The sequence below is a fragment of the Chelonoidis abingdonii genome, chromosome 11, assembly GCF_003597395.2.
Source record: "Chelonoidis abingdonii isolate Lonesome George chromosome 11, CheloAbing_2.0, whole genome shotgun sequence".
NCBI classification, from domain to species: Eukaryota; Metazoa; Chordata; order Testudines; family Testudinidae; genus Chelonoidis; species Chelonoidis abingdonii.
In genome coordinates, this window is record NC_133779.1 from 28,801,257 (window position 1) to 28,873,345 (window position 72,089).

Consider the following 72,089-nt stretch of genomic DNA (forward strand, 5'->3'; position numbering starts at 1 on the left):
CACCCTGATTGTGTGAATGGGGAGCTGTGGGACTGCTTTGTGACAGAAATGACTCAACCTCAGCTGGGTGGTACTTGCTAAACATGGGACATGGGTTCCAAAACCCTATGAAGGGAGAGAGGGTGGGGACTGGTGTATGTGCCTGATGGTATGGGCCCCTTTTGAGGGCCTGGAGTGCCAATTGCACATCCTCCTCTCTCCATTGTTAAAGAGTAGAGCTAATTTTGATTCTATTAGGAGTCAATCTAGAGACTGCTGAGCTGGATTCATGTTGGACCTATGGTGCACCAGCACCAGGGCTCCCCTACTAAGAGCTGAACTGAGGTCACTGAGTGCTGTGTTAATTAGTGGGGGGTCTGAAGACCTATCGTTAAGCGGCTGACAGAGCGGAGCAGTTGCAGCGTGTTGGAGCAGCCCATGGAACAGTGAGCCAAGTGAAGCAGTTTGCAGGGGCGGCTGGAGCAGCAGTGCAGCTGGTCATGGTGAAGGCTGCAGCAGAACTTCATGGAGAGGCGGAGCAGTTGGCCCTGGCCCATGTAAGGTGCCCCTTAACACCCTGTGTGGATTTCCCCCCCCCATTTCCACCCAGGCTGGCAGGGGTTAAAACTCTGCACATAAACTCTTGAATTCTGGGGTGGCAATGACCAGAGACTTTTGGGTTGTTGGACTTTGGGGTGATTGGACTTAAGACCCTAAGGGGGAAAGGACATTGCAAACATACTTGGAGGTGGTTTTTTTTTATGGTTTGTGTTATACCCTGTTTTGTGGTTTCTCCAATGAGATGCCACATTGATTCCTTCCTTTATTTAAAAACATTTTGCTACACTTAGACTCGTGCTTGCGAGGGGGAAGTATTGCCCTCCTAGAGGCGCCCAGGGGGGTGTGGTATGTAGTGTCTCAGGTCACCTGGGTGGGGCTTGAGCCGGTTATGCATTGTGTTACTGAAATGGAACCCTGGATACTGAACCCGGCCCTTGTTGCTGCCAACTCAGAGAGGCAGAAGAGTTACACTGGAAGCAGGTCCTTTCTTCTTGCTGTGGTCCAGCCACTGGAGAACCACATCTCAGACCCTCAGAGCCCACCTGTCACTCCACTGCACACACACAGCCCTCCTGCTGCATGCACACCCGCATACACCCACAGCCACAGTACCATCACCCCACTGCACACACACAGCCCACCCATGCATTCACAACCGCACAACCACAGCCACACAGCTCGACAGCTCACCCATTGCATACACACACATGCGCAACAACACGCACACACCTATTATGGTCCTGGTTGACACTTGTTTCAGTTTCTGGTTTCAAAGCACAAATCACCAGATGGAGTGACAGGACACCTCCTCCTCCTTCGAGGGATGGACTTCCAGCAGAAACGTCTCTCTCCCATGACTGCCAGCTCATGGCCAGGCTGCAGAGGCACCTGGAAGCCATTGCCATAAGTATCAGAGGGGTAGCCGTGTTAGTCTGGATCTGTAAAAGCAGCAGAGAATCCTGTGGCACCTTATAGACTAACAGATGTTTTGGAGCATGAGCTTTCGTAGGTGAATACCCACTTCGTCAGATGCATGTAGTGGAAATTTCCAGGCCGGTGTATATATATGCTAGCAAGCAAGCTAGAGATAATGAGGTTATTCAGTCAGGGAGGATGAGGCCCTGTTCTAGCAGCTGAGGTGGAAAAACAGGGAGGAGAAACTGGTTCTGTAGTTGGCAAGCCATTCACAGTCCTTTTGTTTAATCCTGAGCTGATGGTGTCAAATTTGCAGATGAACTGAGCTCAGCAGTTTCTCTTTGAACTCTGATCCTAAAGTTTTTTTGCTACAGGATGGCCACCTTAAGGTCGCTCTAGTGTGGCCAGGGAGGTTGAAGTGCTCTCCTACAGGTTTTGTATATTCCATTCCTAATGTCTGATTCTGTGTCCATTTATCCTCTTCCGTAGGACTGTCAGTTTGGCCGATGTACATAGCAGAGGGGCATTGCTGGCATATGATGGCGTATATTACATTGGTGGACGTGCAGGTGAATGAACCGGTGATGTGTGGCTGATCTGGTTAGGTTCTGTGATGGTGTCGCTGGTGTAGATATGTGGCAGAGTTGGCATTGAGGTTTGTTGCATGGATTGGTTCCTGAGTTAGAGTTACTACGGTGTGGAGTGCAGCTGCTGTGAGAATGCGTTTCAGGTTGGCAGGTTGTCTGTGGGCAGGATTGGCCTGCCACCCAAGACCTGTGAGAGTGTGGGATCATTGTCTGGGATGGGTTGTAGATCCCTGATGATGCGTTGGAGGTTTTAGCTGGGGACTGTATGTGAGTGGAGTCCTGTTGGTTTTCTTTCTTGGGTTTGTCTTGCAGTAGGAGGCTTCTGGGTACACGTCTGGCTCTGTGACTGTTTCCTTATTTCCTCATGCGGGTACGTTAGTTTGAGAATGCTTGGTGGAGATTTGTAGGTGTTGCTCTCTGTCTGAGGGTTAGAGCAGATGCGGTTATACTCAGTGCTTGGCTGTAGACAATGGATCGTGTGATGTGCCCGGGATGGAAGCTGGAGGCATGAAGGTAGGCATAGCGGTCGGTAGGTTTTCGATATAGGGTGGTGTTAGTGTGACATCCCTATTTGCACCGTGGTGTCTAGAAGTGGACCTCCCTGTAGATTGTCCAGGCTGAGGTTGATGGTGGGGTGGAAGCTGTTGAAATCGTGGTGGAATTTTTCCAGAGTCCTCCTTTCCATGGGTCCAGATAATGAAGATGTCATCAATGTAGCGTAGGTAGAGAAGGGCGTGAGTGGACAAGAGCTGAGGAAGCGTTGTTCCAGGTCAGCCATAAAATATTGGCATATTGTGGGGCCATGCGGGTGCCCATAGCAGTGCCACTGATCTGGAGATATTATATTGTCATCAAAATTTGAAATATTGTGTGTGTGAGTATAAGGGCACAGAGCTCAGCAGCCAGTTGTGCTGTGGCACAATCAGGGATACTGTTCCTGACAGCTTGTATTCCATCTGTGTGTGGGATGTTTGTATAGAGAGCCTCTACATCCATGTGGCTAGGATGGTGTTTTCTGGAAGGTCACCAATGCATTGTTAGTTTCCTCAGGAATCAGTGGTGTCACGGAGATAGCTGGGAGTGCTGGTGGCATAGGGTCTGAGTAGAGAGTCCACATATCCAGACAGTCCTTCAGTGAGAGTGCCAATGCCGAGATGATGGGGCGTCCAGGATTTCCGGGTTGTGGATCTTGGGTAGTAGATAAAAACCCTCGTCGGGGCTCTGAGGGTATGTTGATTTGTTCTGGTGTTAGTGGTGGGGAGTGTCCTGAGTAGATGGTCCAGTTTCTTAGTGTATTCCTCAGTGGGATCTGGGGAAGTGGCCTGTAGAATTTGGTAGTGAGAGTTGTCCTGGCAGCCTCCTTTTGGTAGTCAGACCGGTTCATTGAGACAAGCACACCTCCTTATCAGTCTCTTTGGATGAAATGTCAGGGTGGTTTCTGAGGCTGTGGATGGCATTTGCGTTCTGCAACAACTTAGGTTATGAGGCAGCGATGTTTTTCCATGATTTCTGCCAGTGCACATCCTGGCGGAAGCATTCAATGTATAGGTCCAGGCTGTCATTTCGATCCTCAGGAGGAGTCCATTGTGGATTCTTCTGTCTGTGTGCTGGTGGGTGGGTACCTGTGTATCAGTGCACTGTTCAGTGTTGTCCTGGAGTATTCTTTGAGTCGGAGGTGGCGAAAGTAGGCTTCCAGATCGCCACAGAACTGTATCATGTTGGTGGGGTGCAGGGCAGAAAGGAGAGTCCCGAGATAGGACAGATTTTCTTCTGGCCTGTGTGTAGTTGGATAGGTTGATGATATTGCTGGGTGGGTTAGGGGTACCCACGATTGTGGCCCCATGTGCAGGTAGGAGTTTAGACAGCTTACAGTCTTTTTTCCTTTGTAGAGAGGTGAAGTGAGTAATGTAGATCTCCTGTCTTATTTTAGTGAAGTCCATTTTTATGGAAGTTTGGTTATTAATGAGAGTCCTCCAGGTTGAGAGCTCTTTTTGATGTTTTCCTGTTTGCTGTATAGGATGCTGATCAGGGTGGTTCCTCAGTTTCTTTGATAGAGTATGGCATAATCTCTCACTGTGGTCTGTGTAGTATGTAGATGAGCAGGATTTTTTACCTTTAGTCCATCTGGTATGATGTCCATCCGTTTGCATTTGGAAAGGAAGATGATATCTGTCTGTATTTGTGCAAGTTTCTTCATGAGGTTGATGGATTTCCACTCCATATGGCTAAATGCAGTGCCTTGCATGGTGTCAAGTATCAGAGGGGTAGCCATGTTAGTCTGGATCTGTAAAAGCAGCAGAGAATCCTGCCATAAAGAGGTGCGATGGGGGCGGTGGGAGGGGAAGTGAAAAGCCAGGGAGTGCTGGACCCCAGGGCTCGGTGAAGGAAGCAAAGAGGCAAGCACGGAGGAGAGCTGCTTTAGTCCAGCCAGGAAGTGGAGTGAAAGGAGGGGACAGAAGCAAGATGATCAGGGCAGAGGGGAAATCCTCTCGCAGGAAATACACATGCAGAGACGGGGTGGCGAGGCTGGGAAGATGTTTTCCCACTAAGTATTGTAGGGAATGTGAGAGCTGTAGCACAAGGGAGGCCTCTAGCTGCTGCTGGATTAATGATAGGAACCAACAAAGACACTAGCCCTGCTCTGCTTCCCATGAAGAGAAACTGGCAACACTCCTGCTCCTGCCTAGATATGGCTCTGCTGCTACCAGCCCAGGGGCTTGTACACAGAGCTGGGCGCTGGAGGGGCGCGCCGCTTCCTGCAGAGTTTGAGAATTTGGCTTCCATCTGAACAGGAACAAACCCTCTGCAAAGAAAAATTCAGTGGAAAAAACATTTCAGATCATTTGGACCATTTTAGTTCCATTGTGACTTCTTTTTATTTTGTATTATATAACAACGCATCCCACTGTGACGTACCATATACCACAACACATCACACAGTAACATACCGCACATCACAATGCATCATTGTAATGTACCATATCATACAACACTTTAAAACCAACGGTCATTTCAAAACAAAACCAAACAAAATTCTGGTGAAATCAGCCTGATTTTGACCAAACTGCAGAGATGTCTCCAATCAGCTCGGGTGTAGCCTAATCTGACGCTGGAGGTTCTTTGTCCGTCCCGGTAGTGGTACCCACTCTACAGGTTTGTGAGTCTGCATCTGGTGCTGTGCTGTTGTGCTGGCTCTGCTAACTCAAGCAGTGCTTTTTTTAAAAAAAGCTCCTGAGGCCCCGGGGTTCAATCCCCAAAGGGACCCTCCCGAGGGCTATCACTACAAACTAGCACATTCAAGTTGTTTTCACCTGGAGCTCTGCCCACTGCTTCCAGCATACAGGCCTCAGAGCAAACCAGACTCACACTGTGCACTGCTAGGTACTCCTGGACATACGGGCAAGCACTGAATTCAGAGAATCAGAATCTCAGGGTTGAAAGAAACCTCAAGAGGTCATCTAGTCCAACCTGCTCAAAGCAGGACCAACCCCAACTAAATCATTCAAGCCAGGGCTTTGTCAAGCCAGGCCTGTCATAGTATTCTTTCCCAAATCTGAACCTTAGCGTCCAGAATATGAGAAGCTAGCATGAAACCTCTAAGCTTAATTACCAGCTTAGATCCTGTAGCACTGCCACCAATCAGGACTTTGGGTGGAGCCCCTGATTAGCTCCGGTCTCCCCAAAACCTTCCCTGGGGACCCCAAGACTCAGATTCCTTGAGTCTCACAACAAAGGGGAATAAACCATTTCCCTCCCTAGGTTACCCTGGAAGACCCTTCTCCCCCACCAATTCCCTGGTGAGTACAGACTCAATCCCCTTGAGCCTTAACTAGGAAAAAAAAATCAAACAGGTCTTAAAAAGCAAACTTTTAATAAAAAGAAAGAAAAAACATAAAAATTGTCTCTGTAATCAAGATGAAATATTACAGGGTCTTTTAGCTTATAACAAATGGATAAACAGCCTTATCCAGGAAAAATACAATTTAAAATATTTCCAGCAAACTACACATTTGCACATAAAGAAAAACACAAAAAAAGACTATAACCACCTTTTTACTTACTCACTATTCTGAATAGATAAGAGACTGTAGCAGGGAGATTGCAGAAACCTGGTTTCACCTCTAGTCCTGTCCAGGACCCAGAGAGAACAAAGCCAAACCCAAAAACCACAAACAAAGGCTTCCCTCCCTTGAGATTTGAAAGTATCTTGTTTCCTGATTGGTCCTCTGGTCAGGTGTTGTTTGTTAACCCTTTCCAGGTGAAAGAGACATTAACCCTTGGCTATCTGTTTATGACAAGGCCTTAAAAGACTCTAAGGAAGGAGATTCCACCACCTCCCAAGGGAACCCATTCCAGTGCTTCACCACCCTCCTAGTGAAATAGTGTTTCCTAACAACCAACCTAGACCTCCCCCACCTGCAACTTGAGACCATTGCTTCTTGTTTTGTCATCAGCCACCACTGAGAACAGCCGAGCTCCAACCTTTTTGGAAGTCATGTGACCCAGCCCCCTAATCATTTTCATTGCCCTCCGCTGGACTCTCTCCAATTTGTCCACATCCCTTCTGTAGTGAGGGGCCCAAAACTGGACACAATATTCCAGATGTGGTCTCACCAGTGCCAAATAGAGGAGAATAATGACTTTCCTCAATCTCCCGGCAATGCTCCTACTAATGCAGCCCAATATGCTGTTGGCCTTCTTGGCAACAAGGGCACACTGTTGACTCATATCCAGCTTCTCATCCACTGTAATCCCCAGGTCCTTTACTGCAGAACTGCCGCTTAACCAGGTGGTCCCCAGAATGTAGCAGTACATGGAATTCTTCCATCCTAAGTGCAGGACTCTGCACTTGTCCTTGTTGAACCTCATCACATTTCTTTTGTCCCAATCCTCCAATCTGTCTAGGTTACTCTGGACCCTATTCCTACCCTCCAGCATATCTACCTCTCCCCCCAGCTTAGTGTCATCCACAAACTTGCTGAGGGTGTAATCTATCCCATCATCCAGATCATTAATGAAGATGAACAAAACCAGTCCCAGGGCCACCTGCTGGGGCACTCCACTTGATACGAGCTGGCAACTAGGCATCGAGCCATTGATCACTACTTGTTGAGCCCAACGATCCATTCATCCAATCCATACTTCTTTAACTTGCTGGCAAGCTTTCCTAAAGTTAAAATGTATCACATCCACTGCTTTCCCCAGATCCACAGAGCCAGTTATCGCACCATAGAAGGCAATCAGGTTGGTAAGGCATGACTTGCCCTTGGTGAATCTATATTAACTGTTCCTGATCACCTTCCCCTCCTCAAAGTGCTTCAAAATGGATTCATTGAGGACTTGCTCCATGATTTTTCCAGGGACTGAGGTTTCTCGGATTCTCCTGCTTCTCTTTTTAAAAGATGGGCACTATATTTGCCTTTTTCCAATTGTCTGGGACCTCCCCCGATCACCATGAGTTTTCAAAGATAACAGCCAATGGTTCTGCAATCACATCAGCCAACTCCCTCAGCACCTTCAGATGCAGCAAGCACATCTGGCCCCATGGACTTGTGCACGTCCAGCTTTTCTAAATAGTCCTTAACCTGTTCCACCACTGAAGGCTATTCACCTCCTCCCCATGCTGTGCTGCCCAGTGCAGCAGTCTGGGAACTGACTTTGTGAAGACCGAGGCAAAAAAAACATTGAGTTCTTCAGCTTTTTCCACATCATCTGTCACTAGTTTGCCTCCCTCATTGAGTAAGAGTCCCACACTTTCCCTGACCTTCTTCTTGTTGCTAACATACCTGTGGAAACCCTTCTTTTCACATCCCTTGCTAGATGCAACTCCAATTGTGTTTTGGCCTTCCTGATTACACCCGTGCACACTTAAGCAATATTTTTATACTCCTTCCTAGTCATCTGTCCAACTTTCCACTTCTTGTAAGCTTCCTTTTTTTGTTTAAGCTCACCAAAGTTTTCTCTGTTAAGCTAAGCTGGTTGCCTGCCTGTAAACAGGTTTGGGACTCACCACCTGGTGCCTCCTGCCGGTAACTCTGGGAATTAGCTCGCTTCCAGCGGAGCGCCCCCTCCTGGTGGCGTCCTGTCTGTTGTTCTGCCCTCTATTGTTGTCTCTGGACCCGCGTTGCTCCCTGCTCGGCGGCGTCCTCTTCGAGGCCACTGCCCTCCGGCAGTGCCCCTTAGTCCATCTGCACCCCCTTCCGGGGATCGATAATCAGCAGTCCCACTCCAGCCTTCAGGTGTAACTACTCGCCCTCAGAGTCTAATCCCTATTGGCAGGGATCTGGCGTGGTCTATAATGACCGGTCCCTATGGCCAATGGCTGGATGTACTGCAAGGAGGAAGTGGGGGTGGGGGGGACCCAGGCCCACCCTCTACTCTGGGTCCCAGCCCAGGGACCCTGTGGCATCAGCCTCGCTGTCCTCCTCCTTTTCCTCCTCAGTCTGTTTCTCTGGGCCACTTCCCCTACAGCCCCTTGCACCCGCTAGGCCCTTCCCCTCAGGGCCTGCAGCCTGGTGACTAGGGACTAGAGCCTTCTAGCCTCCCTGAGCCTGCCTAGCACTGCGCTGTCCACAGTGCTAGTCTCCCCCCTGGAGACTGACCTTCTCCCTTCAAAGGCCTGGAACAGACTCACTGCTCCTGCTCTGGGCAGCCTTTTATATACCTCTGAGCCTGGCCCTGATTGGCTGTCTACAATCTGGGCCGCTGATTGGCCTCACAACAAGCCCTTCTTTTCTGAAGTCGCAGGTCCGTATTCTGCTTCTCTCTTCCTTCCTTGTGTCAGGATCCTGACTCGACCAACTCATGGTCCGGCCGCCAGGTTTGCCATCCCACATACTTCCCTACCAATCCATTCCAGTTTGTGAAGCAGCAGGTCAAGAGTAACAGGGCCCAGTGGTTTCCTCCAGCACTTGCATAGGAAGTTGTCCCCCACCTACTCTCCAAAACTTGTCTGTGATTGCTGTATTGCCTTCTCCCAGCAAGATGTCCAGGGGTGATTGAAGTCCCCATTGGCATGAGAACTAGGGCCTGTGATCTGGAAACTTCTGTTAGTTGTTCGAAGAAAGCCTCGTCCACCTCATCCTCCTGGTCTGGTGGTCTATAGCAGATGCCCACCACAACATCACCCTTGTTGCTTTTGCCTCTAATCTGAACCCACAGACTCTCAACAGGCTTTTCTCCAGTTTCATACTGGAGCTCTGAGCAGTCATACTGCTCTCTTACATACTGTGTAACTCCTCCACCTTTCCTCCCCTGCCTGTCCTTCCTGAACAGTTTATACTCATCCATGACAGTTCTCCAGTCATGTGAGCTACCCCACCAAGTCTGTTATTCCAATCACATCATCCTTCCTTGACTGTTCCAGGACGTTCAATTCTTCCTGCTTGTTTCCCAGGCTTCTTGTGTTTCTGTACAGGTACCTAAGATAACTAGCTGATTGCCCTACTTTCTCAGTGTGAATCAGGAGGCCTCCCCTGTTACACCCTCCTCCTTGTGTTTTCTCCTGGGCTCCCACTTCCCCACTTACCTCAGAGCTTAGGTTTCCATCCCTCGGCTAACCTAGTTTAAAGCCCTCCTCATTAGGTTAGCCAGCCTGCCTGCAAAGATGCTGTTCCCTCTCTTCGTTAGGTGGATCTCATGTCTTCCTAGCAATCCTTCTTCCTGGAACAACATGCCATGATTAAAGAATCCAAAGCCCTCTCTCCAACACCACCTGCATAACCACGCATTCACCTCCACAATTCGATGGTCCCTACCTGGGCCTTTTCCTTCAACAGAGAGGATGGACGAGAACATGACTTGTGCCTCAAACTCCTTTATCCTTCTTCCCAGAGCCATGTAGTCTGCAGTGATCTACTCAGGGTCATTCTTGGCAATGTCACTGGTGCCCACGTGGAGAAGTAGGAAGGGGTAGCAGTCTGAGGGCTTGATTAGTCTCAGCAGACACTCCATCACATCCTGAATTGCAGTTCCAGGCAAGAAGCACACTTCTTGAGTTTCCCAGTCTGGACGGCAGATGGATGAATCTATCCCCCTTAGGAGGAAGTGTCCAACCACCACTACCACCTGTCTTCTCCTCTTGGGAGTGGTGGTCATGGAACCCCCATCCCTAGGACAATACATCCCATGCCTTCCGGTCAATGGGGTCTCCTTCTGCTCCCTTCCCTCCGATCATAGAATATCAGGGTTGGAAGAGACCTCAGGAGGTTCCTCTAGTCCAACCCCCTGCTCAAAGCAGGACCAATCCCCAACTAAATCAACATCTGAAGAGGCTCATCCAAACCATTCTCTGCCATAGTACCTGTGCAAAGAGCCTGAAAATGGTTTCTTCCCTCTGTCTGTATTGTGAGTACGTGGGTTCTCCTCTTGCTTCTTCTGGAGGTCACGTGCTACCAATTTTCTTCCCTTTTCTGCATTTCCCTCTCTGATTCTTCAGCATGCTGTGCCTACAGCACCAAACACTGACTTCTATCCAGAAAATCTATATTTGCCTTTTTCCAATTGTCCGGGACCTCCTCCGACTCCTGCAAGGAGAGGATGCCTGTCAGCAGTGATCATCAGCCCCCTGCAGTGCTGAGAGGTCCAGAGTGTCTCTGAACCTGAACCTGAGGGTCACTCACAGCGTGGTGAGTCACCATCCATCAGTTAGACAGTCAGTGAAATGGTTTGGGAGACCCCCAACTCCCTGCACTGTATCCTCAGCCAAGGCTTTGGGGATTTTAGTCCCTGCTACCTATTAAACCTGTTGAAGAACTGACCACCCATCCTGCATGTGAGTTCTGGGGACTGTGCTGAACCCCATCTGCCAAGCTGCCTTGCTGCTATGTAACCATCAGGTGGGTTACAGTTCACTTCATTGCCCTTCTCCAGGGCGTAAAAAAACCCAACTCCCGTAGGAAGCAGCTGGAGACCCAGAGTTCAGTCTCTCAAGATTTTCAGCAAGGTTTGCACAGGGTCAACCCTCCCACATTCAAGTCCCAAAAGATATGGATTTAATTAAACAAGTTACATAAAAATCTTATGATAAAGAAAAATAATCATCTAATTTTACAGCACAACATGGCTATTTTATAATCCAGACAGTATATTCACTTATACATGAACATAAATAAAGAAAACAAATTCAAATCTGAACAGTTCAGTCCCCACAGAAACACAGTGAGAAGAAACAGGGAGTTCCCAAAAGGTAGGTTTTTGTTCACCTAGGTCTCAGTTAGAGTCTTTGATCACCAAATCTAGACAGTTTGCGGGGTCTAAAACATCTTCCCGACACTTGCTTGTAGAGATCTTCAGTTGGAATCCAGGCAGACTCTTCCTCTGCTGAAATCACTTCTAGTCACTCAGCAAACTGATTAACCAACCACTCAGTTATGTGTCTAGATTTAAAGAAAACCCTGTTACAAGAAAATACAAAACTGAGAATAGCAAAACAGAAATGACTCTTTCCCCATTGCTGCATTTAAAGAACAGTTGGTGACAGACTAGTTCAGACAATGTAACTAGAACAGTTTGGCTAAAATCAAACAACATTCAAAGCATACAATTAAAATAGAAGTGATTTTTCCCCTCCCAATTTCCCCTGGCTGAATTAACATTGTCCAGGCTTCCCTAGTAGAGGGTTAACAATAGCACTAACCTGGTGCAAAATGCTTCAGACTTAGGGACAATAATCTGCTTTCTGCTGCTGGGCTCAGCTTCTCCCAACTCACCCAGGGCACATGGCCCCTGCAAAGCAGCTGCCCTGACTGCTTGCCCTCAGGGCATCTGACCCCAGCAACAGGGAACCTACTGGAGCAGATCCAGAACTGCTACACCCAATTCCTGAAGCTTTGGGAGTGGAGTGCTTAATCTGCCTAGCAACAATGCCCAGACACAACTCATTCCCCTCTCCCCCATGGGCAGTGGTTCAAATAGAAATCATTTTTTGCCGGTACTGCACTCATGGGAGGGACACAAGGGGGGCATGTGACCCTCCATGTGACTCCTCCCCACCCACCCCAACCCGGGGCCCCCATGCTCTACCCTTCCCCTGCGACACCCCCCTTTGTATATACAAATGTTGCAGGCACAGAGGGTGCCCGAGGCAAGCAACAGTGGTTCGTGCCCGGAGTGCTTAGCGCCAATAATCACACCAGGGTGGAGAAGCAAGCAAAGTTTATTTGAGATCTCAAAGAGGTGCTGGGAGACTTAGCACGCCTCAGATCCAGCACACCTACACAAGCGGCTTTTCCCTTTTTATAAGTTTTTTTTTTCTCTTTCTTCTTTCTTCCCCAGCTGCCTCCTCCTCCTCCTCCTCCTGTAGCAGTTACGTAAGCGCAGGTACATTAAGTAAACTTGGCCGCGGCAGCTCGTTAGTAAGTTTTCCTTCTGCAAGTTATCTTGTCCTTCTGCTAAAGGTCCACAGGCCTTATTATTTCGGCTTTAGACCTGTTAGAACTGTTGCAACTGATAACGGCTGTTACACCTGGCCTTTTAGGTCGATTAAAGTTCAAACATGGAGGAGCTCTTGTCTGCTAAGGCCTAAAACCAGGAAGGCTCCATACCGCTGTGGCCTTCCACCCTCCCAAGTTACTTAGGGTTATGCTTAGTGACACCAACACAAACATCAACATGCTTAACGACTCACTTCCCCGCAAAATATGCACTATTCAGTCTGTTTATATGGAATATGGGAGCTGGGTGAGGAGCCATTTCAGCATATGTAGGACTTATTACAAGGCAAATTTTAAGTAGAACTGTATCCTAAACTGCCTTATGGTATTGTACCCAAACATTCCATTTCAATGGGGGATTCAACTTCCTTTATAGGAACAGAACAGACTTAAAGAGACATCTCCCTATTAGGCACATGGGTTACAGCTACAGAATAGATCATTGTCACAGGTCATCAGGGGCATAGGCACCAACTCCATGGGTGCTCCAGGGCTAGAACACTCACGGGGGAAAAATGGTGGGGGCTGAGCACCCACCAGCAGCCCCCTATCAGCCTCCCCTTCCTCCCCAGCGCCTCTCGCCCACCGGTGGGTCCCACCAACCGGTGCCTCCCCTTCCTTCCCCGTCCCTCTCGCCTGCTGCAATCAGCTGTTTTGTGGCATGCAGGAGGCTCTGGGGGGAGGGGGGAGGAGTGAGGAAGTGGTGCGCTCAGAGGAGGGGGCGGAATGGGGCAGGAAGAGGTAGGGTGGGGATTTGGAGGAAAGGGTGGAGTGGGAGCAGGGCCTGGGGCAGACCTGGGAGTCAAGCACCACCTGGCACATTGGAAAGTTGGCGCCTGTGATCAAGGGCCCCTACAAAGTACATGTACCAATGGGACACTGCATTTTACTCTTGCTCTATCAGGTCATGTGGCTGGGGAAACTGAAGGGTATTAACAGTGTGGGCACTGGTGACCCTAGCAGTAGTGTTTACCCCTGTTCTGTTATAGTTACTTCCTGTTCAATGTTGTATACTCTTGCATACATTGTGTGTGTTTGTCATTTCTTGGGAGTCTCCAACCATCTGGCACGTAAGTGGGGGTTGCCCTGTGGTTAAAATTTTCCTTTCAAGCTGCCCCGGTGACCCTGCCAGGGAAAGGACTGAGAGGGGTGAAGGCACTGCCAAATCAATTCCTATGGGAAGAAAATCAGGAAGTTACATCCTGCAGTGCTGCAGGTGGGATCCAGAGGAACCCATCCTGTCCATCAAAGTCCATCAGGAGGTTGGCATTAAAGGAGGTCATCAGGTTGAAAGGGGACCTACACATATGTTGTGCATGGATGATCTGAGACACCTGGTGCTCAGTGGTAGCTATGCCATGATGACATTGATCAATCACATTTCTACAGCACATGTCACCATAGAGTCTAGGCACCTGGTTGTGATGCTTGAACTGTCTCATCTTCTCATTCCAAGCATCAACTTCGTATCAAGTCTCATCTGCTGCCCACTCTCACCCTTGTGCTGCAATGGATGCTACCCAGTTGTACTGACAGCATTTTTCCAATATCGTTCGCAGGTGGTTCCTGTTAGAGCTGGGTTCATCTGTGGGTTTCATTAGTGTGATCGTCTCACCCTACTGGAGCATGTTGCCCAGATAGCACAGTCATTCACACAGCATAAGAGCCTGTTAAATAAGAACTGTTCTCAACCCCTCCCCTGCGACCCCCACTCGACACCTCTCACACCTCTCTGCTCTGTTTATCATCATCACCTTTTCCTTGCATCCTTCATCGAGTGGAGAATCCACAATGTTCTCATTTGAATTAATTTCTGTTAGGTGTTTGGGAGACGAAGTGTAGAATGCTTTATTCAAATCTAAATATATCACATCTGCTGCATCCGCCTCATCCACAGATTTTTTAAAGTTATTCTTAAAAAAGCAATCGATTCTTCTGGCAAGATGTGTCCCTATAAACCTGCATTGCTTTCTGCTTAGGCTTCCATTACCCTCTAGATAGGCAGCAATTTTGCTAGGGATAAACGTTAGACGTAGGCATATGGAATTGCAGAAATCACTTTTGTTTGAAAACAGATGCTACATTTCCTTTCTTCCAGTTTCCTTGGCCTTCCCTTGCTGTCCGTGATCTTACCAACCCAGCCGTCAGTGGTTCAGTATGGTGGTTTGCTAATTCCTTGAGTATCCTAACTTCAGTAACTCAGCCAGAGGTTAGAGATCTATCACAGAAGTGGGTGGGTGAGGCTCTGTGGGCTGTAAGGTGCAGGAGGTCAGACTAGATGATCACGATGGTCCCGGCTGACCTTCAAGTCTATGAGTCTAATGTAACAAAGTGGCCCATAAAGGGACGGGAGGCCAGGGGTTAGCCAGCCCTGTTCAGTCAGTCCTGTCTGTGCCATAATCAGCTGCCTCCATGGTTGGTTTGGACTTTTGTTGCCCATTCAGAGCGACCCATGCAGGGGACTGAGCCACAGGAATCCCCAGGAGAGACAGAAAACCCTAGTGAGGGGGAATGGAGGCAGGGAGTGCCTGCAGCACCACATTTGGGCAGCAGGGCATGCTATGGGGCAGGCATGCCCTGTGACACCTCGGAGGCAGGGCATCCCAGCTGAATGATTTATGTATGTTTAGATCTGATTTTCCAAGTATTCCCTTACCCACTCTTTATCAGTAAGGGTAAATCTCAAATTTATTAGGGTCTCCATGAATGCACAAATCTTTTGTTAAGTTAACAGTTCATACAATCAGGACCACGTATAACAATCGTCTGTCTGTTCCAGGCTCATGGACAAAAGATGTGGTAATTAAACAGGAAAAGTGAACTCCTTTACCACCCGCCTGAGAACTTCAGCCTTTGTTTTAACCCTGCGGCCCTTTGCACTTGTGTGGAGAAAGCGCTATCGGCGTGACAGATCCGAAGAGAATGAGGGAGCAGCTGAGGGGATTACTTTGGCCCAGCCATTGATGGGTATGCCAGAACCTGAACCCGAAGACCAACCATTCATGCCATACCCCAATGAACATGGTGCCCTCTCATTGTCCACCACCCTGGAGGAGGAAGGCGCATTGCTTGAGGGAGTCACTGGCAGACAAGCTGAATGGAAAAGACATTGCTCAGGTAAATAAATGTTAAGAAGCGAGAGTTGATGATGAGGTGTAATGGGGTTAGGAATCTGGGGCTGTGTAAATCTAAAAAACAAGCAGTGGGAACTTACACTTGTTTCTTGTCTGTTCGATCATGCCTTTCTAGAGGACTCGAAGGCAGCGTTGCATCAGGCAGCAAAGATGAATCAGGCCCGCCTTTTTTTTGCTGAACGCCACTACAAATTGTTGAAGAGAACTTTGAGGATGAAGGCTATAAGGAGTTCAGGAGACGGTTTGGCATGCAACTCGCTGAGCCAGTGCCACATCGTTAGTGTAAAAAGTTATGTGGACTATTGTACGCATTGCTGTTTATGCTGTTGTTAATCACTATCTTAGGGAAAAGCTTTTTGAAGATTATGAGGGCTGTGTCATAGATGCCCCAGCCCAATGGCACCATGACGGTGTGATTTGGACTTCAACTTTATATGTAAATTTGTAAATTTAAATGTGTAAATTTTAAAAACATTTATTGCAAAGGGCTTTGTGACTCTCTGGGTTTCTGTTAGAAGGTCTCTGGCCCTTAAGTGAGCTAAAAGTTTTAATGGAGCCTTTTGGTTTGTTTTCAAGGAGCTCTATCTCTTTTAAATAAAATAAATGGTTTGTGAGAACCTAATTATTGTGGATTTGTGTAAAAAAGACCCATTTATAGCAAAAAGCTGAAATGTATGTTGCGGGAGGGGAAAAATTCTAAAAACGTGTTTTCAGTGTAACCATTCTGCCCATTAGAGATGGCAGCAACAAGGGATTCCATTCAAATAACACAATGCAAAACTGGCTCAAGCCCCCAGCAAGTTGGGCACTGAGGCTTCTCTATTACAAGCTAAAATCACCACTTACTGTGTTAAATGGAAGGGAAGCCTCAGTGCTGGTTCACCATTAACCCAAAGTGAATTCATCTCTGCAGTCTGTAACCAGATTTCTCATGGAATCAAAATTAGCACTGACAGGCTGGGGGTGAGGCAATGCCCCATGGAGTACAAATACCTGTCCCCAATGACTGTCTCAGTTTACTGAGTTTTTGAACCCATGTTCCTTGCCTAGCAAGTACTACAGCGTTGATAGTGAGTTCCTCCATCATAAAAGGCCAAGTACATTTCCACTCTCCTTGATTCACATAATCAGGATAACAGCACTTTATTCTTCCTGCCTCAATAACAGAGAAACTGGGGATCCCACAGCAGCCAAAGTGACCATTTTGGCTACTGTTGGCTCATCCGTTCACATATCCAGGCGGAGTTCCTCTGGGCGGAGTTCACTGGCTCCCTTGATGCCTTCGAGGAGCAGTGGGCACTGTCCAGGGTTCTCTGCTTGGTGTCTCCATCAGGCTCCCTTCTTATGACCCTCTGACCGCGCTCCTGTCCCTGTTCTTTTATTAGTTATCTCCGGATTCAGTTGCGTTCTGAGGTCATGTAGATCTTCCCCTTAAGCTGGGGGGGATTCTTTAGCATCGGGCGGGCATCCTCCCGCCCACTTCCCAGAGACCTAATAGGTACTGTTGATTCATGCTAGGTGGGGTGGGTGTGCCTGTGTAAACGAAACCAGCCCCTGACGTTCTTTTCCACAACTCGCCACCAGATGTCAGGGTAGATCTCATCCTGACTCTGCTTACAACAGTAAAACAAACAGGGATGGTTCACACGTGTTTGAGTACAAGAGAGTTGACTCATTCTGTTGAAGTGAATTGTTTTAACCACACCCCCCACTGAAGCGTGAATATAACCATGATTAGTTACCCTTGTTGCATAGGGATAAATTTGATTCATGTGCACCCATAGTAAGGGAGGTGGATGGGTGCGTTCTGATTAATATGAAATGAAATAAAACCTCTGGAATTCACAGTTGCTATTGGGCAGTTTAACTATAATTCCTGAATGCTGTTGGACAGTTTAAAGAACCCAGGAGTTGACAGAACTCTACTGGACAGTTTAAATATGACCCGGGAGTTGTTTGAATGCTATGGGTCACTCTTTCTAGCAAGTCAAAGCCATTACAAGTTTAAAAAAAATATAGTTACCAAAAAACAAACACCCCAGACACACACACACATATACACACATGGGTCTAAGCCAAAACGGAAATGTTTCAGGGGTTCACAAACCTTAACCATGCTTTAGAGCAAGCATTTGCTCTAAAGACAATCAAATTCTTAAAAGCTATGGGAGGGTTTATTATGTTGTGATACAAACATTTTATTTCAACTCCCCACACCAAACTTTATGCATGAAAGAAACATGTTTAAAAAAAAACAAGCCCCAAAGAGACGTATTGATATCTGTAAAATGTTCCCCCTTGGGAATGGGGACAGTTACATTAAGGATTGGGGATTTACTGTTTAATACTGTAAGAAGGCCCTACAGAAAAATGTATTTTAACTAAAAGAAAAAAATGTAGCTAATAGTAGCTGAGTTGTGTAGACAGCTTAATTCCCTCACCCCAGGTCACAAAAGGAATTGTTAGGAAAAGGCCTAAAGTCCTTAATTATCTAGTATTTCAGAGCTGTAGTGATCAAACCAACCTGCTAGTTACTATCTGGAAGTCTGTTTGAAAGAAAGAGTTAGGATGGTATGAAAAACTCAGGTATTTTGGAGACTGTTTTTTTCCAACAGAAACGCTCTTGAATGCCTGCTGGACTGCAAGAGGAGGTATGCGTCCTGTTTTAAAATCTGAAAATATATATTATATAAGATCAGCCGTTGGCCATGCTGTCTTAATAAATAATGGTACATATATTTATTGCGGTGTGCTCTGTTTAGCATGGAACCGGTAAATTTAAATTGCGTTTCGTTACCAGACCAAGGTAAAAACCATTCTAACTGTAGTTTTGCTGAATAATTTCAGATAATACACAGGTTGTACAGGGATTTGGGGGTAATACTAATTAACATCTTTTCTTGTTCTTTAATCCAGAGACCCAAAGACACATGAGGGGGGCAAAACAAGCATGTGCCTGCAACACTTCACCCTGTGGTAGAAGGTAACTTTCTCCAAATGCCTTTTAAATGTATGTGGGTTTGTTGAAAACTATTGTGTTGCAAACTCTGTTTTAAATGCTCTCTACCTGTAAAACATAGTTGGGATTTTTTTTTAAAGTATATGGCTTCAAACTGATGGTAATGAGGTGTTTCAGACTAATATGGTGGTTTTTTTTAGTGTGCAAAATGTGTTTTAAACTGGATTTTAAAAGTTGATTTTAAAAGCAGTTTGGTTTTTTATTTTGCAAAATGAGGTGTGTTTAAAAAAAGTTTGTGCGTTTGCTGTTTTAAAGTGGTAGAAATAAACTCAAAACTTCTGTTTGTTGTACAGCCTGAAATGGATTATTTTGTTTTACAGTTATGACTATTTAAATAGAAAAATATCCTAATTAATATTTTATTTTTAAGGTCACAAGACAGTTTCATGTGTTTTATAATAATAATGATGTTGTCTGCTTCACAAAACTACCCAATACCAGCAGCGTGATATACCCTGACGAACTTTTTCAGTACGTTTTCCCCCAACTACAACGTTTCAGCCTGCTAGTTTATCGACAATGGAACAGCATGAGCGTCTTGGAAGGACGGAATGGACCAGAACTCTGTCACTGGAAATACCAGTGTTTTCATAGCCTGTTTCACCACTGCTTAGGCGGCATAGAACTAACCATGTGCCCCAAACCGCAGGGGCCCCAAATCCCCATTTCCTGGGGCCTAAAACCCCTGCGGCCCCACACCCCCATTTCCAGGGGCCCCACTGCCCCATTTCTAGGGGCCCCTAACCCCTGGAGCCCAAGAACACCATTTCCAGGGGCCGAAGACCGGGGCCCATTACCAGGGCCCTCTACCCTGGGCCCATATCCCCATATCCAGGGCCTCTAACCACAGGGTCCGCGAAAACCCATTTCCAGGGCCCTCGACCAGGGCCCAAACCCGCATATCCAAGTGACCCCAAAACCCATTCAAGGGCCCACCCCCCAAACCACTCCGGCTGAGCCCAGGACCCAACCAAGCGGATAACACAGTGGCCCAAACCCCCAGTCGGCCCATAAGGCCCCAACATTTCCAGGGCCCCACTGCCCCATTTCAGGGCCCCCTAACCTCTGGAGCCCCAAGAACACCATTTCCAGGGGCCCCTAACCCCAGGAGCCAACAAACCGTTTCAGGGGCCAAAACAAAGGGGCCCAATATAACCATATCCCAGGGGCCCCAAAACCCTGGGGCCCCAAAACCCCATTTCCAGGGGCCTCTAACACCAGGGGCCCCAAACCCATTCCAGGGCCCTAACCCAGGGCCTCAAACCCCATTCCAGAGCCCCAAACACCAGGGGCCACAAATCCCCCATATCCAGTGCTGCCTAACCCCTGGGCCCCAAAACCCATTCCAGGAGCCCCTAAACCCAGGGGCCCAAACCTCATTTCCAGGGCCCCGAACCACTGGGGCCCAAACCCATTTCCATGGACCCGACTAACACCAGGGGCCCAAACCCTTTTCCAGAGCCCTAACCCCGGGCTCAAATCCCCATATCCAGGGGCCACTAACCCAGGGGCCCCAAACCGCATATCCAGTGCCCGAAAACCCCATTTCCAGGGGCACACAAGCCCCATATCCAGGGCCCCTAACCCGGGTCCCCAACACCCATTTCCAGGGCCCCTATCCAGGGGCCCCAAAAACCCATTTCCAGGGCCCAAACCCCTGGGGCTCAAATCCCATATTCCGGGAACCTAACCCAGGGGCCCCAACCCCGCATATCCAGTGGCCCGAAACTCCATTTCCAGGGACCCCTAACTCAGGGGCCCAAACTCCCATACCAGGGCCCCTACCTTGGGCCACCAACCCACCATTTCCAGGGGCCCCTAACCCAGGGCCCAAACCCCATTTCCAGGGCCCCTAACTCCAGGGCCACAAAACCCCAATCCAGGGGCCCCAAAACCCATTTCCAGGGACCCTACCCAGAGGCCACAAAACGCCATTCCAGGCCCAAAACCATTTCCAGGCCCCTACCTAGGGGCTCAAATCCCATATCCAGGGGCACATAACCCAGGGACCAAACCCGCCATATCCAGTGCCCGAAACCCCCATTTCCAGGGCCCCTAACTCCAGGGGCCCCAAACCCCCACACCACGGCCCAAACACCCCATTTCCAGGGCCCCTAACCCTGGGCCCCAACCCACATTATCAGGGGCACTAACCAGGGGTCCAAACCCCATTTCCAGGGGTTCCTAAATTCTGGGGCCAACCCATATCCAGGGCTCCTAACCCATGGGCCCCAACCCATTCCGGGACCCAAAACCCATTTCAGGCCCTAAACCAAGGGCCCTAAAACCTCATTTCCAGGGGCTCCAAAGCCTCATTTCCAGGGGGCCCCTAACCCCTGGGGCCCCAAACCCTGTTTCAAGGGCCCCTAACCCAGGGCTGCAAAACCCCATTTCCAGGGCCCAAACACGAGGGCCCCCAAATACACATACCCAGGAGCCCCTAAACACATGGGCCCTAAAACCCTATTTCCAGGGCCAACCCCAGGCCCAAAACCCCATTTCAGGGCCTCTAACCCTATGGCCCAAACCCCATTTCTAGGGGCCCCTAAACCCAGGGTCCCCAAACCCCATTTCCACGGGGCACCTACCCCTGGGGCCCTAAATCCCCTATCTAGGGCCCCTAACAACAGGGGACCAAAACCCATTTCCAGGAGCCCCAAACCCCTGGGCCCCCAACCCACATATCCAGGGCAGACCTAACAGCAGGGCCCCAACACCTATTCCAGGGCCCTTTAACACCACGGGCCCAAAACCCATTTCCAGGGGCCCCATAACTCAGGGGCCCCAAACCCATTTCCAGGCCCTAACCCAGGGGCCTAAAACACCATTCATTTGGCCCTAACCCTTGGGCACACACCCATTCCAGGGGCCCTAAACAGTGCCACAAAACCCATTTCCAGGGGCTCGTAAACGGCAGGGCCCCCAAAACCCCATTTCCAGGGCCCCTAACCCCTGGGGCCACCCATTTCCAGGGCCCTAACCCAGGGGCCCAGAAACCCCATTTCCAGGGCCCTAAACCTGGGGCCCAAATCCCATTTCCACGTGCCCCAAACCGCAGGGGCCCCAAATCCCCATTTCTTGGGACCTAAAACCCCTGCGCTCACACCCCCATTTCCAGGGGCCCCTAACACTGGGCCCCAAATCCCATTTCCACGTGCCCAAACCGCAGGGGCTCAAATCCCCATTCTTGGACTAAAACCCCTGCGGCTCCACACCCATTTCCAGGGGCCCTAACCCCAAGCCCCAAACCCCCATTTCCGAGGGCCCCTAACCCCTGGGGCTCCAAATCCCATATCCAGGGGCCCCTAACCCCAGGGTCCCAAAAACCCATTTCCAGGGGCCCTAAACCTGGGCCCCAAACCCCATTTCCAGGGCCCTACACCAGGGGCTCCAATAGCTCATTTCCAGGGGCCCCGAACACCCCTGGGGCCCCAAAATCCATTCATGGGACCTAACACCAGAGCCGCAAAAATCCCATTTTTCCAGGGCCCAAACCTCATTTCTGGGGACCCTCACCCTGGGGCCAAAACTCCATTTCCAGGGGCCCTAACACCGGGGCCACGAGCCCATTCCAGGGGCCCTAACCCTGGGGTCCCAAACACCACTTTTCCAGGGGACCTAGCCCCACGGGCCCCAAAACCCTTTCCAAGGGCCCTAACACCAGGGCCACGAAGCCCCATTTCCAGGGGCCCCTAACCCTGGGGTCCCCAAACATCCATTTCCACGGGACTAGCCCCAGGGCCCCAAACCCCATTTCCAGGGGCCCAACACCAGGGCCAAGAAGCCCATTTCCAGGGGCCCCTAACCTGGTCCCAAACACCCTTTCCAGGGCCCCTAACCCAGGGCCCCAAAACCCATTTCCAAGGGGCCCCTGACCCAGGGGCCCCAAACCCACAATCCAGTGGCCCGAAAACCCATTCCAGGGCCCAATAACCCAGGGGCCCCAAACCCCATTTCCAGGGCCCCTAACTCCATGGGCCCCAATACCCCATATCCAGAGGCCCCAAACCCCATTGCCAGGGCCTACCAGGGTCCTCAAAACCCCTTTTCCACGGGCCCAAACCCATTTCCAGGGGTCCTAACACCAGGGGCCCAAATCCCCATTTCCTGGGCCTAAAACCCTGCGGGCCCCACACCCCTATTTCCAGGGCGCCCTACCCAAGGGCCCAAAACCCATTTCAGGGGCCCTAAGCCCAGGGGCCCCAAAACCCATTTCCAGGGTCCTCTAACCCTGGGCCTCCTAACACCAATATTCCGGTGGCCCCTAACCCCTTGTGGCCCTAATCCTGGGGCCCAAAACCCATTACCTAAGGGCCCTAACCCCAGGGGACAAAACACCGTTTCAGCGGGCCCTAACACCAGGGCACCACCCCCATTGCCAGGGGCTGCAGAGCCCATATCCAGGCACCTAACCCCTGGGGCCCCAACAACCCCATATCCAGGGGCCCTAACCCCAGGGCCCCTACACCCCATATTAGGGCCCCAAACCCTATTTCCAGGGGCCCCAAACCCTGGGCCCCAAACCCATTTCCAGGGCCCCAACACAGGGTCCCAAAACCCCATTTTCAGGGCCCCTAACTCCTAGGCCCAAACCCATTTCCAGGCAGCCCCTAAACCAGGGCCCAAAACCCCATTCAGGGACCCAAACCCGTTTCCAGGGGCCCAAAACCCTTTTCCAGAGGTCCCAAACCCTAGTGGCCCAAACCCCAATTTCCAGAGGCCCCTAACCACAAGTGCCCCAAAACCTCCATTTCCAGGGCCCTAACCCCTGGGCCCAAAACCCCCATATCCAGGCCCCAAAACCCCATTTCCAGGGCCCTTAACACCAGGGCCCTAAAACACCATTTCCAGAGTCCCCTAACCCTGGGGCCCCAAAACCCCTTCCAGGGTCCCCTAACCCCAGGGACCGCCAAAACACCATTTCCATATCCCCTAACCCCAGGGGCCCCAAACCCATTTCAGGGGCCCCTAACTACCAGGTTGCCAGAAAATCCCATTTCCAGGGCCCCTAATGCAGGGCCCCAAAACCCCATTTCCAGGGCCCTAACCCTAGGGGCCCCAAACCCCAATTTCCAGGGGCCCTAACCCCAGGGGCCCGGAACACCCCAATTCCAGGGGCCCCTAACCACTGGCGCCCCAAAACCCCATTTCAGGCCCCCAACACTTTGGCCCCAAACCCATTTCCACATCACGTGCCCCAAACCTGGCAGGGGCCAATCCGCCCATATTCTGGGGCCTAGAAACCCTGCGGCCGCACACCCTCATTTCCAGGGGCCCCTAACCCCAGGGGTCTCGAAACCTCATTTCGGGGCCCTAACACCCAGGGCCCCAAAAACCCATTTCAGGCCCACTGCCCATTTCTAGGGGCCCTAACCGCTGGGGCCCAGACCCCCATTTCGGGCCTCTAACCCAGGAGCCACAAAACCCATTTCCAGGGGCCTCCAGACAACCCCATTTCCAGGGGCCCCCAAACACCAGGTGCCCCAACTCCCATATCGAGGGCGCTTAAAACCCTGGGGCCCCCAAACCCCATTTCCAGGGCCACTAACACCAGGGGCCCCAAAACCCATTTCCAGGGTCACCCTAACCTTGGGGCCCCAAACCCATTTCCGGGACCTAACCCCCGGGGTGGCCAAAGCCGCCATTTCCCAGGCCCCCACCCTGGGGGCCCAAAACCCGCATTTCTCCAGGGGCCCAAAACCCCATTTCCAGGGACTGTAACCCTGGGGCCCAAACACCATTTCCAGGGGCCCTAACCCAGGGGCCCAAAACAGCCATTCCAGGGGCCACAAACACCAGGGCCCCAAATACCGCATACCCAGGGGCTCCAAAAGCCCATTTCCAGGGGCCTGTAACCCTGTGGCCCCAAAACCATTTCCGGGGCCCCTAACCCAGGCGGCCCAACACCCATTTTCCAGGGCCCTAACCCTGGGGCTCAAATCCCCCAGATCCAGGGGCCCCTAAAGACCTGGGGCCCAAACCATTTCCAGGTTCCCTAACACCAGGCCCAAAACCCCCTCATTTCAGGGTCCCCTAACCCCTTGGGCCACAACCCCATTTCAGGGACCGTAACCCCAGGACCCAAAAGACCTTTCCCAGGGGCCCCTATCCCTTGGGGCCCCAATCCCCCATATCGAGGGGCTCCTAACCCCTGGGGCCCCAAAACCCCATTTCCAGGCACCCCTTACTCTCGGGGCCCCTAAACACAGGGCCCCCAAAACCCTATTTCCAGGGGCCCCTAACCCTAGGGACCCCAAACCCCAATTTCCAGGGGCCCCTAACCCCTACACAGTTTGCAAGAGCGGTGCCTGTACTGTGACACTGACTTGGTGATATTTGTGAAAAGGGAGGGTGACTCGAATTTCCCTCTGTGGGATTATTTGGGTGACCTCACCAGCAAGATCCCGCCAGATCAACACATCACCGAGTTTGTGTTGACAGACCCGAAAACATACAGGTATAAGCTGTTGAGAGGAAAGGCCTGCATGAAAGTCAAAGGTATTACCCTGAACGTAGAAAACTGTGAAAAGATCAACTTTGACAGTTTGAAAGATCTAGTCCTGGACTATTGCACAGGCCTGTGAGAAAACACCTCAAAAAAGATAGAGGTGTAGCAGCCCTCTATCCTAAGGAACAAAAATCAGTGACAAATAAAGACAAACACCCTTAAGAAAACACAGAACGTTTTTTCCAACAAGACGGTCCTAGGAGAAGGGTTTAAAACCCTGCACTTCAGCTTTTAAAATGGATTCGAGGTGGAAACACCCCTTTTCTGCAATTCTTTCGGGGCCTAACAACTGCGGGAAAAGTGTCTTCACAAAAAAATGTGTTCAGTAATGCCAAACATTGTCTGTTATGCTTGAGAATACTAGATAATATGGTTATAAAAATAATTGCAAGATATGCGTGTCTGGGCTTGTTGAAACATGTTTTGAGTAAGGCTAGATATGTTCAAGAATTTAAATGTAGTTTTCACAAAATTCATCACCATCCAGTAATTTTGCACTAAGTTGTTAGAATAAAATTTAAAAATCCGGTCAAAAGATAAACACTTGCTACGACGATGTAAGAAAAACATGCAGTGATTGCTGCTGACAGAGGGGGAGTCTTGTTATTATCTATTGTGAACCACGTCTGTGGCATTTTTGTTTAAAAATTTCATGCTTTTAGAAACCAAACACTGTTCGGCGGGGGGGTGCCCATATGAGTCAAAAAAACCTCCACAGTTACACTTCGCCAGATACAAGGCGAGACAGTGTTCACCAGATTGGTCATATGAATGCGTGTTCACCACCAAACTTAATGGTCTGTGAGACAGCTTGCCACCAGGGAAGCCAATCATAAGAGAATTCTTTTTTGTGAAAGGAGCCGTTGATGAGAGACCTGAGAGTTGCACGGTGTTCATGTTCACAAATAGTCAAGCAGATATTGATGGCAATGGTTAAAGCCATCCAAAAACCTATTTCTGCTCTCAGTTTCCGGGTTTTAATCAGGCAACAGTCGGCGCATTCCTGGTTGGGAAACAGCTCAAAGGCAAACAAGGTGTAAACCTTTTCGTTTCCCTCATGGTCAATTAACAGAGAATGATCTTTCATGTGTTTACCAGCTTTCTGTACCAGACTCATGTATTCTTTCATGCAGCGTCCTGCCTCGAAGTGTGGTTGCAGAGGCTTAGTTGGTATCTGTTCACCATCTACATACAAGGCCACAAAACTAATGTCGTAATGTTTAAAATGAAAGGGATTTTTTTTTTGTGCCACTTCCTATAAGGCATCATTATCCACAAACCCTAGGACAAGCATTTTGGGTAACTGTTCCAAAAACAGGATCTCTTGGTTCCTGACCCTGCTGCTCACGAGGAGGCTAAAGACTTTCATTCCCACACTGTCCAAGGGATATTTAGCATTAGTGGTAATCAGGGCCTCCACGTGCCCCAGATGAACACTCAGCGTCATCTCTTCTTTCTTCACAAAAAGGGATGATGATACAATGGGCAATTTAAAGCCTTCGAATGCACTGTCCATTAAACAGAGGGCGTCATTACTGTATATCAGTTTAATTTTCACATCCACTTGGCTCAATAAAAGTTTTTGTTGACAAAACAAATTACTGTGTAGGTTACTCAGCAGCTCTACCATCGTGGTCTGAGCTGTCAGCTTTGCACGATTCAAAAATCCTTGATTCACACCATCCAACTCTGTTTCTTCCTATTGTTCACCAGTGTCTTTGTAAAATAGGCCTGCAGAAAATTGAATGATAAGGGTATCGTCACTGTAATTGAGCACCGATTTTATAAAGGCCCTTTAAGGGGAACACTTGTTGCTTTGGCTTACAAGGCAGTCTCCCACTGTGACTTCCAACTGACTGAAAATAGAAGCCATGGGGTAATTCACCAGCTCCCTTTGGCATCCACGGCTAATTCAGTTCCATTTTCTTTTACAATTTTGCAACACAGGTGTTGTTAAAGCCAGATAATCGATGCCATTCCCTGGTATAAAAAGGTCAATGGGGCAGACACTGTAACAGCCAATAGAGGCGGTACCTTTATGTAGATACTTTTCTCGATGCTGGTCTGCATAGGGCTATTTGAAACAAGTCTAGCTGGGATTTGGTGCACTGTTCAGACCTGCAGTGAACAAAAGCCATGTTGATTAAAATAGATCTCTTTTACCAGGCGGAGAGCGCCTCCTCTTTCACCCAAGCCAGCCCTGCACATCAAAGTCCTTCTTTTAAAGGGTTTTCCACATCTCTTCCTCCTTTTAATGTACATCAGCCCCGATCCTTCCTGTGAAGCTGTATTCCCACCTTCTCCAGAACAGTGCGGGAGACATGGCCTACCTTGTCTTTAGCTGTGTTTGGAGAGACAGTTTTTACGTGAGGTTTAATAAGCTCTAGCCTCCTCCTCAAAAGTGGCACAGCTTTTCGAAAGAGGTTACGAAATATACCACCCACGCCAGCCCCATACATCATGGAAGGGCCTATCCCACCTGGCATTTGTAATAGTTCCTGTAGATGGTGGAGTCGCTGTAATTTTTAAGAATCGCCATCATGTTTTGCTTTTTAGATAACTCCCTGTCTCCGGCGACGCAGGTGCACCTTGATGATCACCTTGCCAAAGCGAATAATAATGTTCCAGCTATATGGGTATTGTTTTCCACTAACCCCACCTCCCAGGCACTCCGGAGATCCTAGGGCTTAAGCAGATGTATTGTAAAGTTCAAGCTGGTGTTTTGAGGAAAAACTGCACAGCTGGCATTGCTGGGCAAAGTAATGTAGAACCCGCTGTCGTTCATTTTTCTCGCTCTCTGTCTTTCCAGGAGGAATCTTTTTCTTTGTTTGTTTTGTTCATGTCTAAATGTCACAGAGTTGAGAAGCTTCCACCCAGCTGTTAAACTTATTGTCCCCCCTAACCATTTCACCAGTAGCTGTTTTTTTTCTTCCTTTTCCTTTATCCGCTAGAACTTTTTTGAGCCTGTAAATCCTGTCTTGTTTGGGGTTTACTTTTTGTAATTCTTCAGGGTAAAAAGATCCAGTAACTCTCTCACCCTCCTAATCTTTGAATCAGTATATAGGTCTCTGGCTCCTGGTTAAAGATTCATCCACTATAAATATCTCATCAGTAAACATATGTTCATAACTTTTTTCAATGGCTCCTTTGATTTTAGATAGTCTCACATGGTCACCTTTTCTAAAAGGGGCAACAACCGGATTTATTTTAAAACCATCTCTATAAACCGTTTTCCATAGCTTCAGAGAATGCAAAGGATTAACATCAGCGAGTCTGCTACATATAGTTCTGTGAAAGCTGTGGTTGCAACTGTTTATAAAGTCAGATAACAAGTCGATGTACCAAAAGTTGTTATGGACTGTAAAATAGCTCCACATCCTCTACATCTTTTTAAAGTTCTGTTAAATCGTTCCACAATCCCTGCTTTGACTTCAATATTAGTAAAAAATGGTGAACGTTGCGCCGTTTTAATAACCTGCTAAAAGATTTGTTTAAAATTTCTTTCCACCGATCGATTTGTAATTTTTGAGGCACACGACCATCTCTAAAACTAGTTTGGATACCTCACCACTCATCTTGTCTTTTTGGCCTAAGGCCCAGGCATATTTGGATAGGATGTCTATGACTGTTCAGATATACTTAAAGCCTCTGCTGTGTTTGGAGAACCAGTGCACATCTACCAAATATGCCTGCCATTGCACATCCACATCTGAAACAATGGTCTTGTTTCGTTTAAAACGTATTCGAGCCAGTTTGTGTAAATTGTAAGCCTCCTGGTGTGAAAGCCAAGCTGTTACCTTGTCTTCTATTTAAAGTTTTACTATGCTTTTTGGCCACTCAGAAAAGAGGATTCACCCCGCCAAAGCTCCCAGCTTCCGGGAGGGGGGGAGTGTAATATATTTTCTTTAACAGAGCTGTCTGTGGTGACAAGACTGTTCCTGGCATTGTCTTTTATTAATACAAATATGGAGGGAGATACCTTCATATGTGCACATTTAAATAAGTTTAATTAATTGCCTGGTTTAACACAACCTTTGACAGCTGCCTGTAAAAATGGACGCAATGACCCCTACAATGAGGGAGTCTGAGCTGGTTCATTCTTCTATTTTTGTCCTTTTCCGGATTTTCCTCTTGAGATCTGCATCTCAGACAGAAGAAAAAAGAGCTGATGCATGACAGGGCTACCAAATGTGTAAGGTCTCAAAAGCCTCTTGAAAGGCATCGTCAACCTATTGAGACATTTTCAGACAAAAAACAGTGCAAGCACTCCACTGCTTGTTCTTAGATTTACGCAATACCAGGTCAATTCCTAACGCCTTTATACCCCCATGATTGACCATCACTTCTTAATCATTCATTTACCTGACAGACATCTTTCCCCTTCACCTTGTCCACCGATGACTCCTCCAAGATTGATCATCTTCAAACTTTGGGGGGAGTGGACAATGAGAGGCCGTCACACTCATCGGGGTTCTTCACGAGGGTTCGGGGTCAAGTTCCAAGGTATCTATCAAATGTCGAGTAAAAGGCCCTCCTTGGAACTGTCACTGGTATAGCACTTTATATATATAAGTCCAAAGGTCCTCGGGACTAAAACAAATTCTGAAGTTCTCAGGCGGGTGGTAAAGTAGTCCATGTTTCCTCTCAGCCTTTCCTCAATTAATAATACACATCTTCTTTGTAAGAAATGGCTTCCTCTGCTCAGCGCTGGGACTTATGGGCTGATGGTGCTGCACTCTGATTGGCAAAGGGCGTTGGGAGGAGTTCTTAAAGGGGCCACATGAATCACTTCCAGACAGGTCACTCCACTCCAGAATTCCCACCAGTTGGTCAAATATCCTCTTGGAGTGTCCCCAGTGGCTGAAACCCCTCCTGATTGGTAGACTGCGGCAGGAGTTCTTAGAGAGATCACACAGACCACTTCGGACAGGTCACCCTGCCCTGGAACTCCCCCTGATTGGTCAAATTGTCTCTTGGGGCATTCCTATCGAGGAGAAGCCCATCCTGCCTGGACAGTGGGAGGAGTTCTTAGAGGGGTCACATGACACATCTTGCTTCCAGTCATGTGTCCACCCTGGCCCCAGAAGTAATACCCCACAGGGTAGGGCTTCCGATGACCGGTGGGCAAAGCTTACGGGGTCAAGGGGTAGGATTAACATTTGATTGATGGTAGGACCCTTATACTACTGCAGAGCCTTGTTCTGTTTTTCTCTGTTCCACTTCATTCCCCAAACACTCAACCAGAACAGATGTCACATGATCTCAGTTGCCACCAGCTGGACAGTCGGATTTGGGTCTTTCTCTAGGACCTGGAAAGCTGAAATTACAGAGGATATCACATTAGAGAACAGACTGTCAAATCTCAGCTAAGCATGCTCACAGAACCTTAAAATAACTGAGCAGAATGATCACATGGAAAAATGTGAATCTGGTCTCATTCCTTCTATTGGGGTGGAAAAGTCGTGAGACGAATAGGCCTCACTTTTCATATAGTCACCTGTGCCTGAAATAGCTGGAGAATTATTACCTCTGATACCTTGCTACAGCAGCTCTCAAATACAAACAAAGCTTTATGTTCCCCCATTGGGTCCTTTCCATGCTCCCAACTGTGGGGAGACCCTGACTCTAGCAGAAAGTCATCCACTCTGCTGCATATGGAAGAAGGTTCACTGTTTCAATAGCTTCCACTTTTAAGCTATTTAATAGCTCTATTCAGGAGCCATTGCCTGAGCTCAACTAAAGCTGGAATTTAACAGAGGCCAGGTTCAAGTTTGTTTATGCATAATACAGGGTACTTACTGGAAGAAAAATTGCTGGTGGGAAATTGATGGTAGCAGAAAGTGGTTGCAATTATTTCTCACCGAGGGAGTCCACAGACAGCCCAAAGTGTGGATAGCATTGGCTGGGGAGGGGGGCATTGCCAGGAGAACAAGGAGATGCACTGACTCATATCACACCTTCTGCAGCTTTCTCTTTCAGGGGAAATTAAAGCGGACTGTCTCCTGGGGAAGAGTGAATTTGTCCCTTGATGTGAAGGTGATCCACTTTGCACCAGAGGTATCGGTTACTGCTGCTTGTCAGCTAAATTTCTTTATAACTCACTAATGAGCAGGACCTCAGCTGTATCTATTAGTTACACATCACCAGATGTTCCAGGTCCAGCCATTTCATTCGCTGCGTGTCTGCATGTTCCAGGATGATGCCTAAATACACAATGTCAAACAAATAACAACAATAATAAAACCTTCTCTTGTTGAGTGCAAAGTGATATTGGCAGCCCTAGACAGGTCTTTCGAATCTCCTCCTGTGGGCCAAAAGGTGAGCTCTGGGCAAGAGGATGCTGGAGCAGTTTAGAATCCACACTGAAGAGAATGAAAGAGACATTATTTAAAAAAGAATGCTTACATAAACCCCATTTGCTTTAAACACTCTGTGCTCCTCTTGCCACTACAGTGACTTATTGAAAACATAATAAGAGAGTGGCTTGGTCTAGTGGTCTGAGCAAAGGGTAGGTCTTCACTTTGAGCTAAGGGTATCACTCCCAGTATCATTCCCAGTTCAGTGGGATGGGCCCACCTAGCTCCTACAGCCTTGGCATGCTACAGATAGCATGTAGCTAAGGCAGCACAAGCGGTATGAGGAGCAGGCACCTTGAGAATAGACTTTGGGATTTGAATGGGATCATACTTGGGGTGGTTAAACCTCCTGCTGCTCCTGCCAACGCAGCTACTATCTATTTTTAGCACACAGGGCTAGTGAGGGTGTGTCTCATCAAGCTGGGAATTATAACCCCAGCTCAAAGTGTAACTATGCCCTACGTGACAGTATCCCATGTCTACACTATGAGATTATTCCGATTTTACATAAACCAGTTTTGTAAAACAGATTGTATAAAGTCGAGTACACGTGGCCACATTAAGCATATTAATTAGATGGTGTGTGTGTCCATGGTCGATTTCTGGAGTGTTGCACTGTGGGTAGCTATCCTGTAGCTATCCCATAGTTCCTGGAGTCTCCCCCACCCCTTGGAATTCTGGGTTGAGATCCCAGTGCCTAATGGGCCAAAAATCATTGTCGCGGGTGGTTCTGGGTACAGCCTCACCCCTCCGTGAAAGCAGCAGACAACCATTTCGCGCCTTTTTTCCTGGGTGAACTGTGCAAACACTGTAACACAGCAAGCATGGACCCTGCTCAGATCAATACCGCAATCGTGGACGTTGTAAACACCTCGCGCATTCTCGTGCAGTCTATGCTGAACCAGGCCCTGCAAAGCCAGGCGAGGAGGAGGCAGCGTGGCAACAAGAGTGATGAGGACATGAACACAGAATTATCTCAAACCATAGTCCCCTTCGCTTTGGAGATCCTGCTGGTAATGGGGCAGGTTCTTGCCATTGAATGCCGTTTTTCGGCCCAGGAAACAAGCACAGACTGGTGGGACCGCATAGTTCTGCAGGTGTGGGACGATTCGCAGTAGCTGCAAAACTTTCTCATGCGTAAGATCACTTTCTTTGAACTTTGTGACTTGCTTTCCCCTGCCCTGAAACACCATAATACCAAGATGAGAGCAGCCCTCACAGCGGAGAAGCGAGTGGCGATAGCCTTCTGGAAGCTTGAAACGCCAGACAGCTACCGGTCAGTCGGGAATCAATTTGGAGTGGGAAAATCTACTGTGGGGGCTGCTGTGATGCAAGTAGCCAAAGCAATCATTAAGCTGCTGCTACGAAACATTGTGACTCTGGGAAAAGTGCAGGTCATAGTGGATGGCTTTGCTGCAATGGGATTCCCTAACTGTGTGGGGGGACGATAGACAGAACCCATATTCCTATCTTGGCACCAGAGCACCAGGGCAGCCAGTATGTAAACCGCAAGGGGTACTTTTCAATGGTGCTGCAAGCACTGGTGGATCACAAGGGACATTTCACCAACATCCACGTGGGATGGCCGGGAAGGGTTCATGACGCTCACGTCTTCAGGAACACTACTCTGTTTAAACGGCTGCAGCAAGGGAATCACTTCCCAGATCAGAAAATAACAGTTGGGGAGGTTGAAATGCCTGTTGTTATCCTGGGTGACCCAGCCTACCCTTTGATGCCATGGCTCATGAAGCCATACAAAGGCAGTCTGGACAGTAGTAAGGAGCTGTTCAGCTACAGGCTGAGCAATTGCAGGATGGTGGTAGAATGTGCATTTGGCTGTTTAAAGTCGCCCTGGCACATATTACTCACTCGCTCAGACCTCAGCCAAACCAATGTCCCCTGTGTTATTGCTGCTTGCTGTGTGCTCCACAGTCTCTCTAAGAGTAAGGGGAGACCTTGATGGCAGGGTGGGAGGCTGAGGCAAACCACCTGGTCGCTGACTACGCACAGCCAGACACCAGGGCGATTAGAAGAGCACACCACAAAGCGGTGCGCGTCAGAGAAGCTTTGAAAACGAGTTTCATCACGGGCCAGGGTACAGTGTGACTGGTGTGCTTGTTTCCCCTTGATGAACCCCCACCTTTGATTGACTCATTCCATGTAAGAAACCCACCCTCCCCCTTCGATTACAGCTTGCTTAAGGAAATAAAGTCACTATCGTTTAAAAAACATGTATTCTTTATTAAAAGTCATTATAAAAAGAGGGAGAGCACTAACAAAGTATCCAGGTGTGATTTGGGAGGAGGATAGGAGGGAAGGAAAAGGCCATCCACGAGGGTGGAGTGGGTGGGTGCACGAAGCCTTCCCCCACGCATTCTTACACCTCTGGGTGAGGAAGATATGGAACATGCTGAGTGGTGAGGATGGTTGCACAGGGGCTGCTGTTCCTGAAGCTCCCCCAGACGTCGGAGGATGTCAGTTTGATCACGCAGCAGCCCCAGCGTTGCATCCCACCACCACTGATCTTCCTGCCTGCACGTCTACTCTTCCTGCCACCTCTCATCTCGAGCATCTTTCATCTCCTCACGTTGGTCCCTCCTGTTCTCACGTTCGCTGGCATCTTTCCTGTAGTTTGCTATCATGTCCTTCCACTCATTCAGATGAGCTCTTCCATTGCGGGTTACTTCCATCATTTCTGAGAACATTTCGTCTTGCGTCGTTTTTTTCCTCTGCCTTATCCGAGATAGCCTTTGGGATGGAGTAGGGAGACTTGAAAAATGTGCAGCTGCATGACTGAGGTAAAAAAGGGAGAGAAGTATTTAAAAAGATACATTTTACAGAACAATGCTTATACTCTTTCACAGTGAACAACACTATTCACCTTACATAGCACATGTGATTTCACTACAAGGTCGCATTTTTGCATCTTGATATTGAGTGCCTGTGGCTCTGGTGTTACACGTCTCACAGACGCAGGTCCGGGCATCAGAATTCAGCTTGCATGTGGCCGTGGTAAGCCATTGTCTTTCGGCTTCTCCAGCCTTCATATACACTGTGCCCTCTGATGTTTCTTTCTTGTTAACATGCAGCAGCAGAATCCAACCCCCCCCCCCCGATCCAATTCTCTAGGATGATTGTACCCCTCCCCCCACCGCATGACTGGTATCAAGGACGATCACTGCTAATCATCGTCTTTCCCTCCCCTCACTGCGTGGCTGGTAGCTGGGAAGAGTTCTGCTAGCCAAGCGCAAAAAAGCTCAGCGCCTCCGCTCCCCGACCTTGGCTACGTGCAAGGAAGGATTTGATTTAAGCAACAGCCCAGTAGGAAAATGGCCATCTCTGTCCCCTTAATTACATTCATGAGTTTCAACTAGATTAGCATAAACGATATCACTCTGCTGAGCATAACAGAGCGAGAATGAATGGATGTTTCTTGAATGCCAGCAATCACTGGGACCTAAGCTGGTATGCTTTGCCATGCAATGATACCCAGTTACTTGATACATGCATGGCATGGTAAAGTGTCCTACCATGGTGGACGGAAAAAGGCTGCCTTGCCCAAAAACCTTCTGCAAAGGCTTTTGGAGTACCTCCAAAAGCGCTTCACGGAGATGTCCCTGGAGGATTTCCGCCTCATCCCAAGACATGTTAACAAACTTTTCCTGTAACTTTACTGGCTGCGAATGCATCCCAAGCCCTCAGGGCAAATCAATCATTAAAAAAACACTTGCTTTTAAAACCATGTTTTATATTTACAAAGGTACACTCACCGGAGGCCGCTTCCATGGCTTCACCGTCTGGGCTAGTGGCTTGGGAGGACTGGGAGGGTAATTCCGTCTGGGTCACAAAAAGCTCCTGGCTGTTGGAGAGAACGGAGTGCTGTGTGCTCGTTGCAAGGTGTTCCTCTTCTTCCTCCTCCTCGTCATCTTCCCCCTCCGCAAAATCCTCAGCCATGGCTGAGATTACACCCCCCCCCTCGGAATCCACGGACAGGGGTGGGGTTGTGGTGGCGGACCGCCCCTAGAATTGCATGCAGCTCAGCATAGAAGCAGCATGTTTTTGGCCCTGACCTGGATCTTCCGTTTGCTTCTTTGGTTTTCTGGTAGGCTTGTCTGAGCTCCTTAACTTTCACTCTGCACTGCACTGAGTCTCTGGTGTGGCCTTTTTGCATCATAGCCTTGGAATTTTTTTCAAATATCTTTTCATTTCTTCTTTTTGAACGCAGATCTGTTAGCACTGAATCTTCTCCCCATATAGCGATCAGATCTAGTACCTCCCGTGCGGTCCATGCTGGAGCTCTTTTTAGATTCACAGCATTGTTACTTATGCTGATGAGCTCTGTGTGGTCTCCTGCGCTGATCAGAGCTTCACGCTGGCCAAACAGGAAACGAAATTCAAAAGCTCGCAGGGCTTTTCCTGTATACCTGGTCAGTGCATCCGAATTCATATTGCTGTGCAGAGGGGTCACAGTGGTGTACTGTGAGATACCGCCCGGAGGCCAATACCGTCGATTTGCGGCCACACTAACCCTAATCCAATATGGTAATACTGATTTTAGTGCTACTTCTCTCATTAGGGTGGAGTAGAGAAATCGATTTAAAGAGCCCTTTATATCGCTATAAAGGGCCTCATAGTGTGGACGGGTACAGCGTTAAATCGGTTTAAACACATAGTCTAGACCTCCCTGCAACACTCCCAAAGCACTTTATAGCAAATAATTAATTCCTCCGACCACCACCCTGGAGAGGTAGGGACATTAACATCTTCATCTATTGGTGGGAAGCTGAGGCACAGAGATATTAATGGCAGCTCAGTGCTGCACAGCGGGATTTTTCTCTGTCTTCCTCAATGAGAAAACCAAAAGGGACACTAGGCACCATCTCTCACCAGCTAAGTACAGAAGTACATGATGGTGGTGCCGTACAACTTCCCCAACAGCTCTGCATTCTGTTTGACCTAGAGGAAATCAGAGATACATGAGCTGTCTCTGGCTAGAAGTGCCCTTTGACTGTCAGCACATGCTTTTACGAATCACAGGTAAATAAGGGAAAGAACAGATGGGTGGTAGAAGTGGGGAAAATGGTACTCTGTGGCAGATTTACATTTCCCATCACCCTCCCTCATATATTCCACCATTAGAGTTATTTACAGTATCCATCACACGTGTCCCCCCCAACACACCCCTCTACACCACCACAAGCCACTCCAGTCAATAATCTCATACAGTTCAACAGCTCACTCACAAAATGTCTGTAAATATCCTCCTGGAACTCTTCAGGCTTCAGCTTGGCTGTGCCACCAAAGTGATTATTAATTGAGTTATTAATTATTAATTGATGTATTAATTATTAATTAATTAAGGCCTGGTCTACACTACACTGTTAAACTGATTTTAACAGAGTTAAATCGATTTAACGCTGCACCCGTCCACACTACACTGCTCTTTAAATCGATTTCTGTACTCCTACAAAACGAGAGGAGTAATGCTAAAATCGATATTACTATATCGGATTAGGGTTAGTGTGGATGCAAATCGACATTATTGGTCTCATTATTTTACAGTAGCTACCCACAGTGCACCGCTCCAGAAATCGATGCTAGCCTCGGACCATGGACACACACCACCGAATTAATGTGCCTAGTGTGGACGCGCACAATCGACTTTATAATATCTGTTTTATAAAATCGGTTTAAGCTAATTCGAATTTATCCTGTAGTGTAGACGTGGCCTAAGACCATAAGAACGGCCATAGTGGGTCAGAGGAAAGGTCCACCTAGGCCAGTATCCTGTCTTCCAGCAGTGGCGAGTGCAACATGCCCTAGAGGTAATGAACAGAACAGGGAATTGTCAAGTGATCCATCCCCTGTTGCCCAGTCCCAGCTTCTGGCAAACAGAGGGTAGAGACACCATTTCTGAAGGAGACCTTGGACGGCTATGAATATTCGTTCTTATAGTTGTATATCCAGTTAGTAGGAATATGGCTTTTCTTTCACCAACTTGTCTTCCAAACCCTTGATCTTTGGAAGCGAAATGCTCATGATTTCATATTTATTGGGAAGTGGGAAAACAAAAACTGAGGTTGGCGCTCTGTGTCCTGTCCTTCTGAAGTCTAGTATTAATGCTTAGGCTTCAGTACAAGTAGGTCATATAACCTAGTTCTGTTACTGGAAACTCAATATTTAAACAGGAGGAGCGTTAAAGAAGGCCAGCACTAAAAGAGTCCTGAGCCATCAGTGAACTTCAGCTCTGGTAGCCCATTAATGTACATTTCCCGCCAATCTCGCTACATTATTAGTTTGTATTATTGTTTCTTTATTCTTTGCCAACAAGGTGCTCAAATTACAGACTTCATGGTTTTATCAAATCTCTGAGTTTTACTGGGAAACCAGGAACTCAATTCTGTTCACGGATGGTCATTAGGTATCAAATAAACGTAAGGAAGCACTACGTCACATAGCACACGGTCAACATGTGGAACTCATTGTCAAGGGATTGTATGACCGGTCCATCAATCGCTATTACGGAAGATGGTCAGGGATGCAACCCCAAGCTCTGGGTGTCCCTAGGCCTCTGACCGCCAGAAGCTGAGACTGGACAACAGGGACTGGATCACTTCATGATTGCCCTGTTCTGGTCATTTCTTCTGAAGACGCTGGCATTGACCAGAACAACTTTCATCCTAAAGTGCAGGTGAAGCTAAAAGTGGCTGGTAGGAAGAAGAAACAATGAACGCAAATCAAGCAGTGCCTAGCTCCTGTTTATAGGGTCCACGGTTTGGAACCCAGAGTTATGGACAGGCCCAGGATCCCCTACCATCTATGGTCCCATAAACCTCATGGAGAGGACAATACTTATGCAAAGCTTGAACAAAAGGCAGAATTTCAAGGACCCAGAGTTGGGGCTGAAGACCCTAGTGAGGGTAATGGGACTGTTCTTGAAGGGGTTCATTTTGCTGTTGGTGCTTCCAAGCAAGAAAGTCTCAACGCGGTCTGTGTTTGTGGAATATGTGTGGGTGCAACACCCCTCTCAGTCACAGGCGGGGGATGATCGGGGATTTCCCTGTTATCTCTGCAAAGGGAGAACCTCTTGGAGAAGCCAGGGTAGAGGTTTGGCAGTTTGGGTGATGGAGGTAGCACACTGAAAGGGGTGGAGAAGCAGCAAAGAGACGTGTAGAACGGGTTCTCAACCTTTTTGTTTCTGAGCACCCCCACCCACCCTAAACATGCTATAAATACTCGATGGCTCAGTTCCAGGCCCCTGCCCTGCCAGGCATCAGAGTTTGGGGCACCTGGCTCCTGCTTTTAACCTCATCAGGTGCTGGGCCTCAGGGCTCCAACCTGGCTCAACTTAGAGTTTCAGCTTTCTGCCCTAAGCTCAGCTAGTCTAATGCCAGCCTTGCTTGGCAGACCCCCCCTAAAACCAGCCCAGTTGAGAACTGCTGCTGTAGAGACCCCACAGACCTTTCAACAAAGCCCACCATGCAGAAAAACAAAGGGCTGAGTTGTTTTTTCATCTCATTTTCTCCCGTCAGCAAATCTAGACACACTCATACTTTAATTCAATCTTCTGAGTAATATAAAAGCTAGTTACTGCTGACAGCTGGCTTGAAGTGCAAAGTTACTCCAGGAACTGTAAATCTCTTTTGTCTTCCAGCTGCTCCTGCATTTCCTTCTGTAAGCTCTGCTGCAAATGCACTTTGGAGTCTTGCTGCCACTGCCACTCGGTCTTTAACTACGTCTGGGAAGTGTTGATACCTACAGAAAAATGGAACAGATAAAGCTGCTAGGAAGAGGAAATCTCAATGAAAAAGTAGATCACTAGCTCTGTAATGGAATGCTAAACTATATTATATGGTCAGCCACTAGCTGGCACTTTGTGTAATATGCTACTTAAGCTAAGCTCAGGCATACTTGGTAGAGCATTAAAGGATCTTAGCTTAACATATGTGGTGTATATAAGCAAAACACACCAGATGACATCAGTATGTGTGTAACCAGTCCATATCTGGTACAGGGACGTGAAGTGGAGTCATGAGGAACAAAGCAACAAAGATTGGAGGATCTCATCAGCATACCATTCTTCAGGGCTCCATAGAACTTCAGCTTTGACAAACTTTACAGTGGACAGAATTGAAGTGTATGTTGCAAGATTTCAAATTGCAAACAAACTTCACAAAGAAACTGGAGGAAGCAAGCAAAGCATGTCTTTAAATCTTTTGACTTCCCTGAAGAATCACAAATCTGACTATGAAAGGGGTTCTGGCTATGTTTAATTCATACTTTATACCTCAGTTTATGAAAAAGAAGATTTCCACAGGCTGACTATCCCCTTACTTCATAATGTGGAACCTGAGTAAAAGAAACCAAAGCAGATTGGCATAATTGAGAAAAGGCAACAACATGATGTTCCCCATCACTATCAGTTATAAAGAAAAATGGAAAAATATGAATCTCTGTGGATCTTAAAAGACTTAATGAAGCAGTTGTGAGAGAAAAATCTAGCCTCCCAACACTGGATGACTTCCTCCCCAAAGTGAAGGGAACTAGAGTATTCGCCAAACTGGCTACCTCGAGCAGATACTGGCAAATTCCTTTAGCCAAAGAAAGTGCTAAACTGAGTACAGTTATCACAGCCTTTGGGAGATTTTGCCTTCATAGATTACCTTTTGAGATTATCAGTGCACCTGAAATTTTCCAAAGAAAGATGGCAGCACTGTTAATGAACACAAGTGGAGTTGTAGTTTTCATGGACGATATCAATATGGGCCTTCAACGGAAGAATATACCAAAACCTGCAGCAAAATCCTAAGCCTAACACATCAGCGTGCACTGAAGCTAAACAAGGGGGAAAAATGTGTTTTCCGCCTTCCCCAAATCAAGTGTTTGGGACAGACAATAAACAAAGATGGAATCAGTCCTAGCCTTAATAAAGTAAAAGCAATTTGAGAACTGAATGCACCAGCTCATGTACCAGAATTCCTTTGTATATTGAGGATGGTAAATTACTTTGGTCGATACCTACAAAACCACAGAATGAACTGTTAAGGTGCAACACATGTTGGCTATGGGGGCCAAACCAAGAAATTGCCTTCAAAAAAGTAAAAGAAATTTATCACACCTGCTCCAATTCTCAAGTACTACGATGTGAAGAAAGCCACAAGGGTCAATTTTTACACAAGTGGCTCTGGCCTAGGTGGTGTAAGGCAGCAACACGGCTCAGAGTAGAACCCAGATACATTTTTCTCACACACACTCACCGCAGCAGAAAAACGATCTGCACAGCTTGAAAAGGAGTGAGTGGCAAGCATATGGGCATGTGAAAATTTTTACAGCTATCTAGTGGACTGTATTTGCTTACATTGATAACAACCATAACCCACTTTAGCCCTCATCATTGGAAAAGATCTGATCAAGCATTGCTGGGATGCCAATATCTATTGCTGAGATTAATGCAATTTAATCCAATTGCTAAATATGTTCCTGGGAAAAATCTGATAGTAGTAGACATGCTGTCACAGAGCCCTGCATCACATTCAGCTACTGTGAGATCAAAGATGAGATACAGGTGCACGTTGATGCTGTTGACATACGCAAACTAGTGTCAGAAAAGAGACTACTCCAGCTGCAAAAAACAACCTCCACAGTCATGCAAGTTCAGGAAGTCTGTCCTATTGGGTGGCTGGCCCAAGTAGCTAAAGGACACTAAGGAAGTGACAAGATTATTTTGCAGTGCATGGACAATTAAGCAAGTCAAAGGGAGATGTGATTAGAACTAATTGCATCATAATGCCAAACAAAATGAGAGGAAACATCCTAAACCTCATTCATGAAGGGCATCAATGATTAACTAACTGCCATGAAGAAGGCCAATCAATCAGTGCAGTGGCTGGGCATCTGCAAGGATATAAAGAATAGAGTATCTACATGTGAACATTTCGGAACCAATAAACCAGCACAACAGAAAGAACCTTTAATAACAACAGCTCTTCTGGACAGATTTTGTAAGAGACTAGCTGCAGATGTATGCAAATTCAGAGGCTATGATTACCTGGTCGCCATGGACTATTTTTCCTGGTATATAGAAATAAAGTATTTAAAAGATATAACATGTTGAAATGCTATTGAGAATCTGAAGTGCACTTTTGCTCATTTCAATATTCCAGAACTAGAGATGGACAACCAATCACAATTCACTGCAACCGAATTTAGATCATTCCAAACAAAATATGGTTTTGATCCCGTTACTAGCAGCCCACATTACCCACAAGGAAATGAAAAGGCTGAGCGAGCTGTATAGACAGCCAAGAAGATCCTATAGCAGGAAGAGCCAGTCCTTGCTATTCTGAGTTACAGATCAACACTTTTCACAGCTACTGGATACAGTCCAGCACAACTCTTGAGGGGAAAGCAACTCAAAACTACTGTTTCAACTTTGGAAACCTGTCTGTTTCCGAAGTGGCCAGACCTGAAGAGAGTTGCAAAATCAGATAAAAAGGATCAAAGAGCTTATGAACACTTTTAAAACAGACTTTAACCAGTTAGAGAACAGCCAGGTCTAAAACCTGGTGACTGTGTTCCTGTCAAATTGGATGGAGAAAAAGATTGGAGAACTCTAACTGTCATAAAGTAAAAGTATTCGGTGCCCAGATCATATGTGATTGACACTGAAAGTTCAGTAGAAACCATCGGCATCTACAACATGTTCCTCAGAAAGAACAATCAACAGAGCAAAATCTACGGGTGGCAGATGCAGAGCAACAAGAAAACTCAGTGATTTCAAACGAACCGCAGCCAGTTATTGCAACTAACAGACAGCTTGATGACCAAGTTGTTATGTGTTCGGGTCATGTAATTAGGAAACCAGTACTATTCAGAGATCCGTTAGATCTGTGCTGAGCTTCAAAGACAGTGTGAAAGTGTAAATATTGTAAATGTTAACATACACCTTACGGGGAAGATGTAATGGACTACTTAAGTGTATTATACTCTTAGCCACTAGGTGATGCTGTGTGTAAAAAATACCATATTCAAATGAACCTTAGCCATACCTGGCAGTTCATTAAATATCCTAATGATGAACACATCTATAGCCAACCCATACCTGGTACAGGAACATGACAGGCTCCAAAGAGACACCTGCCCCATCAAGTCTTTCTCATGACACCAGGGATACATTCATCACTAGTAATTTCGCATTTAGCACAGGGCCTGCTGAGCACCAACCTCACAATTGGCCATCCTTTCTGGGTGCACAAACTGAAACCATGATGGGGCTGAGCACTTTCTCAGTTGCTGAGCACTTGAAGTTCCCATTAAATCCAAGTGAAGCTGCAACTGCTCAGCATCTCTGAAAGTCAGGCTTTGGTAATCAGAACCTGGCCGAGCAGAGCACCGTGACCACTGCAGCTTTATCAGCAGAGAAGCCACAGGATAACTGGAAAGGAGTTGAAAGGAAGCAGAACCACCAAGTCAATGCTCTGGCTGCAGTGTTTTCACCACACTGACTGTAAGAACCTAGGGATCAGCCTTCTGTAAGGGATAATCTACCCAGGGACCCACATCGTCACAGAGAAAGTATCTGTTTATCGGCGTGAAGGATAAGGTCCTTCTCTGGGTACCAGCCTTGTGTGCCATAGTGTTGTCTGGGATGATATTTGACAGGTGGTATGGCACCAAGCACTCCTGAAAGGCAGGACAAGGGAGAGACACTACCTTAACATGGTGGGAAGGCCAGGGTGTTCCAAGAAACAACAGAGATATGCCTGCAGGAGATTTCATTCTGGGGATGGTTACCATCAGACATGTCAAAGGCAAGGACCAGACAAAGAGCAGTCTGCTGGTCTCCAGGGTGAGATGGAGCAAACTATCCTTGTAAAAGAAAGTTAAGTTCTTCTTCGAGTGGTTGTTCATGTCCATTCAAAGTCTGTGTGAGCGTGTGCCGCATGCACACCAGCTGGAAGATTTTCCCCTGGCAGAGTCCGTAGGGTCCGCCCTGGAGCCCCCTGGAGTGGCGCCACTATGGCGCCCTATAAAGGGATCCACCTACCCTCAACCCCCTCAGTTCCTTCTTACCGCCAGTGACGACTAGCTGGAACTTCTCTTGCGCATAGCAAGTTAGCAGTGTCCTAGCCTTGTGTATAGTCTGTGTATATAGTTATGTTATAGTTAGTTTACTTAGGTCATTGTATATAGTTCTTGGTAGTTGGGGGGGGGTTCCCCCCCAGTTTTCGTTGCCCACTGGGGCATGCCCGGGTCCCCCGGATTTAAACTCTGCAAGGAGTGCAGGAAATTCATACCCAAGACTGACCCACATTCTGCTTGTTTGAGGTACCTCAGAAAGAGCCACCAAAAGGACCGGTGATCTAGCTGCAGAGGCTTCCGCCGAGAACTCTCAAAGACAGAGCTCAAAGACTTAGAGTCCTCCTGATGGAGGCTGCCCTGCGGCCACCCTCGGACCTGGAACAGGATGAGGCAGTGCCCAGCATGTCTTCCTCGGTGCGAAGCGCCCCGGCACCAGCATCAGGACTTAGGGACCAGCCCAAGTCATCTAAAACCCGGCACCAGACAGAGTCAGGTCATAGGAAGTCAGCCTCAGTGCCGCTCCACTCACCGTTGCCGGTGCCTGCTAAGACGAGAAAGCTGATGAGGGACTGGTCACTCCACCAGGACCCAAGGCCGACGGCATCCATGGGTGCGACTGGACAGGCTGGGCTACAGCCCTCGACTCCTGCACCGCAGAGAGGGCGGTCAAGTCCGGACCAGCCTAGATCCCCGGACCTCAGCGGAGACTTGCGCCTCCCTTCGACACCAGAGGTGTTCGAGGTGGCCTCAGACTTGATGGGACTTCCGGCGCCGGCCTCTCCACACCGTAGGGAGTTGCTTACTGTGGCCCTTCCCCCAGTACAATCGAGGGGCAAGCCGGCCATGCTGTCACCTCCCTCCCTGCACCGCGCCGCTAAGGCGGCACCAGACCAGATAAGAGGCTCCCTGGCACCTCAGCACCGCTCTCCAAAGGCACCGGGGGCTGCTCCTCCCAGATCCTCGTACTCAGAGACTTCAGACTCAGAGGCAGACTCCTGCTCCAGCCGGTCGCAGAGCAGGAGATCGGTTTCAGGGGCAAGCCACCAGCGTTACCCACAGTGGCAGCAGCAATGGCATCCGCCCTCGCAGTGGCCGTTTTGGACCCCTGGGCCTACCATCAGTAGGTAGGCCAGGCATTTGGCTCTCGATCAAGGGCGGCCTCAGTCTCCTCAGCGTCGGTGTCCCCGGTGCAGCTGCCTCCTCCACCGGCACCATCGCCGGCCAGGGGTGTGCCATATCCAAGTTCAGCACCCCCAGCCAGGCAGCAGCACCAGCAGTAGCTACAGTTCGGGCTCAGCAGGCACCGCCCGATACGCCAAGCCGCTCAGGGCTGGTCTACACTACGGGGGGAAATCGATCGTAGATACGCAACTTCAGCTACGTGAATAACGTAGCTGAAGTCGAATATCTAAGATCGGATTACTCACCCGTCCTCATGGCGCAGGATCAATGTCCGCGGCTCCCCCTGTCGATTCCGGAACTCCGTTGGGGTTGGTGGAGTTCCGGAATCGATATAAGCGCGCTCAAGGATCGATATATCGCATCTAGATGAGACACGATATATCGATCCCCAAGCAATCGATTTTAACCCGCCGATACGGCGTGTAGTCTAGACGTAGCCTCACTGGCGACCCCGATACCGGTCGTGGTGCCGCATTTAGGATCGGAGCCGGCCTCACAACCACAGTACCGTGTGCCACAGGACACTGAAGGACTGCACTCACCAGAGGAAAGGCCAATACATGTAATTTCCTCGTCCTCCTCCCCGGATGAAGCGGTCTTGGGCATGGCTGCGGCACTGGCCCCGGAGGACACTCGAATCCTCCAACAACTGCTTTGGTGAGCAGCTCAGAGCCTCGCAATCCAAGTGGAGGAAATTGAGGTGGACGCAGACCCCGTAGTAGACATCCTGGCTCCCTCAGGGCCATCCAGGGTGGCTCTCCTGCTGATAAAGACTATAGTGAAAGCATCCCGCATCTTATGGTAAAAGCCAATCTCACTGGCCCCTACTGCCAAGAGAACGGAGTGGTGCTATTTCGTCCCTTATAAAGGGCACGAACGCTTGTACACCCACCCACCCCCCAGACTCCCTGGTGGTGGATACAGCCAACCAACGGGAGCATCAAGGGTTTCAGAGGACAACACCAAAGAGCAGGGACACTAAAAGACTCAGTCTCTTTGGCAGAAAAGGGTACTCCATGGCAGGCCTACAACTCTACATTACCAACCAACAGGCAATTGTTAGCCGATATGGTCATAACACATGTTCAACTGTGTCGAAGTTTACGGAGCTCCTTCCCCAGGACTCGAGGTCAGAGTTTTCGGCTCTGGTGGAAGAGGGGAAGCTGATCTCCCAAGCCTCTCTCCAGGCTGTCCTAGATGCGGCGGACTCAGCCTTGCGCACCCTGGCCATGGGTCTGGTCATGCAGTGGGGACACTGGCTCCAGGTCTCAGGCCTGCCCTATGAGGTCCAGCAGACCATTCAAGACCTCTGCTTCGAGGAGCAGATGTTGTTTTCAGAAAAGACAGACAAGCGTCTGCATAGCCTAAAGGACTCACGGGCCACGCTTCGCTTGCTGGGCTTCCAGACCCCTGTGACCCAGCGCAGGCAGTTTAGGCCGCAGACGGCCCCACGCCCCTACCAGCCTCAGACTCGCCAGGAGCTGGGGCGCAGGTGGGGCAGAAATGGCAGGAGGTGTCACCAATGCCACACCTCCGGCCAGGTGTCCGGTCAATCGAGACCACCATCAGGACCTAGACCCTTTATTTGATGGTATGGTCAAGGGTGACCTACCTATCAAGACTCTGGATCCTTCTACCCCTACCTTTGGGTCACGTCTGTCCCCCTTCTATCATGCCTGGTCCCGAATCACATCGGACAGCTGGGTGCTCCACACGGTAGAGAGGGGATATTCTAGCCAGTTCTCCTCCCTCCAACCCCGCCAGTCCCCCTCCCTGTCCCTTTTCAGGGACCCATCTCACGAGCAACTTCTAAGTCAAGAAGTGAAGTCCCTCATGGAGGCAGGGGCAGTGGAGGAAGTCCCATGGGAGCTCAGGGGCAAAGGCTTCTACTCACAGTATTTCCTAATACTGAAGGCGAAAGGGGGCCTGAGACCCATCCTAGACTTGTGGCGACTGAACAAATTTGTGAGAAAGCTCAAGTTCCGCATGGTCTCCCTGTCCTCGCTTATTCCCTCCCTGGATCCAGGAGATTGGTATGCCGCCCTCAAGGATGCTTAATGCCATAATTCCCCGACACCATTAGTATCTCAGGTTTGTTGTGACTGACACCCATCTGCAGTTCACAGTGCTCCTGTTTGGCCTGTCAGCTGCTCCAAGGCTCTTCACTAAGTGCATGGCAGTCATGGCAGCCTTCCTGGGCAGGTGGGGCATCCAGGTATTCCCCTACCTGGACAACTGGCTCATAAAGGGCTGCTCCAAGGAACAGGTGGAGACCCAGGTGTCGTCCATCAGGCAGACCTTTCTCAATCTCAGCCTCCTATTGAACGAAGCCAAGTCTACCCTGTCTCCGACGCAACAAATAAAGTTCATAGGAGCAGTTCTGGACTCCACCCACGTTAGAGGGTACCTGCCGGAATCCAGGTTCTGTGCAATTTCTGAACTCATCCTCGGACTGCACCGCACCCTGACTACCATGGCGCGAGTTTGCTTCCGGCTGTTGGGTCACATGGCAGCGTGCACCTACGTGGTAACCTATGCCAGACTCCAGCTTTGCCCACTACAGTCCTGGTTATCGACAGTATATCGCCCGGCCAGGGACCCCTTGGACTCAGTGGTGTCCATTCCCCCCTTGGCGCTAAGCTCGCTGCAGTGGTGGCTTGACCTGCAGAAAGTGTTCATGGGTGTTCCCTTCACTGCCCCTCAACCCTCCCTCTCCCTGGTAATGGATGCCTCAGATCGGGATTGGGGAGCACACCTGGGACACCTCAGGAAGTAAGGCTTGTGGTTGACGGAGGACCTCGAGTTGCATATAAATGTCAGGGAACTGAGAGCGGTTTGCCTGGCTTGTTTGACCTTCCGGTCCCACCTGGCTGGCAGATGTGTTTCAGCCCTCTCGGACAAGATGTCGGCAGTCATCTATAGCAACAAACGGGGGTGCACGCTCCTCTCGTCTCCCCTCGTACTGTGGGATTTCTGTGTCCACAATGCTACCCACCTGACGGCGTTCTACCTTCTGGGGGAGCAGAACGGTTTGGCGGACACCTTCAGCCGCTCATTCCAGGGTCACAAGTGGTCCCTTCGATGGGACATGGTATTCTCAATTTTCCAGCTCTGGGGCTTTCCCCAGTTAGACCTGTTTGCCTCGAGGAAAAACAGAAAGTGCCAATGGTTCTGCTCCCTCCTGGGCCGTAGTCAGGGGGCTCTGTTGGATGCCTTCCTACAGTCTTGGGGGGGTTGGTCTGCTCTATGCCTTTCCTCCGATCCCCCTGATACACAGGGTGATTTTGAAGATTTGCAGGGACCGTGCACAGGTAATTCTGATAGCTCTGGCATGGCCGTGCCAACATTGGTATACGTCACTCCTGCACGTGTCCGTTCAGGCACCCCTGATGCTGCCCCTGCTCCCGGACCTCATCACGCAGGACCGGGGTTCCCTCCGCCACCCAAACCCGGAATCTCTCCACCTCACAGCCTGGATGCTCCATGACTGAACCTGGTGGAGATGCAATGCTCCCAGCAGGTCAGACAAGTGCTGCTCGGTAGTAGGAAACCGTCAGCTAGGGCCACCTACCTGGCCAAACGGAAGAGTTTCTCCATACGGTCAGGTCAGCAAGGTCACAGTCCTCTGGGGGTCCCAATCCCCATTGTCCTAGACTATTTGCTCCATCTCAGACAACTGTGCCTCTCCCTCTCCTCAATTAATGTTCACTTGGCGGCCATCTCAGCTTTTCATTCAGGAGAGGGTGGTACCTCAGTGTTTGCGAACCCGCTGGTCGGGTGTTTCCTCAAAGGCATGGACAGGCTATTTCCACATGTTTGTCAGCTGATCCCTGCTTGGGACCTGAATCTGGTCCTCTCTGCCCTCTCGGGACCTCCCTTTTGAGTCTCTGGCTTCTTGCTCCCTGTTGTACCTGTCGTATAAGACCACCTGCCTGGTGGCGATCACCTTGGCCAGGAGGGTGTCAGAGCTCAGGGCGTTAACATCCAAGCCCCCATACACTGTCTTCTATAAGGACAAGGTCCAGCTTTGACCTCACCCTGCTTTCCTACCCAAGGTCATCTCACAGCTCCACATGAGTCAAGATATTTTTCTCCCGGTGTTTTACCCAAAACCACACTCTTCCAGTGAGGAGTGGAGGTTACATTCCCTGGATGGCCACAGGGCCTTGGCTTTTTACATTGAGCATACCAAGCTGTTCAGACGCTCAGCTCAGCTCTTCATCATAGTGGCGGATAGGATGAAGGGTGTTCCGGTCTCCTCTCAGCGAATCTCTTCGTGGATTGCGACCTGCATCTGGGAATGCTACCGTATAGCGAAGACCCCTGTCCGTCCAGTCACGGCTCACTCCACTAGGGCGCAGGCCTCCTCTGCGGCATTCCCAGCTCAGGTTCTGACTCAAGAGATTTGTAGAGCGGCCACGTGGTCCTCCATCCACACGTTCTGGTCCCACTACGCCATCACACACCAGGGTAGGGATGATGCAGCCTGCGGTCGTGCAATACTCCAGTCAGCAGTGAACTCCGACCCCACCACCTAGGTTCAGGCTTGTGAATCACTTACTTTGAATGGACATGACCAACCACTCGAAGAAGGAAAAACGGTTACCCACCTTTTAGTAACTGTTGTTCTTTGAGATGTGTTGTTTCTGTCCATTCCAACACCCACCCTCCTGACCCTCTGTCAGAGTGCTGGCAAGAAGGAACTGAGGGGGTGGAGGGTCTGCGGGCCCCTTTATAGGGCGCTGTACTGGCGCCACTCTAAGGGGTGTCAGGGTCGACCCTATGGACGCTGCTAGGGGAAAATCTTCCGGCTGGCGTGCACGAGGCGCACGCACATCTACTTTGAATGGACATGAACAACACATCTCAAAGGACAACAGTTACTAAAAGATGGGTAACCGTTTTTTATAGAAACAGATCAAGACACCAGCAAACATCTCACGAAAGTTACAGACTTTGTCTCGGCAGAAATGTGCGGCTTGGTGAAAGCCATCAGGAAGCCGGGACTCTGGGAGGCTCTTTACTGAAGGGAAAATAAACTGGAAAAGTAGGTTTCTGGAACAATGGCCACAACAACAAACAGCACACAGGTGAGGAAAGAAATGGATGACTGTAATCCTTCCAAATCCTTGGTATATCAATGTGAGAAAAACAATTCAGAAATGAAAATAACCTCGGAATACACCTTTACCTCGATATAATGCGACCTGATATAACATGAATTTGGATATAACTCAGTAAAGCAGCACTCCGGGGGGCGGAGCTGCGCACTCAGGTGGATCAAAGCAAGTTCAATATAACGCAGTTTCACCTATAATGCGGTAAGATTTTTTGGCTCCCAAGGACAGCGTTATTTCGGGGTACAAGTGTATATTTGGGGAGATGAGATCATGTCATCCAGAGAGAAGCATTAATTATGATTTGCAAAGTATGAAAAATTGCTTATAGATGGGGAGTCAATTAATAGTCAGTCGCTCTGAGCTAGGTTTCAAACACAAGACAGGAAAATGACAGTTCTATACTGTTTGTCACCAGCAGACAGCTAAGATGATGAGATCAAAGATCAATTCAATGAGTGCCTGTAAACTCTGACTGACAATATTCCCCAGCATGACAGTAACAGGAACTTCAATGCCAAGCTTAGGGTTGACAACAATGGAGTGAAGAAAGCAATGGACACGCACAGCCTTGGTCCCCCAAATCAGAACAGTGAAAGGTTAGTAGAACAGAGCTTGCTATCAGGGCTCATAATGAGTGGAACCATATTCCCACAAAGATAGCCACAAAATAACTGGGAATTCCCCAGAGGACGTCACCAGGAACCAGAGTGACTGTGTATGTATGGCAAGGATGTTTAGATCAACTCTCCAGGATGGCAGAGTACAGAGGAGCCGATGTTGGAAGTGACCACAATTTGTGTGTGGCAAGACTGGAGATCAAAGTTAAGAAAACAAACCCTCCAAAAGCACAAAGAAAACTGACAGCAAAAGGTGATGAACAAGACATCACAGCAGCACTTTCAGAGTGAACTAAAGAACAGATTTCAGGTGCTACCAGACTAAGATCCTACACAGGAAGTCAATATTGGCACATCCTGGTCCTTTCTGCGGGATCATGTTATGAATGCTGCAATAACTATAGCTGTTTTCCAGACCAGATCAGTCTGGGCAAGGGAGGATACATGGAACTGTGTGAAAGGAAGGAAATGAGCCAAAGCAAATATCAACTCCTCCAAAACATCTCTAGGAAAGGAAGCAGCAAAAAAAAATCTGTGTAAAACAAAGGACAACGCAGTAAAAAGCAGAGTGAGAAGAGACAAGAGGAAATACACAGTGTAACAGGGTGGCCTGGCCCTTTAAAGGCCAGAAGCCTGGGGGTGAGCAGTCCTGTTTCCTAATTAGACCCAGTGGTGGATTACCACATGGGCCAATGGGGCCCATGCCAATTTGGGGGCCCCGCAGGAGTGGCTGGAACTCTTGCTCTGACCACTCTTCCTCTGAGGCTGCACCTCCTGTTGTAGGTTAAGCAATACATACTTCCCCAGCCCCCAGGCAGAGCTGGCTGACCTGCTTGCCTGAGCCTCACGCTGCACTGGAATGAGGGGCCCCCTGCCCTGAACTGCACAGGACTGGATTGAGAGCCCCTGCCCTGCACTATGGAGGGCTGGACTAAGCCCCTCTCCATCCCCCCTTGATGCAGCACAGCACTCACCCAAGCCCTTCTGCATTTCCCTCATAGAATCATACAATATCAGGCTTGGAAGGGACCTCAGGAGGTCATCTAGTCCAAACCCCTGCTCAAAGCAGGACCAATCCCCAGACAGATTTTTGCCCCAGATGCCTAAATGGGCCCCTCAAGTATTTAACTCACAACCCTGGGTTTAGCAGGCCAATGCTCAAACCACTGAGCTATCCCCCCAAGAAAAGAGGCAGCTGCTTCCCACATTGGGAGTTGAACCCAGGCCACCTGGGCAAAAACCAGGAATCTTGATAGCTAGACCATGTGGGACAGGCTCTCCCCTCCTGACCGCTAGACCATGTGGGACAGGCCCTCCTCTCCCCTACATGGCATGTAGCTGGTCCATATCCCTCTTCTGCTCCCTCCCACCCCCCACCAAAACTGGCCCTCTGGTGATCAGTTGGCAAGAGCAAATGGGACAAATATTCAGTTTGGCAAAAAAGTCGGGACGTCTGGGGCCAAAATGCGACGTATGGTCACCCTAGGCCAGGAGTGTCACTGACTCTCAGGACTTCTGCTCTCTCACAGCTCCGTATAGTCCCTGGGAGGAACCCCTGAAGTGCAACAACCCTTCTCAGGGGTCCACTCTCTCTCAGGGCTTAAGCAATAGGCCCCTCCGCCTCCTGGAACCGCACCTCTCTGAGCCCTCAGCACGCCTGTCTCTAACCATGGGCCCCCTCAGGGAGTCCACTCACCCTGGATTCCCGGGGCCTCCACTCCCTGATCTCTCGAGTGGAGTGACTCTCAGCCAACATAAAACAGGAGGGTTATTGAGCATCTGAAACCAGCACAGGAAACTCTCCAGGCCTTCAGGTCTGGCATCCCTCAGCACAGTACATCTTGGTCTCTCCTGCATCCAGGTGAGCTCTGGCTGTTCTCTCCCCAGTCAAGCAGCCCCCCTCTTTCCAGCCGATCTTCCGATATCATCTTCCCCAACAGCTCCTCCCCTGTCCATTGTCTTCTGTCCCAGGTAAACAGGTCACTGGGGCCCTCTGTCCTTTGTTCCCACTGGCTGGAACTGGTTGGTCAGGTCACCGGGGTCCTCTCTCCTCAACCTTTTGTCCTCCCACTGGCCAGAACTGGCTGGCTGCCACGCTGGGGTGGGCCTCCTGGTCACCAGGTCACCAGTCGCTAGGGTCCCCCATCTCCAGGCAGTTGTCCGGGGTCCTGGCTGCTAGGCGAGGTCATGCCGGGTCCTCTGCAACAACAAACCCTCTCCCACCACCTTGTTACACACACAGCACACAGTGAAAACTGAGACCTGCACAGTATTCGCGTAAAACGCCAAGAAAATTCCTGACTTCGTCACAAGGGGTCACCAAACTTTTTCAGTCAGGCCCCACCCCCACCCCTCGGAGCTGGAGCAAGAAGCAGGGCTGGGGCCCACATCGGGGTTGTGAGTGGGGGTGCTGCCAGGAGCAGAGCCACAGCTGGGACTGGGGACAGGGCTGGGGTGGAGCTGGGGGCAAGGCAAGCCTGGGCCCTGCAGCATCCCCTGAGCGTTCCTTCATGCCGCACTAGGCATCTCCTGCAGTTTGGGGACCACTGCCCTAGGCTGTGGTAAGAGCCACCCAGGGAGCCCGGGCAGCTGCGGGGAGCCCCGAACCCTGCACCTGCCTTGGGCAGGGACCAGGATGCCTGAAAGCAGCCTCCACCCATGTTCCCACCCCCCAGGACGTGCTGCACAGGGCAGGTAGAGGGTCCAGGGCTCCCTACAGTGGCATGGGCTCCCTGGGCAGCTCTTATCATGGCCTGGCGGAGCATTGGGGGATGGGGAGGAGCAGGGGTCAGGGCCCCATACTGTGGGGGAGGAGGATGTGTGGGGCCCAAATGTTCTTTGTGCCCAGGCCCCAATATATCTTAATCTGTCTCTGATCAGATACAGGTGTTTCCTATAAAGAGCTGCAGGAAGCTGTAAGAAAGAGGTGTCTGCAGAGAAGCGGCAGGAAGGGACAGTTTCCTGCACTAGTCCCTGGAGCAGGGAAAGGACTACCAGAGGGAAGGCTCATGGGAGCAGCCCTGTGGCCACTGTCCCATACAAGGGCAGGGACCTGTGAAAGAACCTAGGAGGGATGTGAAACTTTTATTAAGCCGAGGGGGGATGGACTTTGTGTACTTTATTGCTTCATTCAAAGAAAGAATGGGGACTGACAAACAGCTGTGTCACAGAAGATAGTAAAATAGGAACCTTCTGGATTATGGTATTGAACTTTATTTTGCAATCTGAGGTATCTCTATTAAGAAATGACTCTGTGACTTGGGTGTTGTTAGCCTAAGAAAGTGTTGGAGAAGTATGTCTGAGGAGCCCTAAAAGGGGGAAACTGAAGGGAGAGGGAGTGTTTTCAGGGCCACCCCACACCATGAGGGGCATTAGGTCACCCATGGCTAACATTGCCAAAGCAGTTGAGGTGGCTGCTGAAAGGAGTGATAGTAAAACACTTTATCCTTAACTGACCCTGTGGCTGGGTGTAAAGTTGCAAGTTGGAGGCTTTTGGGAGTTTCTAAGTCTACACGTACCTGTGTGGGGAACAAATATTTGATCAACGGTTCTTCATTCTAGCAGACAATCATAGAACAAGGTCCAATGGCTGGAAGGTGAAGCTAGACGAAGTCAGACCGGAAATAAGCCATACATTTTTAACAGGAAAGGTAATGTTAACTCTGGAACAATTTACTAAGGGTCATGGTGGATTCTCCATCACTAGAAATGTTTAAATCAAACCAACATCACCAGAAAGTATTGACTTTGACAAAGAATTTAAACACCCAGAAGTAGATATCGAAAAATCTTGCCTGACAAGCAAATAAGAGAAAAACACAGTAAAAAGGGTAAAACTTAGAAAAGTTGTCTGTGAAGCTCAAGGTCCACAGGGAAATGTTGGAAGCTTGCAATGATGAGACCACTGATAAAACCAGTGAACTTTTCAACACAGTATGGCAGCAGGAAAAGCCTCCAGAACAATGGAAAACAGCATTATAGTCAAAATGCCAAAGAAAAATGAGCTAAGTGACTACAATAACTGGTGAGGCGTTACCCTCCTCTCAGAGATCTACAAGGTCTTCTGCAGTATCATTTTAAGCAGAATAAAGGAAGCAGTTGAAGCAAAAGAAAGGCAAGAGCAGACTGAATAGCAACCCAGAAGAACATGTCTCAACCAGATTTTCACCGAAGAACAATCATAGAAGAGAGAATCGAATAGCAAAAAAACACTCCTCATAAATGTCATAGACTTCCAGAAAGCACAAATACAGCTTTCAGCAGATGAGGGATTTATTTATATCAACATTAGTTACACAGTGTTATGATGGTGGGTGGAATGGGATGCGGGCAGAATGAATATTCATGGCATTGTTTCATAGCCTACAGCCAGGAAGTAAAACTCTATTGGGAATGGCTTGTAAGTAATCAATTGGTTTTTGCTTTTTTCCTGAATACAATAAAATGTTAACCCATTTCCGAAATATGTTCCCTGCCCTTCTCTGCCCCAGGCATATTATTTGGTCCATGGGAACATATGCCAAAATTCTCCAGTGTGGGAGTTGTGTCACTCCACAACTCCAGGGGCAATCGGGGGCAACTGTTGCTCCTCAGAACCTCTGAGGATCAGGCCACTTTCATTAAAAGGCCTAAATGTGGGTGCTGGTGCCATACTTTAAATCTCCATGCTCAGAGCATTGGCCCTAGTTGCTCCCCCAGCAGCATCTTTCTAGGACAGAAACAAATGCTGGCATTTCTTTGCTCACAGTTAGTCTGATTTCACAATCTTTTCCTTCTCGTGTGGCTGACTCCAGCCCTTGTGCTGGGCTGGCAGCAGAAAGCCACCATGATGTGTGTTGTTTATCTGTCTGCAAGATCCAGGTAATTCATGGACACAGAGCTCACAGGCCACACTGTCATTTATCACCAAAGGCAACTCACACCAGGGCAGCTGCCCAAGAAAGCCTTGAGGTGCCATAAAGCGTGTTCTCGTCCTTCACTCTTTGAACCTTGGCAGCTTTGCTTCATGCACAAGTCAGTGGGGCCAGTTTGGTCAGAGGCGTGTAAGATGCCTACTGTATTTATCTTGTTGACACCAGGGACACAAGCGATAGTTTCCATTCGTCTTTGGGAAGCTGGACACTGAGGCTCCCACCAGACAGACACACTCCTGCCCCTCCCAGCTCGCCTGGGGGCAGGAAACAGGAGGGCATGGAAACAGGCTGTGTCAGTGTGATGCAAAGAGAGGTTTGCCATGCTGGGAGTGACCCCAGCCGGGCAGGGTCCCACCACTCTCATCCTCTTTCCAGTGGCTGGCACAGATACATGGGCACACAGAGGCTGAAGGGCCCTATCTGAATGCCCCATCCTTCCCAGCCCTTTGCAAGTGGATGTCTCTAAATTGCAGGTGCCACCATGATAATGAACAGGGCATTAGCCAATAGGAGTCAAAAGCTGCAGAGTTCAATCTTCCAGGGCCAGATTATTTAGCACTCAATAAATATGACTGCAATGCCCTGGCTATGAATGAGTGTCTCTTTGGAACAGGGGCCTGCCAAGCTCATGTTCTGGCTGCAGAGCAGGAGAACTCAGACTCAGTGGCTGCAGCATCAGGAGACAGCCCCGGGGAGCTGCTCTGTCTGGGGAGGGACATGGTGCAGGACTCAGGAGGGTGGCTGAATGCAAAATAGCGGCAAAATGTTTAAATTGTGCAGCCCTGTGACCTCCAGTCTAATGGGGCTGGGAAAGCTCTAGGGATCCCAAGCTCCAGCTAAGAAATTCCTTCCCTCTCCCCGCCCACCCTCACATCTGTTTGGCAGCCCCATTAGTAAGAGGTTCATAGTCTACTTTCTTTTGCTGTGCCCTCGATCTAGTTTAGACAAAGCTCTGGGGGCAGAAGCCTTCTCTATGCATGTTTTTAAAGCATCGTGTACATCTTCAGTGCTATATAAACAATTAATGATCCATCTCCTTCCCTTCTAGCATCTAGATGGCATTTTCACTCTGTATTTTCCTGCAAGCGGAGACCTTCTCCACTTTTTCCTTCTCTGTGGATATGATGCCTCCGGCCACTCACTGCTCCGTCCCTCGAAGTCTGTCTACAGAACAAGGTCACAGGGGGGTTTCTGGGAAGGGCCTGGGTTTCTGGTTTCTGGCCTGGCCTAGCCTCCTTGGTGGCCCCTTTGGATGGGCATGCTGCTGAACCACTCTATGTAGGTGTCTTTCCTGGCTTGCTCAACCCAAGAATGCAGGGGAAAAGTTAGCACCAAGTTGGAACCAATAATGGGTGTTGGGCCCATTACACATCTCCAGATCACTGCACTGCACAAGGCCTGACTTTATACCACATCCCGTGTGAAGCTGGGGTCTGGGCCCTTCCCACACTCCTGGCTCCCACTGCAGCCCTCAGTGCCATGTGTGGCAGGAAGGAAAGCAGGTCCAGAGCTGTGCTCAGGTCTCTGAATCTGCAGCTAGACTACAGCACCTCCTGAAAGGGGCAGGGCTGCGGCTGACTGGCAGCAAGCCAAGAATTAGGGGATGCTGCATAGATAAGGCCTGTTTGGGGGCTAGGCGGCAGACAGTGTAAGACCTGAGGGGACCATTAGATCATCATATGTGACCTGCACTTCAAAGAGACTAGAGCATTTTGGTCTAAACTCTGTAAAAGCAGCAAAGCGTCTTGTGGCACCTTATAGACTAACAGATGTTTTGAAGCATGAGCTCTTGGGGGTGAATACCCATTCCTTCAGAAGCATGTAGTGGAAATCTCCAGGGGACCTGCCCTGTGGCCCAGTGGGGGTAGGGTGACCAGATGTCCCGATATTATCAGGACAGTCCCCATTTTAGAGGACGTGTCCCGCGGCCCGACCTTACGTTGGTCGGAATGCCCTTTGTCCCAATATTGGAGACTGTCCAGACCACAGCCGAGGCGCTGCCCCTCACCGCTTCCTTGGGCAGCTCCAGGCACCCGCCCACCAGCAGGAGTGCCACGTGCTGCAGGGGCATGGCTTGCAGGCGCTGGGAGTGGGCAGAGAGCCCTCCTGCCCCAACCTGACCCGACCCGTGACCCTAGAAGCCAGAGGGACCAGCCTGCTAGATGCTTCCTGGGACTCCACACCTCGCCCCCCGGCAGGTCCCCTGGCTCTTAGGATTGGGGGGCTCTGTATACTGCTGGAACCTGCAAGCCCCTCTCTATGGCTCCAGCAGCTCTCATTGGTGCTTTTTCCAGCCAATGGGACCCGCGGAGCTCGCACTTGTGGCAGGCACAGCATGTGGAGAGTCTGGAGACCCCCGCTCGCCGCTCTCACCCTAGAAGCCAGAGACCTCCCAGCAGGGCTGGAGAGTGCAGCCAGGGAAGGGGGCAGGGTGTGATGGAGTGAGTGTCTGGGAAGTGTGTGGGGGGTGCTGGGCTGTGAGGGTGTGGAGGGTGCTGGGCCGGGGGGGAGGTTTGTGTGTTTTGGGGTGCTAGGCAGTGGGGGCCTGTTGGGGGGTGCTGGGCAGTGCGGGAGATCTATGTGTGTCAGGGCACTGGGCAGTGCGGGTCTGTGTGGGGGATCGTGTAGTTGTGGTGGTGGGGTTGTGGGGAAGGGCACTGGGAGGGAGGGGAAATCTGTGTGTATTGGGAAACTAGAGAGTGGGGGGGTTTGTGTGGGATGCTGAGCAGCTATGGTGGGGTTGTGGGCACGGGGGCGCTGGGTGTATGTGCACAGCATTGTGCATTTGAGGTGGAAGGATTGTAGGAGGGCTCTGGGCATAGTGGATCCAGGGGGTGCTGGGCAGGGGAACTCTGTGTTGCAGCAAGGACCCACCGTCGACAGGAAGGGGCAAGCCGGTAGCACAGGCCCAGGCGGACCAGTGTGCCTCCGGCTCTGGTCGGGGCTGTGCACCTGTGTCTGTCTGCCCCCCCCCCCGCCCTGATCAATGTGTCCTGATATTTCACTCTTGTGATCTGGTCACCCTACGTGTGGGATTGGTGCACCCGTCACACAGGTCACACAACCCCCCCTGCTCCCTGATCACCCCCTCCTGGGACCCCTGCCCCTAACTGCCCCCCCTTAGGAAACCCCCCCCTTTCCTATCTAAGCCTCCTTATCCTTGTCCCAACTCCCCTCTGAGACCCCCCCAACTTCCCCTGGACCCCATCCCTACGCAGGTACCCTACCTGACAAACCGCTGGGACTCCCATGCCTATCAACTGCTGCCTGTCCCTGACTGCCCCCCCGACCCTGACCCATCTAACCCCCCCTTCTCCTCTCCCTGCCCTGACTGCCCCCCCCGAACCTCTGCCCCATCCAAACCCCCTGCTCCCTGACAAACCGGCTGGACTTCCATGCCTATCCAACTGCTGCCTGTCCCCTGACTGCCCCCCGAACCCCTGACCCATCTAACCCCCCTTCTCCCTGCCCCTGACTGCCCCGAACCTCTGCCCATCCAACCCCCCTGCTCCCTGTCCCTTGACTGCCCCCTGAAACCCTCTACCCTTTCTCCAACCCCCTCAGCTCCCTTACTGTGCCACTCAGACCAGTGTGTCCGGTCCGCGCAGCACCAACAATGCTGCTGCATTACGTGCTGCCGTGCTCCCCCACGGAGCCACAGCCCCACCCCCACCACCTGCCTTCAGATTTGAACACGTCAAAATTCAGGAGCGCTCAAGCTCAGTTTGGCAGCTGTTACTTCATTTCTCCCAAATCAAATATACTGATCCACTGTAACTTGCTGTAGAAAAAGTAGGATAAAGTTGAGCAAGAAATGCTTCCAGGGGTTATTAGGACTGGAATGCTATTTTCAACAGCCATTGCCTTTGTTTGTTTGTTTAGAAGAGAAGACAGTGATATTGCTTGGCAAATTCCCCGTAGAGAAGAAGAGTGGAAGAAAGAAAAATAAAGCACCTCACTTTTCCTCATTTATGGAGGACAGTCTTTAATCTGCATCCAGAGATCCTCCAATCAACACAGCTAAAAATTGTTCCACTTTACTGCAGCTCTGTAACCATATGGGAACCAATCCTGTCTGTGTTTTGTGCACCCCAAAATTCCTGCTGAATGACCTGCTCTGGGAGTGAGTTATCAGTGACCCAGGGCTGCGGCAGAAGGAGGGTGCAGGTGCGGGTGGGAGAGAGCCCAGGTCTGGGGGCAGGAGTGTGTAGGGGGAAAGGGGATGTGGGTGGAGGAGAGCCCAGGGCTGGGGCGGCAGAGGGGGATGCAGTGAGGAGCCCAGGCTGGGACGAGGGCAGCCAAAATGTTTTTGCTTGTGTGCAGCACAAAAAACCTAGAGCTGACCCTGCCAGCTAGCCAGTATTCTGTCTTCTATGACAGTGGCCAGTGCCAGGTGCTTCAGAGGAATGAACAGACAGGTGGTTACAAATCCATCTATCTTGAAAACTGTGACGTGTGCTTCAAACAGCTGATCCTCTGCTAAGAGGCGCAGGTTGAGAAGTTTGGCAGAGTGGAATGACAACACCAAATCACCTCCTGGCTCCTACCCCAGCACTGCAGCTTGGACTCAAACATCCCCATGTCTGCAGCAAGGGGGCTGTTTAAAAATGTAGCCTTGTTTCTCATCTTGGCCCACAGGTGAACGCTAGTGGAGCCTGAAAGCCAGCTTAAGGCGAGGTTGAACTGGCCTGTTACCTTATCCAGCTGTGAGAAGAACAGCTCAGTTCATCCAAGCAGCGTTTCACAGCGATTCAAACTGACAAGCACTAGCTACCAGAGTCAGTTGTAACAATCTTGTGCATCATCTCACCAGCAACTGCACACCGTACCTAGTAACTCTAGCTCAGGAACCAATCCATGCAACAAACCTCGATGCCAACTCTGCCCACATATCTACACAGCGACACCATCACAGGACCTAACCAGATCAGCCACACATCACCGGTTCATTCACCCTCCAGTCCACAATGTAATATACGCCATCATATATGTACATCGGCCAAACTGGATAGTCACTACGAAAAGGATAATGGAACAAATCAGATATCAGGAATGGCAATATACAAAAACCTGTAGGAGGCACTTCAACCTCCCTGGCCACACTATAGAAGACTTAAAGGTGGCCATCCTGCAGCAAAAAAACATTCAGGACAGACTTCAAAGAAAACTTACTGAGCTTCAGTTCATCTGTAATTTGACACCATCAGCTCTTGGACTAAACAAAGACTGTGAATGGCTTGCCAATTACAGAACCAGTTTCTCCTCCCTTGGTTTTCACACCTCTACTGCTAGAACAGGGCCTCATCTTCCCTGATTGAACTAACCTCATTATCTCTAGCTTGCTTGCTAGCATATGTATACCTGCCCCTGGAAATTTCCACTACCTGCGTCTGACGAAGTGGGTATTCACCAACGAAAGCTCACGTTCCAAAACGTCTGTTAGTCTGTAAGGTGCCACAGGATTCTCTGCCGCTTTTACAGATCCAGACTAACACGGCTACCCCTCTGATACTTGTGCATCATGTATCTGAGCCGTCCAATTAAAGAGGCAGCACATTCCTTCCGCGCCACGGGCCGCTGACCAAGAGGAATTGCTTGCTGACAAAAACTTAACAGGAAGCCACAGATTCAACCCCCAGCACAGGGACTTGACGCTCATTTACTAAGCGTTTTAGCCCACCTGTCTGGGGAGGCACTAGAAGTGTCGTACCCCCTTCACTTTAACACATTTCTAACATGGTTGCCAACCAGGCTGGTTCTAGGATCCCATTGTTAGGCTTCAGGGGAAGTGGGTATTTTGGAGCCCCAGATGTCACTATTTAAAACAAACCATCTTCCAGGGGTCCAGGCACTACTAGATCCTTAGAAAATCTCAGATTGAGAGAGTTTAAGGTCACCAACCGTCTAATAACACAAATCCAAAGACCCTTGGCCGACCCCTTGCCCGACCCCTTCTCCAAGGCCCCGCCTTGCTCACTCCCCGCCCCCACACACTCACTTTCACCAGGCTGAGAAAGGGGTTTGGGGTGCAGGAGGGGGTGTGGACTCTGGGCTGGCGGGGGGGGCGAGGGGTTTGGAGTGTGGGAGGAGGCTCTGGGCTGAGCCTGGGGCAGGGGTGCAAGCTCTGGGAAGGAGTTTGGGTGCTAGAGGGGGCTCAGGGTTGGGGTAGGGGGTTGGGGTGCAGGAGGGAGTGAGGGCTATGGAAGGGGGGTTGGGTGCAGAACAGGGTGAGGGGTGCAGGCTCCAGCCAGGAGGTGCTTACCTCGGGCAGCTCCTGGTCAGCGGTGCAGCAGGGCTAAGGCAGGTTCCCTGCCTGCCTTGGCCCGGCACCACTCCCAGAAGTAGCTGGCATGTCCCTGCAGCCCGTGGGGGTGGGGGGGAAGGGAACAGACAGCTTTGCACGCTGCCTGTGCCTGCAGGCACCGACCCTGAAGCTCCCATTGGCCCATTGGCTGAAGTTCCTGGCCAATGGGAGCTGCAGAGTCAGCGCTGGGGGCAGGAGCAGCACACAGAGCTGCCTGTCCCCGACCCCCATGGGCCGCAAGGTCGTGCCAGCTGCTTCTGGGAGCGGCGTGAGGCCAGGGCAGGCAGGGAACCTACCTTTGCCCCATCGTGCCTCCAGATTTTCAGCCCCTAAAATCTTCAGTAGTCTTTGGGCGATAGGGCCTGATTCCAGGAGACTCCTGGCAAAACCTGGAGGGTTGGCAACCCTATAAATCTTTTAAAACGTCAAATTGCATCACCATGTCAGTAGCTGATTGTGACTTATTTCTATGAAGGATGAAGACTCTCCAGTGTGTTAAGCAGTGGGACAGCAGCTTGATAACTGTATATAACTGTATACAAATCCGGACCTTTTTGACAATAATTTGGGGTCCCTTTAAGTCATTTGAGGGGGCAAATGTCCCCTTTGCCCCGCTGGAAGCACCAGGCCTGGCTTACAAAGAACAACAGAAATGACCCATCAAGCCATTACACATCCCTTCATGGCTGCATATGAACCCTGGAATCAAAAGAATTTACTCATTGTCTTGGCACATAGAGGTGCTAACTCACCCACCCACAAATGTGTTCTCTGTGTTCAGAGCCATGGGCATTAAGTGTATCTCAGTTAGAGATGAAGCAGAGAACTCCTGCCTTACACCTGGCAAAGGTACAGTCAGGGGTCCATTAACCCCATACACTAGCTCCCCTACAGGATTCATTTATACTGCCTTCCACCCCGTCTTTTTGAACTGAACTGGGCACCTAATTCCTTAAGGCTGCTTTGAAAATCCCATTGTGGACAGATGTAGCACTAGCCCTTTGCCACAAGACAGGGTGACACCATCCCTAGGAGGGACATGGGAGCAGAGGAGGCTATTTGGCATCAGTGCTACCCCTCAGTAGGTGTGCTTTGGATGCAGGCTGGTCCTTGCTTGGCTGAGAGGAGCTCTCCTGCCTCAGTCCTGCTCCAGCACCAAAAATGGACACAAGCTCTTCTGGGGAGTTAAAGGGCAAAACTTTATTTTCTTTTGGGGGGGCAGAAAATTAGGTTTTCAGTTAAAAAAACACTTTTGTGGACAGTGACTTCTTTCCTTGGAAAGTTTCAATTTTTCATTGGAAACCCCAGTACTGAACATTTTTAGCAGAATACCAAAGCTGCTTCAGTTTGGTACCAAAAGGCTTTTAATTTTGGAGTTTTCATTTAAAAAACAAATTCCACTGAAAATTTCTACAAAAACAATTTCAATTTTGTCAATTTTATATGAAACCCACCTTCTGCCTCCATTTCCAGTCTGCTCCAGCACTGGATTCAGGGTCCTTGGATATCTCTGATTAGAGACTCTGGTCAGAAAGTTATTTTGAATTTCCTCAAAATATCAAGCTTGGTTTTCAGACTTTTGGCAAATCCTTTAAATGACTCAGCCGGTGTCTCTGCTCCAGGGCAGCCTGCCTGGCCCTGCAGACTTCTGCATAGGGAGAACTCCAAGGTGGGCCAGGCACAGGGACCCCTGCCTGGCCCCTGGCACCTGGCCTGCTCTGGGCTTGGCCGGCAAACCATGATGGTTAGCTGTCCGGTTCTGCCCAGTCTGCTTTGGGGTGGGGGCAGAGGCAGATTAGAGGTTTCTGGGGCCCTGGGCCAGAGCAAGTGGGGGCCTTTCCTTACCCCTTCCGCCTACAATCCCTCCTGCACCTCCCAGAGCTCTTGTTAGGGAGTGGGATTGGGGCACATGGCAAACAGAGCACATTGGGGCACACAGGGTGCCCATTTTTCTGCCCCCCCTCTCAACTGGCCAGGGCCCTTGGCATGGGTCCTGTTGGCCCAGTGGCTAATCTGCCACTGGGTGGGGTTGTCCTCCTACCCCCTCACAGACTGCTCCAGTCCAAGCCAGCTCAGCACTTACAGGCCCTTTGCCATCAGTCTCTCCCGTTCTAATGCTCTGAGCTGTAGATACCACAGATGTTTTTATTGTGCCTGAAAGGTGCCAGGAACGGTTATCAATGATGCACTTTCAAAGTGGGAAAATGTGTCCAGCAGGTCCCACAGGGGTCCAGCACTATTCAATATTTTCATAAATCAATTGGATAATGGAGTTGGAAGTTTACTTAGGCAATTTGCAGATGACACCAAGCTGGGAGGGGTTGAAAGCACTTTGGAGGACAGGATTAGAATTTGAAAAGCCCTTGATAAATTGGAGGATTGGTCTGAGAACAGCAGATGAAATTCAATAAAAACAAGTGCAAAGTTCTACACTTAAAAATGGAAAATCAAATGCATAACTACAAAACGGGGAATAACTATCTAGCAAAAGTACTGCTGGAAAGGATCTGGGGATTATAGTGAATCACAAAGTGAATGTGTCAACCATATAATGCAGCTACAAAAGAGACTAATATCATACTAGGTTGTTACGACATATGTTGCAACCTTGTGCAGTATCTCTGGGAATACAAACTATATTAAGCTTATGAATGGTTTCTGTATCACTGTGGGCCAGGGACTGTATGCAACTTGGGGCAATGGAGGAGGGTGAGGGGAAATGTTACCATAGCTCTTCCAGGAACTAAAAGCAACGGATGGTGATTTAAGGTGAATCACTCAGGTTGGAAAGACCTCCAGAGAGGTACCATGCCTGGGGACACTTGCGTAAACTGGTTCAAACTAGGTTTTCCAGAGACCAACTGACTAAGAAAGGATGTTTAGCGTAAAAAGTCTGCATCTAAACTGACTCGGGGCCTTCTTTTGATTCAGCAAGCAGACAAGTGCTTCTGACCAAAGACGCAACCCTTCCAGAAGGGCTGGAAGAACTTTGGCTTACTAGGGCCCCTGTCAGATTGAGCGGTGACATCTGATTAGCTTTTAGACTGTGTCATAAACATACAGTTAAGGGTTAATTCCTCTTTTCCTGTAAAGGGTTAAGAAGCTCACATGACCTACCTGACACCTGACCAACAGGGCCAATAAGGAGACAAGATACTTTCAAATCTGAGCGAGAGGAAAGTCTTTGTCTGTCTGTTGCTGTGTGTGCTTTTGCTGGAGAAGATCAAGGAGGCAGCCATCTAACTCCATTAAAATTCAAAAGTTTTGGATTTTTTTAAGCAGAATTTTTTTATTGTTTCTTTAAACAATCAAACACAGCAAGGAGCAAATATTTGGCCACACACTTCTGAAACCCCAAACCATATTCAGGTTTTGGCAGACTAATTTCAGCTTTTCAATTAAAAAAAAACACAACAATTTTGAAGGAAAGCAGACTTTATCTGTGATTTTTTTCTGCTTTTTAAAAAATCTTAGTTTTTGATCCAAAAAAGTTTTGACGGAAAATATTTGTCCAACCCTTTTAATGAGCTTTAGTGCCTTTTAGCATTAGCTGATGCTGAGAACCAGTGATACCTTGTAAAGGTGACTTGAAAATAAATTTTCTCAAAATTGAGTTTGTGCTGAGATGATTTTTAAATGTTTATTTTTCCCAGGGTTGCTGGGGAGGGGGGCAAGTGGGGCAGTTTTCCCCGGGCCCAATAGCGGCCCCCACAAGAATACAGTAATCTATAGTATTGCAACTTTTTTTTATGGAAGGGGTCCTCAAAATTGCTTTGCCCCAGGCCCCCTAGGCGGCCCTGCTCTGGGGTTGCTGAAAAAAGTGCTCTGAGATGGCAGTGCCCATTTGAGCAACACTGTCTGATAAGATCACGTCATGTAAAGATTGTGGGCCAGACTCTCGGCCCCTGAAAGGATCCTCGGTGCTGCCAGCACAGCATAAGTGGGCAGGGGATTCCCCCAGCAAATCATTCCTTGTTGCACAGCAATAGGGGTCTCCGCCTCCTCGGCCCCCACCCCTACCCCCGACCCTGCTCCCTGGCAGGAGCTCAAGGGCTGAATTAAAACGTCTGAAGGGCCAGATGCAGCCCCCGGGCTGCAGTTTGCCCCACCCCTGGGGTAGACCTTGGACAGAGATTCGGAGCCTGTTACAGGCAAGGAGCTGCTCCTGAAGCAACAGCAGCTCATGCTCTTGGAGGCTCCTCAGCATTCACACTGATGAAGCGATTGGAAACGACCCCTTTGAAAGGGCCCCAGGGTCACTAGGCTGGGGGAGGTTGCCAGGCTCTCTCCTCTTGCAGTCTGCCAGCTCTGGAAGGGAAAAGCTCGCACTTTTCATGGAGTTCTGAGGCCTGATGGGCCTTGCAGGCCTTCTGGGCCTGAGCTGGGATTCCCAGAACCTTGGACTCTCCTGGGACCATTCGCATCCCCAGAGGGCCTGTTTCTGAGCTGCCACTAAGGGTGACACCTGCTCGGTACCTGCTAAGCATCAGAGCTCAAAGCTGCATCGACATGCACAGAACTGGTTCACAAAGGTACTGGTGCCCTGTTACCTAGTGGAATCCGCATTCCCGAGGCTCCCTGTAGGATGCCTGGGGAGAGTCAGGGATGCTGCAAAGCCAGTACACTGCGCGGGGAGCTGCCTAGGCCGGCCAGTGGGCAATGTCAAGCAAAGGGGTGAGGTCTGGGGCCCAGATCCTCCAAGGAACCTAGACACCAAAACTCTCCTTGATTTGGCCCATCGGAGCCTCAGTGACAGGCTGGAGGGAGGTGCCCCCCTCTGCTTGGGATTCTCAGCCATGACCTGTCTCCTGGGGTTTGGCGCCTCAGTGGGTTGGCACTTTCTGGGGAGACCTGGGGTGGATCCCTCTTGAACTCTTCTGCAAAAGCTGCTCCATTTTGTATCACTCATTAAATAGTTGCTGGCAGTGCTTAATTTGTGCCAGGGCTGAGCCTTGGCATCTCTGGGCCTGGGGGTTCATGGCCCCGGCACCTCTGGACTTGCCAAATCAGTTATGAATGTAAAAAGATTGCTTCGGCCACAGCCCCTCTTTTCTTACAATTAAGTTCGGGTCACTGGCTGAGAAAGGAAGAGTCAAGTGTTGGCGCTCTTGGCCAGTGGCTGGGGCATTCACTGTGGGACATGGGAGATCACGGGCAAGTCCCTGCTCCTATAAGTGTTGAATTAATTATAAAAAATGGAGCAGTTCCAACAGGAGAGGCTGAAAGAGGCCTGCCACTCCCACTGTCAGTGGCCTAGTGTTTGGGATCCTCACTGGGATGCAGGATTCACGGCTGGTGTCCCTGCCCCAGGTGAGTGCTGCGGCCACCGACCATTGGCCGTTCTGGGCAAGCACACGATCTTCTTCCTCTGGGCTAGGTCCATCCATAGACACTCCCAGAGCACGCCTGGAGGATCGGGCTGTGCTGGTGAGCTAGACAGGGGACGCCTCGCTGGAGAATCTTGCTGCAGCTTTGACTTGCACTTGCTCAATGGCCCTGAGCTGCTCATTAGCTGCAGGGCAGTGTCAGAGCTTTGCACATGCCCACCAGTGGAAATGCTGTTGCCTGGGGGGCTAGGCAGCAGCTGAGCAGCATTTCCAAGGATCTCAGTGGTGTCTAAATGCCAGACTGGAGCACCAAAAGAGGAAGTTAGGCCCCTAAGTCTCTTTATGGATGTAGCCGTTAGTCCCCAGGCATTTTTAACTGTTCACCCAAATAATGCAAGGCGCTAGTCCTCACTGAGGCTCAGCCAAATAGAAGCTGCCCAGTGGTTTAGCTGTGTGAGTACATAAGAGCAGCCAGACTGGGTCAACCAATGGTCCAGCCAGCCCAGTATCCTGCCTTCCGACAGTGGGCAGTGCCAGGTGTCCCCAAGGGAAAGAACACAACAGGGCAATAACAATGGGTCTCAGATTTCATCAAAATGGGAAAGATGTTCCCCTCCCCGCCTTTATTCCTCCTGCTCTTCCTGGATTCCAGAATGACAGAAAGGGTTTGGCTTACACCTCTCTAAGGCCTTTCACCTCCAGATGCTGACAAAACCGGAACAATCTTAGCCCATCTTGCTTTATAAAAAAAAGGCTCGTAGGCTGAGGGCCACCAAAATCAGTGGGAGTTCGACCCCTGTAACTTACTCTTTCTTTCACCTCCTATTTCCTGCCCCTCCCTTTCCACACAGCAGATAAAAGGATTTCTCTGGGTTTCAGCAATGAGGTCCCCAGCTGCATATTTACTGGGAGCTGATGTGACATCAGTGTAAAAACCCAGTGGCCATTGAGCACCGTCAGGACTAACAGCTTATTACACAACGGAGCGAGGGAGCTGGGGAAAGAATGGGGCAATGTGACTGGGTAATAAAGGGAATCGGTCAGCCCTGCAGACACAGGAGCTGGCGTCTCCTTCCCCCCTGCTCAGGATGATGCTCCGACCCTTCCCAGGTGCTTTTCAACTGGAGATCGCCAAGCATGTTGAAAGGCAGGCATGTCCCTCCCTCCGCGTACAGGCAGAGAAGCTGAGACATGACAGCGAAATGGACTTGCCCAAAATCACAGCATGTCACTAGCAAGGGCAGGAACAGAAGTCAGTTCTAGGACCCTAGCCACGACTCCATCTGTCCTGTCCTGCTAGCCCATTTCACACAGACCTTCCTGGGGTGTCGCTGACCCACTGGCTGCACAAAACCTTTCCTTTACTAAGCAGCGTATGTGACAGTGAGAGCCCTGCATTGCGAAGTGCTGTACAGAGATTGACCCACTCACACCCTACAACGTGCAAGGGGTTAGTGTCATCCTTATATTACCAATGGGGGAAATCAGGCAGCAAGCAGGGTCACAGAGAGAATCAGTGGCAGAAGGAGGATTCTCTCTGGAATTGCTGGCTCTGTCCTGGCCTTGTGCTCTGCTCACTAGTGCTCACTGCGTGTAACATTTAAACTAACCTCAGCCATACATGGCAGAGCATTAAAGGATCTTTTGATCATAGAATCATAGAATATCAGGGTTGGAAGGGACCTCAGGAGGTCATCTAGTCCAATCCCCTGCTCAAAGCAGGACCAATTCCCAACTAAATCATCCCAGCCAGGGCTTTGTCAAGCCTGACCTTAAAAACCTCTAAGGAAGAGATTCCACCACTGCCCTAGGGACCATTCCATGCTCCCACTCTCTGAGTGAAAAATTTTTTAATACCAACGACTAACCTACCCCTCACCCCACTGCAACTTGAGACCAATTCTCTTGTTCTGTCATTAGGTACCACTGAGAACAGTCTAGATCCATCCTCTTTGGAACCCCTTTCAGTAGTTGAACAGCATTCAATTCCCCCTCATTCTTCTCTTCTGCAGACTAAACATCCCAATTCCCTCAGGCCTTCCTCATAAGTCATGTGTTCCAGACCCCTAATCATTTGTTGTCCTCTCTGGAATCTTTCCACATCCTTCTTGTAGTGTGGGGCCCAGAACTGGACACAGTACTCCAGATGAGGCCTCACCAATGTCGAATAGATTGGAATGATCACATCCCTCGATCTGCTGGCAATGCCCCTACTTATACAGCCCAAAATGCCATTAGCCTTCTTGGCAACAAGGGCACACCGTTGACTCATATCCAGCTTCTTGTGCACTGTAACCCCTAGGTCCTTTTCTGCAGAACTGCTGCCTAGCCATTCGGTCCCTAATCTAACAGTGAATGGGATTCTTCTGTCCTAAGTGCAGGACTCTGCACTTGTCCTTGTTGAACCTCATCAGGTTTCTTTTGGCCCAGTCCTCTAATTTGTCTAGGTCCCTCTGTATCCTATCCCTACCCTCCAGCATATCTACCACTCCTCCAAGTTTAGTGTCATCCGCAAACTTGCTGACAGTGCAGTCCACGCCATCCTCCAGATCATTAATGAAGATATTGAAGAAAACTAGTCCCAAGACCGACCCTTGAGGCACTCCACTTGATACCGGCTGCCAGCTAGACATGGAGCCATTGGTCACTACTCGTTGAGCCCAACGATCTAGACAGCTTTCTATCCACCTTATAGTCCATTCATCCAGCCCATACTTCTTTAACTCACTGGCAAGAATACTGTGGGAGACCATATCATAAGCTTTGCTAAAGTCAAGGAATAACACATCCACTGCTTTCCTCTCATCCACAGACCCAGTTATCTCATCATAGAAGGCAATTAGGTTAGTCAGGCATGACTTGCCCTTGGTGAATCCATGCTGAATATATGATAATATATTTGATGAGTATATCTGGTGTGTATCTTGCTCAGAAGCAAGCTCTGTAGCCTGTCAATATCTGGTACAGGAATATGACATGGTGTCAGAAATAAATTAGTGCCAGAGGAGAACAGAAACAGAAGGAAAACAGCAGAGAGGTTACAGACAGAAGGAACAAAGCAACAAAAGTTGGAGGATCTCATCAACATGCCACTCTTCAGTGCCCCAGATACCTTCAGCTTTGACAACCCTTCAAAATGGACAAACTGGAAGTGTATTTTGCAAGATTTTGAATTGCAAACAAACACCACAAAGAAACTGGAGATATTCAGGTATCTTCTTATGCTATGCGGAAGCAAGCTAAGCATAGCTTTAAATCCTTTGACTTTACTGAAAACAGTCACAAAGCTGACTATGAAAGAGTTCTGACTATGTCTGATGCATACATTAAACCTCTGAGAAATGTGCTTAATGAAAGAGCAGGTTTCCACCAAAGAAGTCAACAACCAGGGGGAAATGTTGAATGTTTTTATAAGAGCTCTACATGCACTGGCTGAAAACTATGATTTTGGAATGCAAAACACGAAAATATCAGAGACAGACTGGTTATCGGGTTCACAGATAAAAACCTTTCACAGCAGCTACAACTGAAGCGAGATTTAGCCCTAGTCACAGCTATCCAGATAGCAAAGCAGTCTGAACTAGTCAAACAACAGAAGAAAAGGCAGAAATACCTTGAAAAACCAGGAACTAGCTTGAAAGCTATAAACAGACACTTGAGTATTAAAAGTCATTATCATAAAACCCCTGAGGCAAGGAGAGAGAATGCCCAGGCTAAGAGGGACAAATTCCCGCCTAAGTGCACAGGGTATGGAAAAAGTCATATCCCCAGACATGATGCACATCCAGCCAGAGGTACAAGGTGTAATAAATACATGAAATATGGACATTTTTCAGCTGTTTGTCTCACTGTCAGGGAGTTGACTCATATTACAGACAATAAAGAGCCATTGTTTCTGAGATCCATCACTTGTGATTGTCAAAGTTAGACTCAGGACTCACAGTTTGTCAGACCACTCTGTTTTATTAGCACAGCGCTCTGCTAATACACCCAGATAATGTGAGCAGCCATGCAAGGCCTCAACAGTCTTACTTACACAGATAAAAGAGCAGGAATTAGACAAAGGGACAAAGAAAGCAAAAACAGTAAAAATCACCTGGGGCACAGCATGCATATCCCACTTCCTTACTAACTGTTATCGATCTAAGGCTAATACTTCACCAATTGCCCTTAAAAGGTGCAATTGTTCTATGTTAATGTCTGTATTCCTGACACCTGGATTGCAACATTCCAACAATTTTGCTTAAAGGTACAGACAACATTTCTTTAATCCTTTCTATTCTTACAATATAATTCATTCTACTTTCACATGATGATGCAGAGCTTGCCTGGATTGTGAATGTGAATATGCATGGAAAGGCTATTGACTCTAAAATTGACTCAGGACCTGACATCACAGTCCTTGCAGCAGGGAATTAAAAATCACCTTCAATCCCTCACACAACTGAAGTCACCTGACACAGACTGACTAGCCCTGGAGGTATCCTGAACTGCACAGGCCAGTTCACCACAGAGACAAGTTACAAAGACAAAAGCTTTGCATTCAGAGTGAATGTGATCAATGGATCAGCTGCAGCGTGGCAGCCTTGATGGGCCTAGTGAGAAAGGTAAAAGAACTCAGTGGGAGAGTTGATGATATTGGACTTTTGAAAGGGGGTGAAAGGAATTCAGGGGGCAGGCTGCAGGGGTGGGTAGTTCAGGGAATGCAGGGGGCAAAAAGCAGTCTGGGAGTGCCAGGTATGGACCTTGGCATAGAAACAGGATGTGACGGATAAGAGGCTGTGAGGGGATTGGGAGGGAAATGTGGAGGCAAGTGCTGGTGTTGGAAGGAGCACAGAAAGCGTGGGTGGGGCAGCTGCCTGCTCAGACTAAGCAAGGAGAAGGGTAGAAGGGACCCCACCCAGAGCAGGATAGGGATGAGGAGAATCCTGTCTGAGCAGTGAACGGAGGGTGAGTCCATCTCTGAGACTGGACTCCATCCAGCACAAACTGGAGGTGGATGGTACCCCCAGAGGTGAAATGACATGTGGTGCAGCATTGTGTTAAATTTCAC

The 72,089-nt window shown here is 49.3% G+C and overlaps 1 long non-coding RNA gene across 2 annotated transcripts; it reads right to left on the reverse strand.

Annotated features, from left to right (window-relative positions):
- Window positions 1-9,449: 9,449 nt before the first annotated feature.
- LOC142047516 (uncharacterized) lies at window positions 9,450-31,340 on the reverse strand. Of its 2 annotated transcripts, none has more exons than XR_012656795.1 (3): window positions 31,274-31,340; window positions 30,072-30,453; window positions 9,450-9,463 (listed from the first exon to the last, which is right to left on the reverse strand). It is a non-coding gene; the product is annotated as an uncharacterized LOC142047516 (long non-coding RNA). The 2 variants fall into 2 exon arrangements; XR_012656794.1 differs by lacking the exon at window positions 9,450-9,463 and adding an exon at window positions 29,667-29,939.
- Between the last annotated feature and the right edge of the window lie 40,749 nt (window positions 31,341-72,089).